General features: G+C 33.5%; 4 protein-coding genes across 6 annotated transcripts; 2 read left to right on the forward strand and 2 right to left on the reverse strand.

Moving 5' to 3' along the window:
• Window positions 1–18,274: 18,274 nt before the first annotated feature.
• LOC119612061 (mediator of RNA polymerase II transcription subunit 21-like) lies at window positions 18,275–19,107 on the forward strand. 2 transcript variants are annotated; one of them, XM_037967784.1, is made up of 3 exons: window positions 18,275–18,441; window positions 18,506–18,920; window positions 18,977–19,107. In XM_037967784.1, the coding sequence occupies exons 1-2, from the start codon at window positions 18,400–18,402 to the stop codon at window positions 18,890–18,892; spliced, it is 429 nt and encodes a 142-aa protein (XP_037823712.1). In that variant the 5' UTR covers window positions 18,275–18,399; the 3' UTR covers window positions 18,893–18,920; window positions 18,977–19,107. The 2 variants fall into 2 exon arrangements, with proteins under 2 accessions (XP_037823712.1, XP_037823711.1); XM_037967783.1 differs by having other exon boundaries at window positions 18,506–19,107.
• Window positions 19,108–23,849: 4,742 nt separating this feature from the next.
• On the reverse strand, window positions 23,850–25,916 carry LOC119612058. The gene has a single exon (XM_037967778.1). The coding sequence runs from the start codon at window positions 25,914–25,916 to the stop codon at window positions 23,850–23,852; it is 2,067 nt and encodes a 688-aa protein (XP_037823706.1).
• Window positions 25,917–34,894: 8,978 nt separating this feature from the next.
• On the reverse strand, window positions 34,895–44,476 carry LOC119612053 (histone-lysine N-methyltransferase SETD1). The gene is made up of 6 exons (XM_037967763.1): window positions 43,986–44,476; window positions 43,558–43,932; window positions 43,249–43,498; window positions 38,686–43,193; window positions 36,121–36,745; window positions 34,895–36,057 (listed from the first exon to the last, which is right to left on the reverse strand). Exons 2-6 carry the CDS (start codon window positions 43,851–43,853, stop codon window positions 35,884–35,886), a joined length of 5,853 nt encoding a protein of 1,950 aa, XP_037823691.1. The 5' UTR covers window positions 43,854–43,932; window positions 43,986–44,476; the 3' UTR covers window positions 34,895–35,883.
• A 664-nt stretch (window positions 44,477–45,140) lies between these two features.
• On the forward strand, window positions 45,141–45,972 carry LOC119612060 (cytochrome b-c1 complex subunit 6, mitochondrial). Of its 2 annotated transcripts, none has more exons than XM_037967781.1 (3): window positions 45,141–45,383; window positions 45,469–45,567; window positions 45,632–45,972. In XM_037967781.1, exons 2-3 carry the CDS (start codon window positions 45,472–45,474, stop codon window positions 45,803–45,805), a joined length of 270 nt encoding a protein of 89 aa, XP_037823709.1. In that variant the 5' UTR covers window positions 45,141–45,383; window positions 45,469–45,471; the 3' UTR covers window positions 45,806–45,972. The 2 variants fall into 2 exon arrangements, with proteins under 2 accessions (XP_037823709.1, XP_037823710.1); XM_037967782.1 differs by having other exon boundaries at window positions 45,257–45,401.
• The last annotated feature ends 7,987 nt before the right edge of the window (window positions 45,973–53,959 follow it).

The following is a 53,959-nucleotide window of genomic DNA, read 5'->3' on the forward strand; positions in this document are numbered from 1 at the left end:
TTAGAAAAAAGAGAAAAATGCTGGAATAATCTCATTTAACAGAGTGGTTTATTAAAGGTAAGTGGTGTGGTAAAGGATTTTGAAGGGATCCCGTAAATGTTATAGGTATGGGAGATTATGGAAGGGATAGGGCAGAATGGAGTGAACATCTAACTCCACTTCATAGGTGTTTCATTTGATATTAGTGAACAGATTCATAGAACATTTATTGTGACAGTTCTTTGGGCCATGACGAAGGGAGGTTCTCACACCGAGAGTAAGAATCATGTACGTGAGCTGGTCGGCACCTAATTCGTTATGGTGCTTTTGGGGACTCGTAACAATATGGCGCCCAAACGGAAAGCAATATCCTTAAATAGTAAGAATAGTGTGTAGCGACATCAAAACACATAGCAATAGACCAATAGTTTAAAATCACAATAGCCAATGAATATTACCATAAATCTCGAAGGAAATTAATTTCAATAATTTAAGTAACCATTTTGGAGAATTGGAAAATCCAAAAGTTTGTTGTACTTAAAGCTACGTTCACAATGGCAGAGTACTCCACACTCCAGCAAATTGTATTTCTTTCTTTTTCATACTAATAGAATTTCAAATTTGTCTGTCTTGTTCTAATCCACTCTAGAGTCAAACAATTTCTACTCCAGAGTGTAGATTATTTTCACTCTAGAGTTAACATAAAAATGTTATAATTAACATGACAAATTTTAATTATAAACTGACAAATTTTTTCAAATATTTCAATAATATCGAAAATGAACGCAGAAGACACGTTTAAATTTTTAGAAATTGTGCAAGGAGAAGATATCCTTGGAATATTAAATCCAATGGATACAAAAATGTTAAAGAACGATCAAAATTGTGGAGCGAAATCGGGTCCAAATTTAATCTTTCTGGTGAGATTAGACATACATACATATTTTTTCATAAATAAACTCATATTTATATACGTATTTATTTAGGGGACGAAGCATACAAATATTTTAGGAAACTACGGGAGAAATGTAGACGAGGAAACAAAATAAAGATAAATTACAAGAACGAAGTGCATCTTCTCAAACAAAACCATCGAACTGGATTTTTAAAAAGCATTTAGAGTTTTTAAGCGATGCTTTTAAGTCAAGAAGGTATTTAAACTTTTCTACATTCGAAATTTCATACGTTCGTTTGTACACACCTATATGTACATATCTTTCTTAAATATAGTGTTAATAGTTCCTTAGAATGGGACAACAAAGAATTTAACATTGAATACTTAGAAGATTGTGTTCCAGAGATTTTTGATTTAACGCAAAACTCATCGGATGCCTCTAGTACATCGAAATCAATTGAAATGCCAAAATAATAATAAAATCGCCGCCAAAAAAGAAATTGACGCAGGAGAAACATTTTGAAGAAATCATAAATACGAACACTCAGCAACTTTATTCAAGCATTAAATGCAAATGAAGATACAACCCCATTTGATGGAGTAATTGAATTTATTAAAGAAACTCTCAAACAACAAAGTGAAAGCACCGATCCTGCTAGAAAAAGAACTAATGGAAAAAACTCTTAAATATAGATAAACACATAATTATTCAGAGTATCAGAAAAACAGAAAAAACGAATAGACAAGAGAGACAGAGGAGAAGGGAGGACAAAAGGAGGAGGGGGCGAGGGGAGAAGGGAAGGAGGAGCGGCAGGGGAACGAACGAACGAACGAACGAACGAACGAACGAACGAACGAACGAACGAACGAACGAAACGAACGAAACGAACGAACGAACGAACGAAACGAACGAACGAACGAACGAACGAAAACGAACGAACGAACGAACGAACGAACGAACGAACGAAACGAACGAACGAACGAACGAACGAACGAACGAACGAACGAACGAACGAACGAACGAACGAACGAACGAAACGAACGAACGAACGAACGAACGAACGAACGAACGAACTAAACGAACGAACGAACGAACGAACGAACGAACGAACGAACGAAGAACGAACGAACTAACGAACGAAGAACGAACGAAACGAACGAACGAACAAAACGAACAACGAACGAACGAACGAAACGAACGAACGAAACGAACGAACGAACGAACGAAACGAACTAACTAACAACGAACTAACTAACGAAGAACTAACGAAAACGAACTAAAACAACTAACTAACAACGAACTAACTAACTAACTAACTAACTAACTAACTAACTAACTAACTAACTAACTAACTAACTAACTAACGAACTAACTAACTAACTAACTAACTAACTAACTAACTAACTAACTAACTAACTAACTAACTAACTAACTAACTAACTAACTAACTAACTAACTAACTAACTAAAAACTAACTAACTAACAAACTAACTAAACTAACACTAATAACTAACTAACTAACTAACTAACTAACTAACTAATTTTGAAAAGAGTTAATATAACTGCACAGTTCATCTCTTAAATTTAGAGCATAACTTGTTGAGTTATTAAAAGTGTATGACACAGAACAAGAACGCCAACTCCGATGCTTAATGATCCCCCTGTTGCCATTTCCTCTTTTTGAAATTCATTACTGTTTTTGGAGCTTCTTATAAAATATGTAGAACCACGGTACTTTTTATAATGGATTTTGCCAATTCTGGTGAGGCCGAAATCACTGTATGAAATTTCTAAATTTGGCTACCATTATTCCAAAAGTATTCTCAATGTAGCGGCGAGATGATGAAAGCCGATTGTTAAAAATTTCTTTTTCTTTTGGTAGCAATCGTCCGCCATAAGGACGCATTAGGTGGGGCTTTAGAGGAAATGCTTCATCACCAACTAAATAAAATGGAAATTTTAATGATGAGTTTGGAAGATTTGAGTCATCTGGCAAATCAGCTCATTATTGATTAGGGCTTGACAAATTCAGTTTGACGTAAAATTCCACCTTATAATAACAATAATTTTAACACAGAATCCACTTAGAGGTACATATGTACATACATACCATCAGACTCAGAACCATATGCTCCTACATTAACATACGTGTATTTTATATCTGCATCACATACAGCTAATAAGACCAAAGAAAAATGTTTTTTTATAATTGTAGTATAAAGAACCACTATGAGCAGGCGCTGTTATAGTGCAATGCTTGCCCGTCTATGGCTCCAAAGCAATTAGGCATTCCAGTTTTTATCCAAAATAATTCGGCCATTTTTTTTATGTTTTGCTTTGTGGTTTTGGAATATATTTATCGTTTAAGCTGTTCCATATGGCATCGGTCGTTTCCGTTATTATATAGTGAATTGTAGATTTTGCAACACGAAACTCGAATGATAAACTGGAGTAACTCATCCGGTTGCTAAATATCTAAAATCTATTATTGTAAACAACTAATATACAATATTTACTAATTTACCTTAAGTAATAACAGTCTATTTTTTTTCACAAATTGGTTTTCGAAGTGAATTTTTTGATAACGATGGTCCAACTAAAAACAATAAATCTTCAAACTGGGATTTTGTCATTCGTGAAAAGTTGAAAATGTCTCATGGTCATTCAATAACATCTCTTTGATTAAATTTGATCCAAAGCCTCATTCTTCCCTTTTTTTAAAAATGTCCCTTACCCAAACAATACGTTTCTTCTGCTTTTTAGATTTCCTTTCATTCTCTAATACAGCATGCAAAGTGATATATAATGGCAAACTATAATCTTGTTTTTATTCATCATGCACGAAAAGATACTATAAAATATAAAAAACCATTCTTCATTTAATTCTTTTAAAAGTTGAAACCACGATTACTTACAATTGCCACTTATGTTTAAATATAATTAAAAGTATTCTTTCTAATAAGGAAAAACAAAAATGTTTCTAAATATTATTATTTTAAATATTTTGTCTAAATTTATACTTTTGTCAAATGTTTGACAATTTATTTTGAAAATTTTCCCACTCTGTATTTTGAACAGTTAACATTTTTTTGCTGAGTGCAGAGTGGAGTACTCCAGCATTGTGAACGTAGCTTAAAGGTTGAGAATGGTTCCTGCGGCATATAAGTAAATTCTTGATTTTCAGAGTGGTAAATAAAGTTCATAATAGTTGCACAAATTAAAGCCAACTTTATTCGTACAAATTACCACTAAAATTCTTCTTAAGAAAAGTTATTTTGTTTTTAGTTTGTCACCACAATGAACCTAATCTGATAGCCCCTCAGGATAAATATCCTGAAGTGAAGTACCAGAATAATTTCTTTGTGATCCTTTGAAAGTCTATACATTAAGACTGTCAATGTTCAAACTTTAAAGTTCATAGTTTTTTTTTTTTAATGACTGGGAACACCTAAGTGAAGTAGATCTCGAAAGAGATATATATTAATGAGATATACACACCACTACCAACAATAACCACTCGCAAATTAAATTCTGAAAGTAAAGAAATATTGAATCTGAAACGATTTAGGAAATTTAAATAATTCTCTAATTACTGGAAATTGTTTTGATTATTGTCATTAGGTATATACACATATATTTTTTTTTTAATTATAACGTGTAGTTATTTTGTTTAGATTTTTTTTCTTTGTTAGGAAATTTTTTAATTTTTAGTAAATTAAGTAGTTTAAAAATTATTTTTTTTGTTGCAAATTGCGTTAATTTCGGTTAGATATTTGTATACATACATTTCGTTATTGTTTTTTTAGTAATACTGTACAATATATATTTATATGTTTTGGCGTTAGTTAATAGTCTACTTTTGTTTTGTATGCTGATAAGTTCAAGGTATGAATTTTAACACTAGAAATCAAACCAGAAGATACATTAGACAGAGTGAAATAGAATCGAGTACATCCATTAGAATACAAAATAATAGAAAACGGAATAGAAATCCAGATTTTGATTTGAATAGATCCACCATCCATACCGAACCTAAACAAAGAAAAACATATATAATGAATACATCAGGTAATCCGAATTCCAATGGGGGTTACTGTATCGCAGATCACTGACCTTTCAGGAACAATAATAGCAGGAGCCCCGGGGGAGGCAGTAGTTTCAATCCGGCAATTAATGTTGAGGGCAATGATGAGGGGTTGGCACCAGGTATTAGAAACTTGGTCGTAGATGAAGCCATGATGGTACACAGATCTCTAGAGGATAAAGTCCGGAAGATGGTGCAGGACGAGATGGTAGACATAAAAAAAACATCGGTGATTTAGCCAAGGCTGTTGAGAATCTCTCCGTGTGGTTGCCTCAAATCAAAAGGGTAGTACTCCCAATAATTTTCCATCAACAATAACCATATTCGCAATGTAGTAAACGGTCATAGTGCGGATTGTCTACAATAACAATAGTAATTTGAATACAAACGTCAATGCAGAAAACACAAATATGCGCATACCTGATCGTTATTTCATATCGAACACCCAATCCTCTGGTTTTAATTTCCAATTCTCTGCTAATCAGCCTGCAAATTGTCCATCGAGAAAGGAGAATAATGCCGGACCTGGAAATCAAGACATATTTGATTTCAGACAGATTAGAATGATAAATTAGGTATGTTTTTGATAACAAATCTATTAGTATTGATGATTTTATATTTAGATTGGAACATTTGAGAGCCCATTATAATATCCCCGAGAGAGAAGTTGTTCGTGATTTTCATTTATTTAGTTTCAGATTCGGTAAAGGATTGGTATTGGGCTTTCATAGGAATGCATGGAATGACAGAATGGCCAGTTCTTCGCTTAGCCTTATTATCACAATATCAAAAACCAAGGTCAAATTTTGAAGTTATGAGAGATTTAGTGGAAAGAAAACAGGATAATTCTGAAACGATAGATGATTATTTTCATGTAATGAATAAGCTGAGGTCAAAATTGACACAGCCTATACCAGAATATGATATGATAAAAATTTTGAAACGAAACCTTAATCTAAATGTAGCGAGAATAGTTTACCCCATATCTGTGTCCTCAGTAGAGCAGTTGCGCATTGAGTGCAACGAAGCGGAAAGAAATTTCCCGAGAAAAGAATTTAGAAACTCTATGCCAACTACACGAACGTCTAGGCAAGTAAATGAACTAATCGTCCTGAAATAGTTGACTTAGAGGCGTTGCACTTTGGGCCACAACAACAACAAAAGCAACCGGTAATTTGCTGGAATTGCAAAGCTTCTGGTCATGTATTCATGGAATGTCCAGTTGAGCAACGAGCTCTATTTTGTTATAAATGCTGAAAACCTAATGTTACTACGCCAAAATGCCCATTTTGTCAGCAAAAAAACTTGATGAACGGCGTGGGAACAACAGGGGACCTTCGTCACAGGGAGAAACCCTGTAGCACCCAGAAACTAAGTGAATCTAGGAAAAAAGGCAACATAGTAGCACAAAATATTATCAATGCGAAACGATAGTAAATACATACCACAAATGCGACATTATCTTCCTTTAGAAATTAGACTACAAATTATGACAGAGTTAAGGCGAGAATTTTTGGACCGAAAATGGTGTCGGAACGAATATTGAAACTTCGCCGGAAATTTAAAGAGCGTAAACGAATCAGAAGATTTGTAGTAGATTCTGTAAAAAGAGCTGATAGAAATATGAATGATCCCAGAGTTTTTGTAGAAGTTAGGATAAAAGGTTCAATGAAGAAAGGATTATTGGATTCAGGAGCCTCCGTTAGTATTTTAGGAAAAGGTTGTAGAGAGTTTGTAGAGGAAAACGAAATCCACATATACCCTATGTTGACCAATGTGAAAACTGCCAGCGGTCAACAACATAGTATAATAGGAAAAGTAAAAATATTCATAACGTACAAAGAGCAACAACACGAAATGTTATTGTATCTTTGCCCGGAATTGGAACAAACTTTATACTTAGGAATAGATTTTTGGAGAGCATTTGGATTGGCTCCTGAGGTTGTAGGAATAGATGAGCTAGATATTAGTAAATTACAGGAAGACTTTAGTGATTCCAAGAGGGAATATAGGATGAAACCACATGATCTGACAGTTGAGCAACAAGCAAATTTAGATAAAGTAGTAAAACTTTTCGATACTTTTGAGGAAAAGGGACTGGGACTTACATCAATGGAAGAGCATAGTATAAAATTAGTGGAAGGCGCTGTTCCAGTAAAGGATCGCTACTATCCTATATCCCCAGCTGTCCAAGAGATCACTTACGCAGAAATTGATAATATGTTGAGACTTAATGTAATTGAATTGAGCGATAGTCCGTGGAGTAATAGAACAACAGTAGTGAGAAAACCCGGAAAAAATCGTTTATGTTTAGATGCTAGGAAGTTAAATAAACTCACAATAAAGGACGCCTACCCATTACAAAATATAGACGGAATCTTGAGTAGGATAGACGAGACCTATTTTATAAGCAGCGTGGATCTCAAGTATGCCTTCTGGCAAATTAAACTCGATGATCAAAGCAAGCAATATACCGCATTTACCGTAGCTGGCCGCCCATTATATCAATTCAGAGTAATGCCATTCGGCTTATGTAATGCGGCTCAAAGACTGTGCAGGTTAATGGACAAGGTGATACCCCAGAGTTTAAAAGACAACGTATTCATATACTTGGACGATTTGTTGGTTATATCAAGTACTTTTGAGGAACATTTAAGATTGTTATCTGAGGTCGCGAATTGTCTCAAGGAAGCTAATCTCACTATTGGACTTAATAAATCTCAATTTTGTTTTCGGGAGCTTAAATATCTAGGTTTTATCGTAGGTGGTGGTATGTTAAAAACTGACCCCGGAAGGTGGAAGCGATCAAAAACATTAAATTACCCAAGACTACAAGAGAGGTCAGAAGTTTTCTAGGTACCGCAGGGTGGTATAGGCGGTTTATACGCGACTTTGCTACTATTTCAGCCCCTTTGACTGACACATTAAAAAATCTAAGAAATTCGTTATGACTCCAGAGGCGGTCGAGGCTTTTGAAAAACTAAAAAGAGCGCTGACTTCGGCTCCGGTGCTGAGGCATCCAAACTTTTCGAAAAGATTTTATGTCCAATGTGACGCCTCTGATTATGGTGTAGGTGCAGTATTATTTCAGTTAAACGAAAAAGAAGAAGAGCATCCTATTGCATTTTACTCTCAGAAGCTGAATTCTTGTCAAAAGAATTACAGCGTTACAGAGAAAGAGTGTTTGGCAGCAGTGTTAGCTATTCGAAAATTCAGACCATATGTAGAAATGATGCCATTTACTGTCATAACAGATCACGCCAGCTTGAAATGGCTTATGACATTAAAAGATCTTAGTGGACGATTGGCAAGATGGTCTTTACAATTACAAGCTTATGATTTCGAGATAAAACACCGAAAGGGATCGGATAACGTTGTAGCTGACATGTTGTCTAGGGCACCGCGTGAAATGGTAGTGAATGAGATAAATAAGGATGAAATGCTAGATTTTGAGACCACAGAATTCGAAAGTGAAACATACCGGAATCTTATTACTGAAATTACAGAAAATATGGAAAAATTGCCTGATCTCAAGGTCATTGATGGCATGGTTTTCAAGAGAACTAAATATAATCAAGAACTTGGTGATGAATACAAATGGAAATTGTGGATTCCCGAGAACATAACCATGGCTATTGTAGAAAAAGCTCATGCTCCAAATAACGTAGCGCATGGAGGTATTACGAAAACTTTAGAAAGAGTGAAGAGGTATTTCTACTGGCCGAAGATGACTAGTCAGATAAAAACGTATGTTTCAAATTGTCAAATTTGCAAGGAGACTAAGCCTGCAAATCGCAATTTAATGCCAGGAATTGGGGAAGAAGTTGTAACAGAGAGACCATTCCAAAAACTTTACATAGATTTTCTCGGAAAGTATCCTAGGTCGAAAAATGGAAATTGTTTTATATTCATAGTAGTAGATCATTTTTCAAAATTTATATTTTTAAAGGCTATGAAAGAAGCGACCACAAATAACGTTATTCAGTTTCTGGTAACCGAGATCTTTCATAAATTCGGTGTTCCAGAAGTTATCCATAGCGATAATGGGGCCCAGTTTGTATCAAATCGTTTAGGAACATGATAGCAACATATAAATTAACCATATAAAAACAGCCTTTTATGCCCCTCAATCTAATGCTTCAGAAAGGGTGAATCAATCGGTTTTGGCTGCAATTAGACAATATCTAGATGATGATCATAGAGATTGGGATTTATATTTATCTGAAATTGAATGTGCCTTAAGAACATCCATTCATTCTGCGACTGGTGTTTCCCCATTCTTCGCGCTATTTGGGTTTCACATGTTCTCGAGTGGCGCTGACTACAAATTAGCTCGAAAACTTTCGTCATTAAGCGATCATGAAATTCTAAATTTTGATAGGAATGAAAAACTCGAAATTATCCGGGAAAACATTAGGAAAAATATGCATGATGCCTATGAGAAATCTGCTAAAAGATATAACCAAAGGGCTAGAATTGTAAAGTTTATACCAGGTCAAGAAGTTTATAGACGGAACACGGTATTGAGTGACTTTAAGAAGAAATATAAATGCAAAATTTTGCAAAAAGTTCATAAAATGCCGAATTTTGAAACCCATTGGTAATAACATGTATGAGTTAGAATCTATGAGTGGAAAACCGATAGGGGTGTTTCACGCAAAAGATATTAAAGTTTAAATGTGCAATAATATGGTTTTAGAAGCTGTGGTAGAATCTGTGATAAACAACGTGCAATATTAGGACATAGGAAACAATATATTTTTAATATTTATATAATAATTTTTTTTAGTGTTTTTCGTTTCGTCCTAATAATTGTAACAATATGTCCAAATTTTTATGTATAGATTCTAAAATTATGTTTTGCATTCATGTGTTTTGATTCATATACATGTACTTACATAAAGTAGGGAACTTCGTGCAATAACAAATAGTATTAAGTTTGTTTGGCTTCAGAAAGTCTCCTTGCCAGTGAAATCTATAAATTGGAAAACAAAACACCAAGTAACTTCATTATAGTAAATTCTATAATCTCAAATACTTCCCTAAAACAGTTGGAATCTATTAAGTAGCATCTACCTATTGAAAAGAACCCCTATTCATGGTTAAAAACAGCCAATCCGAACCGAATCTGAAAATAAAATGATGAAAATAACCATCAATTAATGGTCTACAGCGAACAACGTTAGATTTTTTTGTATTAAAATTTATAAATGTAGGCCCGGCTGAGGATCTCAGGGTGTGGGAGTTCCCCACGTCAACTCATATGAGTTTCTCATATGGCACTGGCACACCGTTCTTATCTACGGAAATCTTGATAAGCCCGGAGTTTTGTTGCAGTGCTCCTTAATTATACCCCCTTGACACTACTCCTATGGGGATTTGAAAAAAAAATTTTGCGTGGGGGTACCTACAATGTGCCTTTTTGAGGGGGTACAATATCTGCTGCCCAGCAGTCCTGACTGCCTTGCTCGTGGGCGTACCCTAATAATTTCATGTTGCTTGTTAGTAAACTAAGGTTAGTAGTTTTTATTTTGTTTAAGTTAGTTTATTAGTTTCTAACTACAGAGATGTAATTTGGCTCATTGGCCTATTTGATTAGGGTTCCACCATAAGAGTATGCGAGTGGTCAGCTCGCAGTGGAAACACCAACCTGGGAAGGGCCTAGAGTCATGTGGTGGAGTTAAGCCACAACCTTTCCCAAACTCAAATAGCTGAAAGAAAGAAGAAAAGAAACAAATTAGTATTAGAAATCTTGTGATAATGAAACGATACAGTTTTACCAGTATTCCTGAAACGAAAAAAAAAACTTAATATCTAAAAATTACAATGATTTCAATAAATACTTACCTCAGTTTACATGTTGTCTGCTTCTTTGTTTTAATTAATTAATGCAATTTGTGTCAAGTTCTCACATGTATTGAATTCGCCTCGAACATCTGTAGTAAAAAGGGTTGCCAGATGTGAGATTATGAGAGTGGTCAGACACAGTGTGAGAGAAATGTGTACGTAGGATTTTATGAATGAATATGAATGTTGATAGTTCGTTAAGTTCAAATAAAGCTATTCAATGTTTAGATACAAATTGTGGAAGAATTAGAAAAGGATGGTTGTGTTATGAAATGTCAGAATGTGATGACTATAGGATTTAAAGGAGCATAAATATAATAGGCCCAATTGGAATAGAAATTCTTGGAACCTATAGAGTATAAATATAAGTTTCTGCTCGGCCATCTTAAAGAGATAGAAGAAAATAAGCAGCCCAGACGGTATACATATATATTTTTTCAAATTTAAACAAAATAATATAAACAAGAAAGTGCAATTTAAATAACAAAAATACAAAAAAAATATAAGAACGAAGATTTAAAGTTATCTATTTGAAATAAACTTATCGAAGAATAAAAGGTAATATAGAGTGTCTTAGCCTAATTAATATTAGTGTGCTGATTAAGTTTATTACTTATAGCAGTTTCGATTCTGTGATAGGAAACTAAGGAAATCCCTGCAATACTTAATCAACATAAGGCAATTAAACTTCTTAGTCCCCCAGAACTGGAGCAGGGCCAGAACAAAATACGGGGACTACAAATTTTTTTTGGGAGAAGGCACAAAGCTCAACAACTGCCCAACAAATTATATTTGAATAAATTATTACATCATCAACGGAAAAACCATTCGGAACAGGGAAGTGCTTACTGTTAAGAAAAACAACAGAATAGTCTTTTATCTCTAATTAGTTGATATCCCTAATATATAAGTCTTATTTAACATCTCTAGTTTAAGTTTGTTAGTTTTAGTTATATTTTTTTTTTATTTTGTTTTTTTTTTTTGTGTGTTAATACTATTTATTAGGCATCCTTGATCTTCGATAAATACCTTACGTTTCGTACATAACATTTGTTAAACATCTCCCTGATAGTTTTCTCATCGAACCGAGTAGTGAAATTTTGAGCCAGGCTTAAAGTAGCCAGAAAAAAAAATCGTTTAAGTGAGCTCTCTTAGGCTGATAGTAGTGTTGTATAAATGAGTGAATTCCCAAACCAATTGTTGGGGCATAATTAGATGAGGAAACCAATATACATATAAAGGGAATTTATTTGTTTTATAACTTGTAATTTTGTGTCCGTTTTAGTTTGGTATTTGTTGAGGCAGGGAAATATTATTGAGGAATCAGAGTTGCCATTATTTTTGTAATAGATATAAAAGCTAAATTTGTTTTTTTTATAGAGTTTTGTATAATTTGTTCAGGTTTTATATCCTAAGCAATAGTTATAATAAATATGTTATGAATTAAGTGAATTAGAAAAAGAGAAAAATGCTGGAATAATCTCATTTAACAGAGTGGTTTATTAAAGGTAAGTGGTGTGGTAAAGGATTTTGAAGGGATCCCCGTAAATGTTATAGGTATGGGAGATTATGGAAGGGATAGGGCAGAATGGAGTGAACATCTAACTCCACTTCATAGGTGTTTCATTTGATATTAGTGAACAGATTCATAGAACATTTATTGTGACAGTTCTTTGGGCCATGACGAAGGGAGGTTCTCACACCGAGAGTAAGAATCATGTACGTGAGCTGGTCGGCACCTAATTCGTTATGGTGCTTTTGGGGACTCGTAACATGTTTTCGTTTAATACCCAAAAGTGTTTATCGAAATCTATATTTGGCATCAGGGATGGAAAATGAGATTTTGTTTCAGTATCAAAAAATATTTCAGAGGGTACTTTTTGGATCTTAGAGTACTAAAATATTTTTTTTGCTGAAAGTTGTTAATTTTTTAAATACACCTTCACATATTTAGACATTTTTAAATAATTAACAACAGAAGTAGAAAAGGTATTATATATACCGTAGGGTGATCGATTATTCGACATTTTCCAAAAACCGGTTTTCGAGTAGTTGGAATAGTTGACATTTGAAAAAAACCGGTTGATATTTTTCAAATTCAGAGAAAACTGTTTTTTATTATACATAAAAACATCTAGTTTAATTTGAAAAAAAAAAAATTATGACCCGAACTGATTTTTTAAAATAAACATTATTTCTTAAATGTAAAAAATTGGGAAGAATCATAATCCTAATTTATTCTAAAGTCCCTGTTTAGTAAATTTTCATAGGCATTCCAACACTGCTATAATATTTCAGCGACAAATTAATAATTGTAATTGGAATATAATCTTAAGATTGATAAAATTTTATCCAACAGTTATTCCAATCAATTTTACAAATTAATTTTTTTAATTAATTAGGAAAATCAAAAAAGTTTAACCAAAAGTGCTTTAGAAAAATATACTCTAGTTTCTTGACTAGAATATTTTAAAATTTAGACAGGCTGTATTATTATTTATTTCAAAATTTTATTGAAGTAATCTTTGAATACAAAGCAAATAAAAGTATTCGAAACCGGCTTTTAAAAAGTTAAAAAACCGGGTTATTCGATATTCGAAAAAAATCTACATTTAGAAAAAACCGACACTGGTAAATAGTTAAACTGAAAAATTTGATTGATAATAGAATGAAACCATAAAGTGTTATATACCATTGTAAAGCTAATGAAATTACGCGTAATGCTGATGTACTTAAAATTTTTCCGAAAAATTACGACATTTGTAATCATGTTGGTGTTGTATACAAATTTGTGTATGTCATTGAAATCGTCTTCCAAGGTCCTTTCATATGAACCAACATTTGGATATGGTTTATTTGTCAAAAAGGTGAAAAAATAACATAAAAACCCTAAAAAGGACCTTTTTATCCTTTGATCCAGCTCACCAAATATTGACGTCAGGACAAAAATTTTGAGAAATGGAATCTTAGAATGAACTAAATTTTCATTTTCGGTGGGAACATCAGCAATTTCCATTTTGGGGCCACCCTAATTTACATATGTGTTATTAAATTAAAATTCGATGTACATAGGTGTTCATTTGTTAAAAAAATCAATAGTCATATCAAATTCTACACATGAGACCATACATAAGACCATCCATGACATGAAACAATAATTTGCTTTAAAGTCCAAATAATTTTCACCAAAAATTTCTCTTATTATCTATGGTTGAATTCTTAATTTCAAAACATATCGTTTTATATTAGATAGAAATTGAGTCCTTCGAGCTTCTATCATTTGGAAATAATTAGTTTTAAAGTCAAATATTTTTTCAAAATTGAAATTTTTGGTAATTTTTTCATATAATATTAACAATGGAATTTAATTAGATTAATATTCATATAATGTCAATCAAGATAAAAATTCGAAATGAGCTGCATTGGTTATTTGCAAAACATACTTCTAAAAAGTGGCTTTTGAAACTAGATTTCAAAACATTCTTAGAATTTCAAATTTGAACTTTTAAAGATACTTTGACCCAATTTTCTCATTGTCTGATTATGTTTTATCATAACGATAAATTGACATTTTACATACAAAAATTATTTTAACCGGCAGTATATCCACCTGGTAAACTATAACCGGAGGTTGAGATATTGGCCTGAGAGTATCAAAAAAAGTACCATCGTACCAAATTTGCCATCCCTGTTTGGCATATTTGTGAGATCTAGAAGATTAAAAAATGTATGTAATGGTGTTAATTAATTATTTATTTGTCTATAAAGAACGTCTTTCTTTTCAAGAAAGAAGAGGCATCATGATGGTCTCCTGGAAGAATGCCCACAAGAGAGTGGCAATTGTATACCTCCCTAGTAGCCTAGGTGGGTGGTGGTCGGTCGGCTAGTGGTGACATGGTATATTATCACCTAGAGGCAATGGAAGGAAGCTGATTGCCGTATTCAGGGGGTATCCTTGAGATACATACTTATTATTATACCATTGATCTTAGCAGAATCACTACCATACACACATAATAGAGCGCGATGTCTGTCAGGTGTGCCTTTCAGTGAAGCTCTTGTTGTCTCCAAACACTATGGTGGCCGAATATTTACAAGAAACAATTGTTAAGCCGTCTTTTATACAAATTTATAGCTTTGTAGAGAATGTCTTCACGGACCTAGAGGATAGAACCTGGCTAGGTATGTAGATGTTGTTTGGGCAAAATATTGGTACTAACCATTGTGGGCTTTAAGTCGACTTTAGATCCCTTATAGTTGTCACACTATACCAAATAAGCATTCTTGCTGGAATTAAAGTTTAAAACAAGTTTAATTCCAGTCAAACATTCAAATTTCAAGTGTTGAAATTCACTTTCATTACACTTTAATTCAATAGAATTCTCCAGTGAAAACGAAACTTGAATTCAAGTCGAACATTAGAATCTTTTTACAGTATAATTCAATGCACGAAATCTATATATGTACATACATACGTACATATATAAAATTCTAACGTTACTGACTGACTGATTCATCATCGCACAGCCTAAACAGTTTTAGCTAAAGAGCTGAAATTTGGACAGGAGGTTGGTCTCCCACCAAACAGATCCACTAAGACGGGATTTTTGGAAATTCGAATGATTAGGGGGTTAAAAATGGTAAAAACGGGTAAATTCGGTAACCTCATATCTCCTAAACTATAAAAGATACAAAAATAGTTTAAAGCTTATCGTCATTCATTTAAAAAATAAGCGGACAGGTGTCTGGTACTTTTTTTCAAATTCGGCTCCTTTGGGGAATAAACGGGTAGAAACTGTAATTTGGTACTTCTTTTGCACCCCATGTATCTTTTAAACCAGAGAACATTCAAAAAATATTTTTTGAATCCTTCATAACTTGACGAACAAATAAAAATATGAATTTAGTACTTTTTGGATATTCGGACGTTTAAGGGGTGAAAATTGTACCTATTTTTGGTACTTTTTTATAAAACATTGTTTTTGGTTTATTAACTTATACATATGAATACAAAATAACGGGCTCCCAATACGATGTTGCAACTGGTACTTTTTTGACTTAGAACTTAGAAACATGTAATTAAGCACTTGAGAATCTATAAAAGTGGACTTTTTGGTACTTTTTCGTTCTTCAAAAGGTACTTTTTGAGTTTTCTATTAAATTGAACATAGAAACATGAAATTATGCACGTAGAGCCTGAGTAAATGAGAATCTATAAAATGGCACTTTTTCGTTCTTTGACTGGTACTTTTTGAGCTTGCTACAAAATTTGAACCTCGAAACATGAAATTAAGCACTTAGAGCCTGGAGTAAATGAGAATCTATAAAATGGGAACTTTATCGTACTTCGACTGGTACTTTTTGAGTTTTCCATAAAATTAAACCTAGAAACATGAAAATAAATATGTAGAGCCCGGAGTAAATTATAATCTATAAAAAGGGACTTTTTAGTACTTTTTCGTTCTTTGACTGGTACTTTTTGAATTTTTTATAATATTGAACCTAGAAAAATGAAATTAAGAATGTACAGCCCGGATTAAGTGATAACATTTAAAAGGGGACTTTTTGGTACTTTTTCGTTCTTCGACTGGTACTTTTTGAATTTTTTATAATATTGAACCTAGAAACATGAAATTAGGAATGTACAGCCCGGATTAAGTGATAACATATAAAAGGGGACTATTTGGAACTTTTTCGTCCTTCAACTGGTTCTATTTGAATTTTCTATTATAATGAACCTAAAAACATAAAACTAAGCAATCAGGGACTTGAGTGAATGAAAATTTAAACTGGAGTATTTCTGGTAATTTTTCGTTCTTTAACTGGTACTTTTTGAATTTTCTAAAATATTGAATATATAAACATAAAATTAAACACGCAGTATCCTAATTGAACGAAAATTTATCTCGCTTACGTCGATTTTGCAAAAAGAGCTCGATATCAATCGAAATCTCTATAGGCCATAATTGACCCTGCCCCCTTCATTAATTGATTTTAACGTTTTTTATGTACTTAATAATACCATAATAAAACAATTTTTGTTGGAACGAAAATATGTAATGCAAATATGTATATGTTCTTGAGAAAATGACTTAAACGCACATAAATGGATTTCAAATGTCGATATCGACGAAAAAAAACATTTTTAGGAACCGAAACCTACATTTATGAAAAATAAAGTTATGAGGATCGGTCCGCCAATATAACCCTCTTACAGAAAATCAGTTTATAGCTAATACATCATTCCAAAAGTTATCATTATGATAGAATTATGGTAGAATTAAAAAAAAATACTTTAAATCATATATATTATTGATCCAATTCCACATTTAAGTCCCTAATCCGAAAATAACGGTGACGTTCTTATTAATCTAATGATCTTATTAATCTAATGATCGGACCACTTCCGAAATTTGCTTTTTTACGACATATGATTTGCCGAATATAACTCTTACTTCTTACTTAATTTAATCATAAAAAATTACCGCTAAAATAGGAATAGTCTGCCTTTAGAGTTGCGAGTTTTCATACATTCTAATAATGTTTTCAAAGTGAAACTTTTGGAATATTTTTCAATCTCTTTGTGATCCCTTTAAATGATGTTGTTCTGGAAGAACTTTAACATCCATGTAAACATTTTGGGTAATAAATTGGGGGACTACCAATGAGGGGAGCGGAACCTCCCATATGAATTAAATACAAAAATTCGTTTATCTGGGAAACTAATAGAACTAAATTCTTTAAAATTTTGCACGAAGAACTTTAATATTCATCTGAACATTTTGGAGAAAAAAGGGCGGACTTTCATCTGGGGGGCTTGGAGCTCCCATATGAATTAAATAGAAAAATTCGTATATCTGAGAAACTATTAGAGCTAGAATTTCAATTTTTACTGAAGAACATTTAGAGAATAACGGGCGGACTTTCAATGGGGGGCTTGGCACTTCCCATATGAATTAAATACAAAATTTTGTATATCTGGGAAACTATTAGATTATTCGAAATTGCAATAATTTGCGTGGAATCTCCCATATGTAACAAATTGTATATCTGGAAAACCATTGTAGTCAAAGTCGTTAAGTGGGTTTCTTATTTATATTGCTTTTAGGGTAGCACAGCACACTGGGTATAGCTTGTAAATAAACAAATAAAATATCTTTGTTTTTGCGTTATTGAACATTTTCTTAATGCAAAATTTTTTAGAAACTGATTTTCTGCAAGATGTTTTATATGGAAGATAGGCTTAAATATCGGCAGATCCTAGTAAAACTTGGAAAAAGGATTTGTTTTTAATTTTTAAGAATTTTTTATTCATCCCTGCATAATTTCTCACACAACTTTTGAGCTTGCTCTGTTTTGTTGTTATAAACAATATATTTGCTTCCAAAATCCCACTTTCTGATCTCTCGGATTCCGTTTTTATTTAAAATCGTTGAAAAATTAAAAACTAAACGTAGTTGAAAACTTAGCCGGCTTACAGTCGATTTTAAGCCGCCGCCGACATATTTAGTGTCAGTCGCCGCCGCCGTTAATATTTGTCGGCGCAGGGCTCTGTAGTTTATGCGAAGAAAATAAAAAAGGATTTTCATAATCATGGCTGACAGATTAACACAATTACAGGACACTGTTAATATGGTTCGTATAAAACATGCTCTATTGTATACAATAAATTTTAATTGTTTTTCTAAAAACATTTAAGCAAGCTGAACATTTCTGTAATGCAATCGGTATAATACAACAAACTTCTTATCCAAGCAAATTCCCAAATTTTGACCGTACCGGATCCCAAACTCCAGTACAGAATCAACAACAAGAAGATTATGCCCAACTATTTGCTCAGCTTATATCACGTTGCGCCAAAGATATTGATACCCTAATCGAGTCATTACCAAATGAGGACAGCTCGACGGAATTACAAAATCAAAGTCTTAAAAGATTGGAATTGGAAAACCAGGAAGCTGCCGAACGTTTGGAAGAAATCGCTTTAAAAGGCGAGTTGCTTTTGGGCAAAATTCAGAATGCCTTAGAAGATATAGCCCAAGCTCAACTAGATATGCAAATAACCATGAAAAATAACAATAGTTAAAATTGTCTCATTAGCTGCTTATGTTTATGTATTTACATTTGGTCAAATATTTTTTAAATTTATTTTAAATAATGCTTGTTATAGGTATAAAAACGAATATTTCTTCGAATTACATGGAAATTGCAAAAATGCTGCTGAATATCTATGTTTCATTTTGTAAGTCGATACGAAACATTTTTCAGATGGAAATACACAAAATTTTTATGACAAAAATAGCTCTAAAGTAGTTCCCCTTTTACAAAATTTACATGTGTACGTTTAAGACAAAGAATATGTATCGTCACCTGAAATGCAAAAAGGCGTAACAACCAAAAAAATGTAAAATCGACTTTTTGATGGCATCAAAATACATGTTACTGCAAATTTTTAGAACCTTATTGTCAAAAATACCAACTTTGGTATAAATTAAGCGTTCTGATCCAGCTGATTTTAAAACTTTTGTTTATACCACATAATAGTACCTGTTCTTGTGACTTCAACAAAGGAAAAAAAATTATCCGCTCTATTAAGGTTCGGGAGTTATGGGCCTCCAAAGGTCTGATATATAATTGGATATATCTCGATCACTGATAAACGGATATGGTCGATATGGGTATCATTGGAAAGGTCTTTGACAGAGCTTTCCACTGATGTGTTAGATAGACGAATATTATTAACCCATTGTGAACCAGGGTGAATTTTTTTGTTTTTCTTTGGCTTTTTTTTAAAAAGTACCGTTATCTCTAAATCATATCGATATAACGGTACCTCATCTTAGGTGAATGTTTGTAGACTACATTTGGAGCTTTCCTTTGATATAGGTTTGAAAGCTATAACCCATGAAATGCAGGAGTTATTTAAGTTTAAAATTTTATATTTTCATAAATTTTGATTTTTATCATATGTAATTATAAATCTAAACTGCATATTATTTGATATTATAATTAATGTATATTGTAACTTATATCATTAACCCATTGAGAACCAGGGTGAATTTTTTTGTTTTTTCATTTGTCTTTTTTTAAAAAAGTACCGTTATCTCTAAAACATATCGATATAACGGTACCTCATCTTACGTGAATGTTCGTAGACAACATTTGGGGCTTTCCTTTGATATATGTTTGAAAGCTATAACCCATGAAATGCAGGTGTTATTTAAGTTTAAAAAGTTTATATTTTCGTAAATTTTGATTTTTATCATATGTAATTATAAATCTAAACTGCATATTATTTGATATTATAATTAATGTATATTGTAACTTATATCATTAACCCATTGAGAACCAGGGTGAATTTTTTTGTTTTTTCATTTGTCTTTTTTTAAAAAAGTACCGTTATCTCTAAAACATATCGATATAACGGTACCTCATCTTACGTGAATGTTCGTAGACAACATTTGGGGCTTTCCTTTGATATATGTTTGAAAGCTATAACCCATGAAATGCAGGTGTTATTTAAGTTTAAAAAGTTTATATTTTCGTAAATTTTGATTTTTATCATATGTTATTATAAATCTCAAGTGCTTATTATTTGATATGGTCAATATGGGTATCAGTGGATAGGTCTCTGAAATACCTTTCAATTGATGTATATTGTAACTTATATCATTAACCCATTGAGAGCCAGGGGCAATTTGTATATATTTTATTTATTTTTTTTTACAAAAGTACCGTTATTTCAAAAATAAATCGATATTAAGGTACTTTATGTCACATGAAATCTTATAGACAACATTATAAGCTTTCATATGTTGTATGTTTGAAATACCTAACTCATGAAATGCAGAAGTTAGATAACTTTAAAAATTAATATTTTAAAAAAATTTTGGTTTTTATGGAATGCATTTGTATAGATTGACTACTTATTATTCGATATGGATATCAATGCAATGGTATTGAAATATCTTTTGATTGATATATAATATGGTCCATATCATTTATATCAACCTATTAACAGCCAGTGCCTGTGTTTTGTAACTTTCGAATCGACAAAAAAAATAGAAAAATTTATAATCGTCTTGTTTAAAACTGGGTGAACACACGTAATTCAAATATATTTTGGTTAATTGTAATGTGTTCAGTTTAAAAATTATTTGAATCACGCAACTACATACATACATACATGCATACATACATACATAAAAAATCGCGCGATTTTTTAAAATAATTTTTCCCCTGCGGCGGTATGCTGCTTTTTTTCACAATTCAATCATTTCACCAAAAAGTGAAAAATTATTTCAAAAAAATCGCGCGATTTTTTTTAAATAATTTTTCGCCGGCGGCGCTAGGCTGCTTTTTTCACAATTCAATCATTTCACCTGCGGCGCTATATTACTTTTTCCCACAATTCAATCATTTCACCAAAATATGAAAAATTATTTCAAAAAAATCGCGCGATTTTTTTGAAATAATTTTTCGCCTGCGGCGCTTTTCAGCTATTTCATTTCCAAATCAATAATTTCACCAAAAAATAAAAATTATTTCAAAAAAAAAAATAATACAACTTTTTACCAATTTCAAATCATTTAATCAAAAAGTGAAATATTTTTATTCAATTATTTCATCAAAAAGTGAAACAACTTACCCACTTCTTTGTTTAATAATTTATTTCACCTAGATATGCTTTCTTTCTAAATTAACTTAAAAAACTTCTAAACTTCATGAGATACAAATTTAAAACGTATATTATAAAAAAGCCCCAAATATTTTACAATTTCATGTTAAATGAGGTACCCTTACATCGATTTATTTTTGAGATAACGGTACTTTTGTAAAAACAATAAAAGAAATTTATATACAAATTGTCGCTGGCTCTCAATGGGTTAATGATATAAGTTACAATATACATCAATTGAAAGGTATATCAGAGACCTATCCACTGATACCCATATTGACCATATCAAATAATATGCAGTTTAGATTTATAATTACATATGATAAAAATCAAAATTTATGAAAATATAAAATTTTAAACTTAAATAACTCCTGCATTTCATGGGTTATAGCTTTCAAACCTATATCAAAGGAAAGCCCCAAATGTTGTCTACAAACATTCACGTAAGATGAGGTACCGTTATATCGATATGTTTTAGAGATAACGGTACTTTTTTAAAAAAAGTCAAAGGAAAAAACAAAAAAATTCACCCTGGTTCTCAATGGGTTAATAATATTTGTCATCTAACACATCAGTGGAAAGCTCTGTCAAAGACCTTTCCAATGATACCCATATCGACCATATCCGTTTATCAGTGATCGAGATATATCCAATTATATATCAGACCTTTGGAGGCCCATAACTCCCGGATCCTAATAGACCGGATAACTTTTTTTCCATTACTGCACTCAGAAAGTAAAATGCTACAAGGCAATAAAAAAAAACTCTAAAAATCAGCTGGATTAGAACACTTAATTTGTTCCCCAACTTTATTGAAATGAAATTCAAAAGGGCGTAACAACAAATTAGTCATTTCCACAAGTAAGAAAGTCCTAAAAAACAACATAATAGATAATATCTGTCGATACAGTTACATACATATATTTAAACATATTTAACGATGTTGATATACAATACTTTTAATAAAATGTTATTTTTATAACAAATATAGCTTTAATTTTATTTAGTTTCTTCGTCTCTCCTGTAAAATTTTAAAAAAGTGTTGTTACTCCCTTATGCATTTCAGGTGACGGTATGTATATCCTTTTTTTTTTTTTTGGTTCTGCTGATGGTTGGCGAGTAGATACTCAAATTGCCAGGTTGTCACACTGTAAGAAATTCATAGCTCAATTTTACCTTCATCCATAAACGATATTAACAGTTTGAAAATTTCAAGATTCCTGGTCTTGAGCAATACTTGCAAATTGCCATAAGATTTGAAAATGGAAAATTTATTCCTAATGTTGTTAAATTTTGAACATTCAAAAATCAAATGTTGAGGAGTCCTATCAACATTACAGATCGAACATGTGTAGCCGTTGTCCGAGTATTTACCGTCATATACATGACCAGATAGTAATCTATTTATAGTCTTTATGTCCTTAGGACACCAATCACATTTTGAATACCACGGTTTTTCCAGAATAGATGGAAAAAATTCAGCAAAAAGTTTACCAGTACCATTGGACATGTCCGAATATCTTTCGTTACATTTATTGCGCAGGGTGTTGCGGATTTCCCGTAGCGCCTCCTGAGGGGTGAGATCAACAGCTATTACATCACCAGTATCCACTGCCATTTTGGCTATTTCGTCAGCCATTTCATTTATTCTTATGCCCACATGACTAGGGATCCAAATCATATGGAATTGCTCGATATAAGATTGATTAAGTTTGTTGTGAAAAATTGCAGCACAATAATTATCATCCGTATTGGAATTTAAAAGTCGACACGCTGACATACTGTCCGTGAAGATTGTCACCTTTCTAACATCATTTTGTATTGCGATTTCAGTGGCCTTGATGATGGCCCATAATTCTCCAAATAAACTGGAAGTTGGATGATCAATTTTAAAATAGAACTTGTTGGCTGAGTGGACCTCAAAAACTCCACAACCAGTTGCATTATCGCCAATGGAGGCATCAGTAGCATATATTTTGAATCCATTGTTTTCATATTCGTGTAGCTTGTAATTGGCCAAGGCCCTGCTCTGCTCTGTTGGAATATTATCCTTCCGATCCGGGAGTAGATTTGTATAAGCAGTAAAGCCGTTATTCTTTTCACATTTACAGCCTGTGTTAACTCGATCAAAAATAGATTTAAACTCATAATAAACATTGCTGTAGCTCGATTTGACCTTAGGATGATCAGTGATCAGTTCATATGTGGGATTCTTCTGTACCTTGAGTTTCATTATTCCCCTCGCAGTCAAATAAATACTTCTCTCGGAAGGAGGAAGTTCATCAGCCAGTGCATAAATTACCTGAATCGGTGTAGATCCTTTCAGTCCAAGACATCTTCTAAGAATTTTATTTTGAAATGTTATTTAGCGATTGATTGAATTCGGTGTGTGAGCAGCAGTAGTCCTGGAATATTCCACTTTAGACCGAACGAAACTTTTGTATAAATTCAAAGCAACCTTAGGCGATAAACCACTTTTTATGGTGGTTAATTTACTTATCAAGCCAATACCACTTTTGGATTCAGATAAAACTCGATCATAGTGTTCTCCAACAGTGAGTGACGCATTAATAGTTCTGCCAAGCAATTTAATCTTCTTAACCTGTTCAATTTCCTTGTTGTCAATTTTGATCTGTATTTTCTTTATGCTTCCTTTGGCAAGGTACATAGTCCTTGTCTTGTCCGGGTTAAACGATAGGTTCAGGGATTTGCAGATTTCCATAAACTGACCTATTTTGGACCTCAAATTTTCGACAGCCAAATCAAAATCTTTATCAAATGATACAATCGTAAAGTCATCGGCAAATTGATACAGTAAGGTATTGTCATCTTGAATTTCATGTAACCTTCTTGTGTACAAGTTGAAAAGCACTGGAGATAAGCAACTTCCTTGTGGAAGCCCATTGTCAACCGTAATAGTTTTGTCGCCCAATTTCAGAGTACGTTTCGATAAGAAATTTGTAATCCATTCCACATATATTTCAGGGATTTGAAGGCTGTTTAAAATTTTCATCAAAATAGAGATGCTCACGCAGTTATAAGCATTGCTTATATCAAGGACTAAAATAATGACCTTAAAGCCTTTATGCTTCAGTGTTGCAGCATTGTGTAAGAAGTCATTCAAACACATGGACGATGATTTTCCTTTTCTGTAGGCAAAGCTTCCTTCAGGAATAATGGAGTTGTCGTTGATGAATTCAGTCATTCTCTCTTTAATCATCATGTTGACAATTTTGAGTAATACAGATATCAAAGCAATTGGACGGAAATTTTCATAGTTCGACAAGTCCTTGTCCTTTTTCGGTATTGGTACTATCTTAATCGTCCTCCACTTTTCGCTAACGTTAGATTCCAAAAAAGCATCATTCAAAGCAGTTAAAAGGGAGCATTTAGCATAGTTCGGAAGCGCACGGATCATATCATATGTGATTTTATCCACTCCACCAGCAGACTTTCTAGTTTTGTTGTGTAGAACATGCTGAAGTTCCTCAAAAGTAAACGCAGGGTTACCATCATCCCATGCACGAGTAATGTTGACATCTGGTATCACATGGGTACAGTTAGAAGAATCATCTACAGGAACTTGCTCCTTTAAAAATTGTAAGTAAAGTTGGTTGTTGTCGCTATTCCAAAGGGATGAGATACGCGTGTTGCCACCATTAATACTGCCAACAAATCGCCAGGCTTCCCTAGAGTTAGGATGTTCATTCAGTTTTCGAATTTGCTCCTCATAGGATTTCCTTTTCGCAGTAAGAACAGCCTCCTTCCAAACCGATATTGCATACGTCGCCTCATTAAAGTTGTCCACTGTCGGGTATTTGTCACATTTTTTACGAGCTGCAAGCTGAAGTCGAAATAATTTCACCAATTCATCATTCCACCAAGCCTTAGGAGTTCTTCTGTCCTTTAGTTCATAAGTGGCATGTTTTATTTCATATTCAAATACTGATTTAATTTCATTCATATTGGGGTCAAAATTCACCTGCTTTAGTGCAGATAGCAATTTTCCCTTAGCCAAAAATGTTTTCACCTTAGGGTTAACCTCCACAATTTCAATTACTATTGGGTAATGATGACTGCCAGCAGGAAGCATAGGCTCAGTACTCCAATTCGTTGTACAGTCAGTGTTGGTAAAAGTTAAATCGAGTACAGTACTCACTGACCCACTAAGGTCTCGTTTGAAGGTAGGACTTAAATCATTCAGACATTTGAAGTTAGACATGTTGATCATATCGACTAGTTTTATTCCCCTAGTAAGGTCAGCATAGTCTCCAAATTTCTTGGCACGAGCGTTGAAGTCACCTGCCAGTATCACATGCTCATAATTCTGCAGAAAATCAATCAATCTTTGCACCTCATAATTAAAATCAAAGGTAGAAATAGATTGTTCAAAGTATACCGAACAAATAACAAAGTTAGTCGTAAGATTCATAGTTTTAATTATCAATATATCCAAATGTGTGTTGTATTCAATTCTCTTGTACTGGATGGATTTTCCCAGAGCTATGGCAACTCCTCCATATCCATCCAATCTATCAATCTTCTCAATAATATTAAAATTTAAAAGTTTATGCGGTTGATTTAGGATGTCTATGCCACGATTATTCAAATAGTATTCAATAGTGTTGCGATTAGCCCTTAAAGACTGGCAATTGTATTGCAGCAGCTTCATGTTCAAAGTTCAACATTGATTGCGAAATAATGTCACAATCAATATCCTTGTATATTTTCTCAAATCTATCATTGAAGTGGGCAATGGCATTTAAACCATGTGAATTTTTCTCCTTCAAAAAAACATCTTTTACAAATTTCAGTAATTCCGTTGTAGTTTTCTCAAGAATGCCAACCTTGTGAATATTTGGCCGATTTAGCACACCACCAGAGCATTCAGCCTCCCAAAGATCAGGGGGGTCATAATGCTTCTTGATCACAGCTCTACGTGTATTCTTAACAGGCTTCTTAACCACATTATTGTATGGTCTTGGAGTAAGGATTTTATTCACCTCAACATCCTTATTTCTAAAACCTATACTAGATTGTTGTGTTAGTTGAGGAAAGTTTTGGTCATAATCCTCAAGGATATCGAATCTATTTGTATTAGATTGGAAATATGAGTCACGTACCTCTTTTCTTGACAGTTTTTTAATAGTCATCACCTTTCTTATCTCCTCCTCTTCATTCCATTTTGGGCATTTTTGTCTTTGATTGGCATTATGATCATGGACATTACACAGGATACATTTGATGATATTGCAGGATGGTTCACAACCACCCTTTTTACCACATTTTAAACATCGTTTGTCAGAACGGCAGCCATTCTGGGTGTGACCAATGCGCCCACAGTTACGACAATGTCTTACAGGTGGATAGTAATGATCCACCTTGAGGACAGTGTAATTCAGGATAAGCTCAGTAGGTAATTCATTACCAGAAAAACCTATTTTGACAGCATAAGTAGGAATGTATCTTTCGATACCCTCTTCAACAAAACGTTTTTCAAAGCGTTTTACCGAGGTAACAGCCACTGGAGATTCAATATTGCGTTTTATATCCTCATCCGATAAAAATGTTGGAACATCACGTATGACACCAAAGGTCTCGAGGTATGTGCGTGGTATAAATGGTTTAATCCTCTTTTTCGCGAGATCATTGTTACGCACAGCGTTATTAGCATTCTCAACGGAATCGAAGGTGACCCTATACAAGGATACACCAATTGCCTTTATGGATTTGATACCAATGATGTGTACATCACGAATCTTCTCCCAAAGGTATAGCCCGTTTCTTATTCTCTTATTATTGACAGTCTCCGCTTGAGATGTGTCAAATAATACAATCACATCACCCATATGTCCAACAGGATAAAAGAAAATTTCCTTCCTCTCACCTTGTGAGTTTGTACTTTTAATTGCATTATCAGTTCCTTGCCCTTTAGCTTCTACCATATTTTGTTGTACGTCAGCATTGGATGCAGCTTCAACAGGTACAGAATTAGATTCAGTCGCCTCCATTTGAGAACAGGTATTCTGAGTATTATCACAATTGTCCGAAATCATATTTCGATTATCATCACCCATCATAGCCCGCATAAATTCATCAATCTTGTCCATAGGAGAAGTGGCACAAGATGCAGTCTTTTTGTTGGCTGTTTCCGTTGCCAAAGCCTTCATTTGATCCTTCCATTCATTTCTTTTTTGCCTCTGCACTTTTGAGACTTTACCGCCATCAAGTTTGAGAAGCTTCCCATACTCGCCATCTTCGTCTTTCGACGAAATCGCAATCCGTGACGTCATAGCGTCACTTTTACATTTCAAAAATGGCGACACGACAATATAATAAAATTAAAATCGGTCACACTTAAAATAAAGAAAATCAAATAATTTCGAGGTATTTATCCGAATCGTCAGCCAAATAATACTATGTGCATGAAAAGTATGAAATCCACAATATATACAAAAGAAAAATCTCCGACAATTTGCACTTCACAAGACCAGGGTTGTTTGTCAACTGGTATATCCTTTTTAGAAAAATAATGATAATCTTTTGTTTTGAACTATGTATGTACATAATTTTTAATTACATCCAAATAGCCAGTTAAAAAACCGCTCTACACATCCCAGCAAAAAATAATCGATGTCATACTTTACAAACTACATGTAACTCAGTTCTAAAAATGCGATTATATATATCTCGCTTTTATAAACCAAAGTTTTTCTTTACAAATGAAAACCCAGTTAAAAGCGAGGAAAGAGATGTAGAAAAGTCACTACGATTGTATTATATGTCCAACAAAGAGGGTTCAATTGATAATGAACTGTTTGATATTTAGGTGAAACATGCTTGATTTTAACATTAGCGTGTCATTGGCGAGCATGGGATCGTGTTTGGAAAAATAGTTCTTCATTAAAATAAGTTCCTACTAGGGATGTAAGGAAAGCATATACGAATGCGAATTATTCGCTTACATTTTATACCCTTTACCACCATCAGTGGTGATAGAGGGTATACAGTGAATCAATTAAGTAATTTGCCTATGTAAAATTTTTTGTATTTTTTTAAGAATATCTTATATTTTAATTTTCTACAATAAAAAGTAAAATCATGATATTAATTAACGAGATTTTTGATAAAATGTGAACGTATTGTTAATATTTTAGGTCAATAAAGTATTTCGCTTTCTTAGTTTTTTTTTTTTTTCTTTTTTTAGTATTGCTGTATTATTTAATAAAATTTTATATTTTTATTACTCCTATAGATTAAAATAACAATTCTTAGATATATTAGTAGTGGTACGACTAAATTTTGACATGTCTTTACCGATTTAATATCCTATATACCTATAAGAATTTATTAGTAGTTGACTTAACATGAAGTCTATCGTTTCTTTGATTTTATTTCAAAAATAATAAGTAATTTTAAATGGGATACATGATATACTAGAAAATCTATTGATTTGGAACTAGAAAATATGTTTAGTTCGTTATAAAATTATATATTATAAGAAAATAATCTGGGTTTTTTTTTTGTCATTTTATATTGATAAACTAAAACTCCATTACGGAAATTCCATATATTTGGGGAGTACTGTGTGAATTTTATTTAGAATTGTATAATATTGATTGAATTGAATATTGATTCTTATTCAATAAAGCTAACACTAAGTACCATCCTAGCCACTCTGAGTATGGGACATCATCGTATACCACTATAGAACTATTACATGCTAAAATCTTGATTTTTCTACTTCATAGGCGTATTTTGATCTGGAAAGTTATTCTTGATTTGGGTTATAAATATATATAAGTGTATTAGCTGAAAAATATTGATTTTGTGGACCTTAGGTCTAATAATCATTTCTTTGGGTCATTTCATCAATTGTTTTATATTTTTAATGATATTGATTAAACATCTAATTGTATTACATTGATTTACACTTGTTCTAAAATTCTAAACAAATTTTTTATATTGGAATTGCCTCATTATTTTCCTTTAAACATTTTTAACACAAATATGTACATAATTTCACAGTTTCACACAATGAGGAATTGGAAAGCATAAATTTACTTTTTACCTGTTTTTTTACATTTTATTTATGAATAAAAAACAAAATTTTCTTTAAAAAGAGTAGGCAAAAAACTTAGTTGATTCACTGTATATAAGTTTGTCATTCCGTGTGCAACACCAAGAAATATTTATCTGGGACCCAACAAAGATAATATATATATTCCGGGTCCTTGTCAAATTGTGTGTCGATTTAGCTATGTCCGTCTGTCCTTCCGCCCGTCTATGTAAAATACGCTCACGTTAAAACTAAGGAAAGCAAATCAACCAAATTCTCCAAAAATTCACAACGTAGTTTTCTCAGAAACTACCAAAAATAATTTGATGAATTTTGGCACACGTTATTTGTTTTGCTCCCATATAAGGTCCACAATGCACATAATTAATTAAGAATATCTATATATCTTGAAATAATATTCGACATAAATATGTTTTGTTTATACATATATCACTCTGCAAAATATGTTTCGGATCGATCAATAATTGGGCATAACTCCCATATAAGGTTCACTTCCGAAAAGCACTTAAATGCACATAACTAATTAATAAATAAACATATTGGAATAATATTCAACATAAATGTCTATAGATATATCATTCTACATAACACTTTTCGGATCGGTCCATAATTGGGCGTTGCTCCCATATAAGAACCACGTAATCTGTATAAAATTCATTATGAATGTGTTTAAAGTACATATAAAACACCCTCAGCAATTTTTTCCGGATCAGTACATAGTTGATCAAAGCTCCCATATAGGGTCCACTTCCGAAAATCACTTATATGTACATAACTAATTAAAAAATGAAGATGTTTTAATAATATTCGACATAAATATGTTTTGTGTATAAATATATGACTCTACTAATATTTTTCAGACCGGTCTGTAATTGGTCATATCAGTCGAAAATCCCACATTTCATTCATTTGAATTAGAAACGAATTGCAATTCATTTGACAAATTCATTTGAATTGGAAACGAATTGCAACTCATTTGCCCAATTCATTTTAATTGGAAATGAATTCCAATTAATTTTTACCAAATTCATTTGAATTGATTCAAATTTCATTAATTTTTTTTTTGTTCAAAATTTAGCCAATTCGTAACGAATTAAAATAAAAAATTAATGATTCATTTACAGCTCTGGTAAATACAAAACTCTAATAAAATTAACTTGGGGTTTTCTTTCTCTTATTAATGGTCTTAGGTTAGGTTGAGAGGAGGATGTATAGTACATCAATGAAGAAATACACCTAGGCCACTTCGGGCCTGTTGTGCGCTCCTTTTCATAAAAAAATTTTTTCACTGAGTATATTATTTTTCAGTGTTCAGAAACTCAGTTTCCTGGACGTAATTCCTAAGAATTTTCCAATCAGTGTTATTTAGGAATGTTATTTCCGGAATAACATCACTTCCAAGATACTTCGATCTAATTTCGACGAATGCTTGACAGTGGCGAAGAAAGTGCTCCAGAGTTTCACTGTCCTCTCCACGTGCTCTACATTCATCTGAATCCAACGTCGGAGCTGATGAAACTGGTTGAAGAGGCACAAAGGCAAAATAAGAAAATTGTAGCGTTGGGTAGTACAAACACCAATCGCAGAGGACAAGTCCTCATGGATTTCCTTAATACTAAAGACTTGATCACATCGAACTTAGGTAATAAAGCTACCTTCGTCAATAGAATCAGAGAAGAAGTATTAGATATTACTATATGTTCAGAAGAGCTTATAAACGAAATTCAGGATTGGAGAGTTTCCTGTTCTGACCATCGGTACATAAGATTCAAAATACTACGGCCGCCACCAAAGCCGATAAAGTTTCGGAATAAGTCCAAAACTAATTGGACAATGTTCGGTTCCTTGCTAAAAAATCGTTTATGTCAGGACACTTTTCAATGTCGAAATAAAGAGGACATAGACGCCAAAGTAGAAATGCTCACAAGTGCCCTGGTTGAATCGTTCGAGGACAGCTGCCCTCTGCGAGAGCGGAGATCTGCCCAGGAGAAAGCCTGGGTAACTGGCGAGATCAGGAACCTTGGTAAGACTCTTCGCAAACTATTTAACTGGGCACGGCGTAAAAAGACCGCAGTATACTATGATGAGTATCGTAGTAAACTTGGTGAATATATGAAAATTGTTCGTAAAGCCAAACGAGACTCTTGGAAACTTTTCTATGAACAGGTAGACAGCGTAAATGACGTATCGAAGATAAAAAATTCCTATCCTTCCAAAACTCATGTCCAACCGAAATCTATGGTCGATGACACGGGCAGGAGGATATGGAGGAGACAATGAACCTCCTAATGGACTCTCATTTCCCATCCGGTATATCGAATAACATAGATGAACCGATATTGGAGGAAGGGGAGGCTAACACGAAAATTGTAATTACATCTGATATGGTTAAAGGGGCAATCAAGTGCTTCGCTCCTTATAAAGCTACAGGGCCGGATGGAATTTTCCCGTCAATCTTACAGATGGAGGCGGGACTGGTTTCCGTATATCTGTCTCAGATATTCACTGCATGCTTGAAATTCACATATACCCCCATTAAATGGCAGGATGCAAGGGTAATATTTATACCTAAACCAGGGAAACCTAGCGACCGATAAGTCTTACGTCCTTCCTACTTAAACCCTTGGAACGGATAGTCTAGACTAACTGAGAAAGGACTTTGACCTGTCTACTATGCAGAGGATGTCGTAATACTTTCAAAGGGAAAGGATCCAAATTACTTGTGTAGAAGAGCTGAGGAGGCTCTGAATACGGCCTTGAGCTGAGCTCAACCTAGAGGCCTTAATGTTAACCCGGCGAAAACAGAAATCTGTCTTTTCACAAGAAAGACAAAAATTTCTACGTATACTGAACATTGCTTCCTGGGCAAGAAGATACTGGTGACATACAAAGTTATTTACTTAGGTGTAATTCCCGACCGGAAATTAAAATGGAGACACCACATAGAGGATAGGATCAACAAGGCATATCGGTTCGGGCGATATGTAGGAGAACTATAGGCATGAAATAAGGTCTTTGTCCTACTATGACAAATTGGCTTTTTAAAAGTGTATTAGACCAATTCTAGCTTATGCTTCAATAATCTGATGGACTGCTTTGGACAAAAAGTGTAATATCAAACTACTACAGGGATTTCAGCGTACATGCTACTTGGGTATAAGTGGTGCCATGTGTACTATTTCAACCAAAGCTCTGGAAACGTTGTTAGATATTCCACCCATTGAAACATATTTAAGATATGAGGCGGCGCTTACAGCCGAACGTCTCTTTACTTTAGGCAAACTGGCCAAAAACAGTTATAGGACACGTCATCAATGTATACTGGACACATTGGAAGGTTAAACACTATCATCGTACGTGCCTGATCGCATACCAGACATAGAATATGTCGGAAACTTTGAAACTCTGATCCCAGATAGAATGTCTTGGTCAAGCAGAAAAGTAGAGCAAATGCCAGTAGGAATTCATTGTTGCACGGATAGCTCTAAATTGGGGGATAAAGTGTACCTGGGGTTCTATATTGAAGACCCAGAAACAGAAATATACCACCGTTTACCTAATCATAACACAAGCTTCCAGTCCGAGAAATAACACAATGTGTAAATTGGATTAGAATAAATATGGCTCCCACGGGCCTTAATATATTCACCGACAGCCAGAAGGCAATTAGGGCGATATCAGGTTATAGAATTAAATCTAAGACCGTATTGGAGCTTTAACTGAATACTCTCCCAGAGGTAAGGTTTACATCATATGGGTAATTATAATAAAATTAATGTTAATTTTAATATTTATTGTATGAAATGCACATTTCCTTTAAATCCGAAAAGTAGAGTTACATGAGAGAATTGAATGCAATTTTTCATGCCTTCACTAATGAAAAAAATTTATTAGAATTTAGGCGTGTATTTAAAACGCATTAAATAGAACACGTACTAAAGAAATCATGAAAATTTCCCTTCTTCTTGAACAACAACTTTGCAAAATTAAAATCAAAAACATGTTTCCGTTGAAATGCACACATAATTCTCCAGGTTATCTAAACATCATATATGCATGTCAATTTAAAGGCCTCTGCTTCTGCTTTCCAAATCTGTTGAGAAACTTAAAATAGGTTGAGATTGAACTAAGTTACTGACTTATAAGTGCTTAAAGATACGAAAAACCGGTTATTACACGTATCTCAAGATTTTGGAGGTGTTTGGTATATTTTAAAAATAGATTCTTGTTCTACTTGGATCTGGCTTCAAGAAAAATAGTATAATTTCCCTGGTATTTCAATTTTAATTTATTTTGTCTCACTGTGTTATCGTTCCAACATCACTTAAACGAATTTATAAATAACGATATCGGGGTGAAATTTGGCAGGAATATGTACATTATAGTGATTCAAGCTTGTATGAAGGAAAAAAAATTGTCTGACAGGCCGCCCCACCCTCTAGAATTGTTCTATGGGTTGTAAAACTAATTCATATAAAAAATTAGGCTGATTGGATAACGTTAACAGGTGCCGCAACGGCTCTGAAGTTTCCAAGTGCATTTACAAGGGGAAAATATCGATTTTTTTCAGTTTTTGCTAAAATTGGCCATTTAGTAATAAATTTTGAACTTTATTGTAAAGGAATCGTAATGTGCACAGAGTAAGCATTTCAGAAAGTTATAAAACACAAAAATTGCTTGAAAACTTTAAAAGTTATTGCAAATTCCCCAGGCCATTAACGTGTCTCACAGCACATAAATTCGAAATGTGACAAAAAAATGTACTTTTTTTGGGATATATTCTAAAAAACCATTTTGTTACTTAAAATATATCTATAATTACTCGAATATTAGTTTTTGCCCTTATAAGACAACGCTAACTTATTCTCTGCTATGGTCAAAAAAGTTTGATTTTTTCAACGACCGTTTCAAATCTCCAATTTCAGTTTTTTGAATCTTTGTTAAACAAATTTCAAAATTTTTTGGACATCTCATGGGGATTTATGGTCAATAGATAAGGCTATTAACGGTAAAAAAAAATTATATCAATATTTCTTACAGTTTAGCTGTACCTGCGATTTGAACTCGGCGGATTTTGGGAAAATCGCATTTTTTGTAATATTTTAGAGAATACGTATTAATTCTAATAATATAAAATATATATCCGAAGTTTTATTAAAATCGGACATTCTTAACCCATAAAATGAGGAGTTCAAAGGTCAAATTTTGCAATATTTGGGAATTCATAGTGGACCATATCGAAATAATATTTATTTGTCGGCCATCTTTACCATTAAGAAAGTCGTTTGACATTTTAACAAGGATAGAATGAAAACAAAATTTCATTGAATTTCTTGACATGATTTATTTTGTTTTTTTATTATTATTTTAACATTATCGAACAACATACAACACTTGAGTGTTTTATAGAAGGAAGTGACGCTGGGGAATATGTTTTTATATTATTAACTTATGAAATATTTTCTTACATTATTAATAAAATGATGATTTTTTTGTTTTTAAAACTATTTACATACAAGTGTATATATTTTTATTATAATTATACTTAATTTTTTAAATTAACGACTACATCGTATGTATGTAAGTGTATGTATTTTGTTTTTTTATTAATTTCAAAGTGTATTATTTTATTTTTAATGCAACCATAGTTTCATAAAAAGCCCTAGTGTTTTATAATTTAATAAAAATTTAATTAAGCAATTAAAAGTTTCATATTATATTTAAAAAAGTGTTTGAAATTTACTTAAAATTGAATTAATATTTAATATATGTATCTACTATATGTATATAAATTGAAACATTTTAAATAAAAGAAAAAGCTCTGCTAAAATATTTACAATGAAAATGAACTTGGTATTAATGTTTCCTTCATTATAGCCCAAATGCAGATGACAGTGGCTCAAAAAGGAAAGTAAATATATAAAATAATTAAATATTTACGTATTTAAGCTTATTTATAATTCCAATTTTTTCTTGGTTAGTTCTTTCTACCCAAACGACGTACATGTTTAACATCATCGCTATACTATATGTCAACTTATAAAAGGAATAATTTCACGATTTATTTTGTAAATGTAATGACTCAATTTAAATTGCCAAAATACATATTACTTGCTTAAAGCCCAACAAGCGACATTAAATAGACAACATGGTTATGCTTATAAAATATATAACTGAGGTAAAGTGTGTGTACTTGATTTGAAATTAAAAAATATTACGTATGTTTGTATATAAAACCATGATGAGCAAGTACCAAAAAATAATATGTATGTATGTATATTTATAATAAACCCACATTGCAGAATAGACAGCATACAATCTAATTGAGAGTCCCTCTACATCCTTGCGCACCACATAAACATGGTATTTTCTCGTCTTCCAAAGGAAATTTGTAATCGTAAGTGATTTCCTCATTCACACCAATGGGTTGTTTAGAGTAGATAACAATCTTCTTTTCCGATTCTATAGTAATAACTTTTGCATAACAGTTTGGCTAAAGGAATAAAGGGAAAGAACATAAATATGTAGTTACGATTAAAATGAACCGAATACATACATTGCAACTGTGATTTATGAAACGTGCCAAATTTCCACATTTTGTGGCATCTATTATGGTTTCCATGTCGATACGGAACAAGTATGAACTTCCTATGCCGATCGCTTCGTACTTGGTTTCCCTCAAATCAGCCACAATCGGACGTATCATCTGACCCACATATTCAATGACCATTTCGTCTGCAGCAATTGGTTCCATTGCAAACAGACCCCAGTCGTGTATAGCTGATTTGGCAAATTTCAACTGTTTCTTGCGGAATTTAAGCTGGTTAAATTTAAGCAATTCCGACTCTCCAATAGAACCAAAGGCTGTTAAGAGACGACGCTGATTTGAGCGGGCTTCGCGTGAAATGCCTTGCATTTTTGATACCAGTTTGTTGTGTTGATTCGTTTGCTGATCATCTGCACGATCCACACTTTGTGAGTTCTCGACATTGGCTTTAGCATGGTGATATTTATGTTTGGCTTTTTCTCGTACATCCAGTTTATAATAACCTTCCGTGCGAGCACAACCTGTAACATGGCGCTTTAGTTCGTCGTCCTTTTTACGTTTTTTATTAGGTGGCGGCACAAATGCACGGTCGGTCACGCAATGATCTACCCAATGAGTATTATTAAGCCAAAATCTAACAAAAATAAAAAAAAACATAGTAAATATACAAATAATTTATTTGTCATCCTGGAAGTTGCAACCAATTAATTACCATCATTAATGATAATATCATCTATAATATGAACTATTATCGCGATTTATTAGAAATTACATTAAAGGGTTTTAAATAACAATATTCTCTTTAAGATGATGTAATAAAAATGCAAAAATGTTGTCAGAAATATTAATATTTATATTCCTTAACATCTATCTGTTCACGCCCTACAAAACCTTGCTATGGTATTTTTGATATTCGCAAAAATTGCAAAAAGTAATACCCTAATATACATATACATTTGTGTCCCAATGAACGTCCTTTTTAAGAATTTCATGTAGGAATACTTCTCAATGGATGCGTATTCATTTTTTTAATTTTTTCCCTACCAGCGATTGAAAATCCTGACCTCAGTATAATTTGTGAAAAATAAAATAACTCCAATTTGTTTGAAATGAGCATCAAAATTCAAGAATTATTAGCTGATTACGGGAAAAATAATTTTAAAATTGTAGAGTATTTTTGGTCCGCTAAATGATTATAAGTGGGTTGGAGGGGCATATTATTTAGGTGTCAAAATTGTCGTAATTTTTACCAATTTCGATTTAACTTTGATATAAAAAGCTATTGATTTATAAATCGAGTTTTTACGATAAATCATATACATATCTTCTTAAAAACATAAGTTATAGATAAGTATATATAACTAATTTGAAATATGATTTTAACACCACATATATTACGAATGACTATGGCAGAAGTTCTGCCGCAGAACGCAGCAAAATATAAGCTGGTTTTGTTAAGTCGTTAAAAAGTTTTTATATTCTAAAGCTGAAAACCAATACTTTTCGAAATTTTCAGGTTCTAAGTCCAGTAGTAACTAGTATAGAGCTTCTAGTCTAATAAATATCGAAAATAAGTAAATTTTGGACCTTTTTTAAAAAAATGACTTAAAATATTTGTGCATACACATTTACCTGAAAATGCAAAATTATTTTTATATACATAAATACCTGAAGTTTAAGGTTTTATTTCATCTTTATTAACGTAATATTCAGTAAATAAGCACTATCAAATTTAAATTGTTACCAATTTACATAAAAATTTTTGCTCATTTTGACAGCTCACTACGCAAACAGTTGATAAGTTAGATGTTTGCAATTTTTAGAGTGATATAAAATTTTATCTAGTTTTAGTCGATACCAAATATTATGACAAAACCTTAATATTAAAATTTCGCTACTTTTGACTCATTTCAACCCAACGATTTCGTGTTGAAATTTCTGACTGATCAGCATATTCTCATCGAAATAAAGTTTAAAGTCAGACTTTTATAGAAATATCGAAATTTTTTCTGTTATTTTGTAATTACTAATTAGGTTCAATACCAAAGTATGAATGATACTCCTTCATGTCTTATAGTAGCTCTTCAATGCTAAGGATTACGACGGGTATTTATTGGTTATTTCATCGAAGAATTTTTATTTTAAATTAAGTTCGGACACATCGAATAACATAATACTTTCTAATTAGATTACTATTCTAATAAGTCTGAACATAATATTAATGTGTGCTACGAATTTCTTCTTTATAAATTAATTTTAAATGTACATACATACATATATATTAAGAAGTTGATAGAAAAAGAATTCCTTTTATGTCATTCAATCATATGTACATATGTATGTATCAAATCTGGAATTTTTTTCATTTATAGTTAACAAATTATATTACCGAAAACAAAAAACCGCTATAAATTTTCTTCAACGTACAAAATTTTATACACCATTACACATAAATGTATTATCAGTTGCTTTAGTTTTGGCCACCAGTGTAGAATAATAATATTTGTAATTTAATATTTATTGGCCAAATGGCTACATGTATAACATTTGAATAAATAAATAAAAATTACATACCCGTATGTGTCCTCCTGCAAATGCATTTCATAGCATTTCCGTACATACTGAATATCTTCAGCATCAATTCCACGTGTAAGAAATTCGTATAGAACCATCATTTCATCGGTGGCCTCACGCGGTTTAAACATTTCTCTCGGCTCAAAGTTTGCCATTGCCTTTGCGTAATTGTTGTATGCTGCTGCAGAGGATATTTCCAAAGAGTGTGTCCGTTTACCAGCCGTTCGATGTGACGAAGAGTCTTCTTTCTTTTTCGTTCGAGCGGAATCTTTACGAGGCCTTCCAGGTCCGGGCTTAGCCGAAGTTACAGTATTGGACTGTTGGGAAATATGAGGTGGAACGATGTCTTCCGAAATTGATGCACGAGGCGTAGGTGGAGTAGCGTACCCTCCGTGATCATGAACCAAATATTGTTGCTTTTTCCGCGCAGTTTCTCCATGTTGTAGTATGGGTGACAATGTTGAGTTCTTTGGTTTGGATGTATCGGCCTCTGGAGGTAAAGAGTAACAATGCTCCAATGCTACTTGACTGGCTTGACTAGCTTGACTTGATCCTCCATCTGAAGACGTGGGCGACATCTTGATGTCATCATTTTCCTCCTCAGTTTGGGATGAATCTAATGGTGTCGGTTTGAGTGTCAAGAGTTCGTTGGTGGATTGGGACTGATTTGTTCTAGATTGGTGGATGGAATCATTTTTATTTTCGATGCTACTAAAGGCTACTGTTGTCTGAATTTTGAGTTCATTAGCGACAAAACCATTCGAATTGACTGACGTGGTATTTGGTGTATCCGCTGTGATATGTGCTGATACACTGGAATACGACGACTCGCTTAAGGGTCCTTTTTTCTCTGTTGATGTCGATTGCTTTTGAACTTCATGAGCATTTTGAACTTTTGATCTTGAATCTTTCCTAGGTCTACCCGATTCAGTCTTGGAATTTGTTACAGTCTTTTCTTTTTTAGCTTTTCCGGTAATAGTTTTGTCCCGCTGTTTATCCGGAGTATTTGAGCTACAGACCAAGTCCAGTTCACCCATTAATCGAGCACCTGGAGTAGGGGGAGGTTTCGTAATATCGGGCGTTGCAGGCATTTCAATGCTAATCGATTTACAAGAAACAGACAATGATGGTCGATGAGTTCCTACAGCTGATGTCGTTAAAGTGTTATCTTCCGTTATTGACATTGGTGTCTTTTTTGTACCACTTGCATCTTGCTCTTCCCGCAATTTACGTTCTTGCTCTTCGAGAAATTCACGCTCAATTTGAGCCATATATTCAGTGTTACGCCTTCTCCGCTCTTGATACTCCCGCTCTTCTTCGGAATCACTATATATTCTGTCATATTCGAATACGCTTTTCCTTTGTCTTTGATCGGGCTTGCTTTCGAGTTCTTTTTGCTCATGTTTCTTCTCAGTATTCTCCACTTTTGATTGAGATTCACTAAAATTGACGGATTTTAATTTAGGCTCTTTTTCATTGCGTGTTTTTGTTTCATCCATTTTATAGTCTTGTGAATCTTCACCCAAACTGAGCGAACTATCTTTGCTAATGTCTTCCAGATCGGAAGCATTCGTTGGCAAAAGTTCTGCTTTTGAAGCTTCCTTCTTATGACTGAGTTTTTCTGATGATTTCGATTCTTTTCCCATTATTTTTGTTTCCTCGTCTGAATCGGAGTATATGCTCTTTTTCTCCATTACAGTACTATTTCTTGTGGTAGCCTTTGTTGGTACTATAAGATTAACTGATGTTTTGGGTCCATCATCATCATCGGTGTCCGAGTATAGATCTCGTGTAATTGTCTGCCGTGATTTTTGGTGATTTTTTTCTTTGCGACCTTTGCTCTTTATGTCATCATCTGATATTGAGCTTAATTCGTCATCGCTAGCACTTTCATCTTCATCCCCTGAGCTTCCGTCCGCATCACCGTCCATATCGTCATCATCATCATCATTGTCTCCACCACTGGACGACGAAGATGAAAAAAAGCTCGAGGAGCTTCCTTTCCGCTTTAACCTCGCTGCTGGAGTGCTGGATGAAGTTTTTGCTTTGAAGGGTTGATTCGTGGGCTCTTTCGCGTCCTTCGCGCTGCTAGCAGTGTTTGCTAATGCGATTGAGCTTAAATTTGAATCATCCTTTTCGGAATCTGAGCCGTGCACCATTTCCTCTTGATCGCTAAGATGTTTTTCAACGTCAGCCTTCTGTGATTTAGGACTGGGCTGTTTACGTATTCGACGAAAGGACGGCAATTTAGGAATCGAGGCACGTAATCCCAAGGCCGGGTATGCCGAATTAAAATCTGATAAATCTCGATGGCTGTTAATCAACTGGTTAATATCAGGCGGTTTATCTATGCGATTAGTCGTTGGCGCAGTTGTACTATTTAGCGCGACCGGAACTATACCTGTGGATTTTTCAGATGCAGCCTTTTCATTTTCGCTCTTGTTTCGACGGCTTTTTTGTATTTGTTCATCCCACCACGCTTCAAAATTTTTAAATGCCGTATTTTCAATCATTTTTTTGTTGAAATCACGCTTCAATATCTGTTTAAGTTCGTCACTTACCCTCTTCACCACCTCTTCGATGTGTCTTTTGTATGGATCTTCATCGTAAACATTTGAAATGTGACCCATGTATGTGGAATATCCATCGCTGCGATAAAATTTGTATGCATCACCATAAGGGTCGTTATAGGAGGGAGCAGTGTTCGCACCAAATGTGGGCAAGCTACCACTAATACCCGGCAAATAAGACGATTGTATGTAGGCAGGATGTAGGTACTGTGCTGAAGCACTATCTGCTGCTGGATACGAGGGATATCCTCCACCAGGATAATAATAAGTGTTAGAGGATGGATGTGGAGGATATACATAGGCAGCAACACTTGCACTTATTTCAGACGATGATATCATCGAAGGTCCAGATGACTGTATTGAAGGTTTTTGTTTAGATTTATCTGTATCAGTTCCCTGTTTTTTCACGCCTTCATTGGAAGATAAACTAGAAAGCGACATACGATCGTCGTCCTTTTGTTTTAAATGCCCAGGGTATATTGGACTGTAAGAGTCCTTTTTAAGCAATATCTCATCGTCACTGGATGAAATATCACTTGCCCCGTGCTCAACAGTGTTTATTCTATTCGACATTGACGATGATATTTGACGTTTATTCTTTTTATTTAAACGTTTCGACCGTTCATTGGAATCTGAATTTACTTCACCCTCTTCTTCTTCACCCTGTGCACCTTTTTCTGCATCTGATTCACTACTATCCATCTGTAGAAAAGGTGGAGCGTTGCCAAACGATTTGCCCTTGAACATGAGTGCAATGCGTGTGTCTAAATCAACATTACCCAAATCTGTTTCAGTTGTTAACTCTGTGTTATCTGCTGTTGCAATTGAATTATTTTCCTTCGATGATTTAATGCTTGTGGATGTTTCTTTACGATCTTTTTTCATATTGCTGGATGCCATTTCATCCTGACTAGAATATCCACCGGGGGGAGGTGGTTCTGGTTCATCCCAGTCGGGTGTTCCGTCAGGAGGAGGAGGTGGCAGAGGTGGCTGACTTTGTGGTTGCAGTGGTGGTTGAAGGGCGGGCCATGATCTATTTCCTCCCGGCCAAATGTGAGGAGTAGGATTGTTATCACTTGGATATCCATAGGCGTGATACGGATAAGAACCTGGAATGGAAGAGCCCACCACATGTACAGGGGGCTGCGTACCAGGTTGAAGAGGATAATACACCGCACTGCTAGGAGAAGGATAAGGTTTTGGAGCTGTACCACTCGAAGATGTGTCTACATAATCCCGAGAATAACGTGACGTTGAATTGTACTTTTCACTTCCACGTGCCTTAGTGGAACGATCGCGATCACGATCTCGATCACGATCATTTGACCTTTCTCGATCTCTTTCGCGATAATCACGTTCTCGATCACGTCTATCGCGATCCCGATCACGCGATCTTTCATAATCACGCATTCTATCACGATCTCGATCGCGTCTGACACTTATGCTGCCGCGTTCGTCACTACGTTCTCTAGAACGGTCACGTTTATGATAATGGTGATGGTGTTTCGACCGATCTTTGTCATGACGTTGACCAACAGACAAAGATCCGTATCTTTCACGGCTTTGAGCACGATCTTTGCGCTTATCACGATACGAAGGCCTATCGTCTTCGACGTATCTGTCTGTTCGGCTATGACTAAATCTTTCATATTCACGTTCCGACCGGTAAGAATGCTGATAAGTTGCTACTGTTGCATCAAAACCATCCTGTGACACATGCGATAAATATTCATGTTGATATTCCGAATGAGCAACAGTGGACGTTGTTGTTATTGCTGCGGCATGTGTATCTAGCTCAGAGTTTGGTAAAGGTGGTGCACCAGCTATAACTCCTGTAGCGGTGCTTGTGGCAGTCGAAAGCTTTGGTTTCGTTGATGTTAAATTTTCTACTGTTTGTTTGCATATAGTACCAAATGGATCGTGGAAAACGCTTAAAATCTGTAAATACTTAAGTCAATACATCTTAATTATTTTCTTTCACAACATGCCTTACCTTTCCCATCACCGATTTCTGATGGTATTTTTCAACACATTGTCGGGCAGCCTTTACATTTTCAAATACAATTCTTGCTATTCCCAGATGCTTATTTGTGGTCGGATGATGGTGAATGATAATCTCATCATATAATCCACATTTATCAAGCATTCGCGCCAAAAATTGCTTATCGATGTTATCATTTAAATTTGTCACTGTTATTTCTATGGCCGGCGGACTACCAACATAGTTGTGGTCGATTTTTAGTCTGTTTAAAATAAAATTTTTAATTTAAATGCAATAATATTCCATTTCTCAATTTTATACCTAGGAACAGACAACACCATTGGTTCTACTGGTCTTGCCCGTAAGCGCACCACAGGATTGCGGGGATCTCGAGGCATAACCGTTGGATAAGTAGAATCGTTTGGAACTACACCATCGAAACGATACAATTTATTGGCACCCTTCGTAATTGCTGGATCCGAAAGCAACTTAAAGTTTCGCGGTGCTTTTTGCTGGGTGGCACTGCCGCCCAGGTGCTCACCCGAACTTACAGCACCATTGCTGTTCGGATGTGTAGGTGGCATGCGGTTATAATTGTTATCCATTAGATCATACATACATCAATAGCTTCTCCTGACACGACACCAACCAACAATTGATCCTTTAGACCAAAACGATATTATTTTTTGGACAAAACTAAACGAAAAAATATATTTGTATTGTTTATATTCAAAACAGAAACAACTTACCTTCCTCTCTATTTTTCTTTGTATTACTATTACAATTGCTTTATCAAAAATTTGTCGAAAGAAGATACATTAAACGAAGTGGATCCACATTTTATCTAAATTGGGACTTGTCGTGTTCCTCAAAAAAAGCTGAAAATTTCTAATACGGCCAAGACAAGACCGTCAGAGTAGCGCGTATTCCGCTACTGATAAGGTGGCAGCGAAAGATGTCAACAGCTCTGCAGACTGAGATTGCTTTGCTCGTTTTCAATCAACGAAGACAATAAGAAAATTTCTATTTTTCTCAAACTGCTTTGCTTTCTGCCGACAAATTTCATAGTACGAATGATCAGCGGCGCTCTTTGAATACTTTTTTAAAAGTTTTGCGTAATTTTTTCAAAGTTTTACTAGATTTTTAGCGAAAAATGTTTAACAAAAATGAAATCAATGTTCACCGCCGCTGCAAGAAAAAATGTTAGGCAAAACGTATAAAAGCTGCGCTGCCATTAATCTTGTATTAAACACAAGTGGCGAGAGCGAGATAGACAATTGCAAATGCTATGTCAACGTGAATGATGACAACAATGGCAACCCGAATTCGAAATCCATGGTTGCTTTAAATTTGTATCTAATACATAGTTGCATTTTATTAGCAATATGATAAAATCGCCACAAAAATTTAATCAGAAATAAAAATGTACTCTTTTAATATGTAAAATTATTTTGGCCAAATTGCCTTTTTTTATTGAATAAATAAATAAATAAATATTTAATAATATAGACCATAATAAAACAATAATATGGTTGTATCATGAATATAGACAAAAAATGGAGACTTGATGAAATAGTTTGAATGTATGTATAAACATGAAAGGAATAATTTCCGCATTAAAGTATTTTCGAACTACTATGAGTATTAATATTATTAAAAATGCTTGATATATAATTTTTATATAAATTTTAAATTAAAAAATACTACTGATGTTTATTTTCTAAAGGTAATTGGTATGTTTTTTAAATAATAGAAATAAAACTAAAAATTTCCAAAGCAAATGAAAATTAGATAAAAATATTTCAAATACTTACGGGGATTAGTGTAAATATATATTTTAATAGCTGATCTTATCATATTAAAACCTATATATATACATATATATATCTTAATTATAATTGAGAATGTCAATAAAAACATTTTCATTATTATTCTGTACAACAATGAACATTTCATTAATCCAAAGAATTTTCTAATAAAATTAATGGGATTTGTTATGACTTTTCAGATACTGTAAATTGACAACACTCAAGTGAACTGACACTTATCTTTCAATTACAGCCAACTTCAAGCAAATTTCTTGCTGTCAAGAATTCGTGGTTGCATCACAATTTTGTGAAAAAGTCTATTTTCGAAAAATAAAACTGGTAAAAATCAAATTTTATGTATAAAATTCATCGAGTGATTCATAAAAAAATGAACCTAGTATTAAAATGTCTTATTTTTTCGTAGAAAATGGCCTTCAGAAACTTTTTGAGCAGCTTAATTGCCATGCCTGTTGTCCGTGCTGATGATGAAGAAGAGTTGGTTGATCCACAGACTACTTTAAGGGTAAGGTTTCATAACATTTTAATACCTATAAGAGTACACATGTATTTAATGTTTAAAATTTTAGGAACAATGCCAATCTAAGGGTAACATTGAAGCTCTTTACAATAAATATCAGGCATGCAACGACCGCGTCAACAGCCGTTCAAAGACCACAGAAACCTGCATGGAAGAACTTTTTGACTATGTCACCGAATTGGACCATTGTGTAGCCCATAGTCTTTTCTCTAAGCTAAAGTAAAATAGATAAATTAGGCTTTAAAAAATTAAATTTCAATGGATTGGTGATGGATAAGTGGCAACACTTATTCGACCGGTTAAATATCTTTTCATGTTCTGGACTATGAGCGTATGCTTTAGCTCCAATTAGATCTAAAAAATAAAGTTGCAAAGCTTAAATTGAAAAAAGTTTTTTTTCATTTATTAAACATAGCTTTTAAAATAACTTCGTTAAAAAACCTAATTAACAACCTTTTTAATTCAATAGAAAATATACGAGTCTGACACATTCCAATTGGAATTCCGTAGTAATTATTTCAATCGATTTTGTTCTACCTAAAAATTTCGATAAATTTTGTTAAAATCGCAAAAAATAAAAACTTTATTTTAATTTAAAAACCGCTTATGGCCTATAGTATACCCTGCGCCTATAGGCTAGGCTGTAGAATAAGATTAAAATACCGTGTACTGTCTTTTGTTTTTTTATCGCAATGCTATATTACAGATAACCGGAGATTGAGTTATAGGCCTAAAACATTGAAGCTTTTTACAATAATTACACTGGCCTGCAAAAACAATTGTTTGTGCTCCTTTAAATTTTAATTTGTTCATTTATTTATTTGCCTATGGAAAAGTTCCTTGCAGGCATTTTAAAAACAATATAAAAAATGGTTTACAAAGTTATTTTTATTTAGCTTAAATAATAAATTATTTTTAATAACATGTGAAGACAATGAGAAATCAATATACAAATAATATTTATTAAATTTATGAGACATACTCCTTAATGGATCTGCACTTGCATAGTTAGCAGATTCGGAGAAAAATATCGGGACAGACGTCGAGGGACATTAAACGCGATGTTGTTTATTAGGTAAATGGAACATACAACGCCAGTAATAATTTTGAAAATGAACGAAATATTTAAAATTGTTCTGCGGCTTTTAAAAGTTTAATTAAAGCAAGTCTAGCCACAAAGTATACAGAGGTGTCACTTTTGACATTTAAAAAAGTCTAAAATCAGCTTTTGTTTGATTTTGAAATTGTTTGGTGAGAAGAGGTATATAAAATACAGCTAATTATTGAATTCGTTTTGTGCGAAAGAGAGGAAATAGTTTTTTGCTCGTGACGCCTCTGTATACCCTGTGGTCTAGCGGAAAACGAAGGCAAATTTATTGGATTAAAATTTACTCCACTTTACTTCCTTTAGACAGATTCGATGGCGTCGAAATATTTTTTGTACCAAGACGTTTCCTTCTACCACCTCTTAATGAAACCAAGTACACCTCTGGCTTTATTAACTGTCATCGTTATATGAGGAATAAAGTTTAGTTTGGAATCAAGTAAAATTATTAACAAGATCGAGCTCATATACATCGAAGACATATTTAGCAGGAAATCGCAAATCGCATGTATTAACATTTTTTTAGGTTTAGTTCCATTAGATTTATGTTACACCACGTAAGGAACGTTAAGGTCATTGTTTCGGCGTCAATCCGATTTGGTTCAGTGTTAATGCACAAAAAGAATAAAACACAAAGAATTATTAGTTTTATAAAAGGAGAAGATTTGTCTTCCTTTATTTATATATTACCTTAAGCATGTATGCACAACAAGAAGTGCTCTTTAAGGCTTCTATATGACGAATGATAAACAACTACTTATTTCTAAGTATGGAGGCTAACAAAGTTTTGATTTTGCGTGAGAGAGAAAGAGAAAGAATATCATTCATCTCTCTCGCGGTAAGGAGTTTCTCGTACTCGGAAACTTGTTTTGTTTTATTATTCTTCTCATTCGTACAACAACAAATCAATGCAATTAATACGTAGTTTCTGAAACAAAAGTTTCTATAGTGGACATTAAGGAAACTTCAAAAGAGAATTAAGAAAAAGTTTCTCAACAAAAGTTTGCTAGTGTGGACCTGGTCTTAGCGGTTTACTCGTTGAATTAATACCCGTTAATAAAACCTTTTGATAAAACAGCAGCTGTTTTTGATTGTTGTGTGGTGAGTTTCTGTAAAAACGTAAACAAATGAAACAATAACAAATTTCTAGACATATTTATTTTGTGCTAAGAAAAATTTATGTATTTTTATAATGTTTTATAGCCAGTGCAAGTGTTCTTGGTGTACACCATCTACCCCAATAATAATTCCGGTTTCTTTAGAATCAAGCCTTTTTAAAAACGCCATATATAATGTGCAATTCATTCTATATTCCATGACTGGTTGATAGAGTCACGGAATCCATCGGAGATCAACCTAAAAAAATGAAAAGCGGTGGCTTTAACTTCTTGTTCCGTTCCTATGCGGCAAGATTCGAGCCTCATCGTGTCAGTTCGCCAGATACCTCATTTGTGTATATTGCAGGGTCCTGGTACCCAACATAGCCTTATTGTAAACGGTCTCATAATAACACTTAGATCTCTTCTTCATTCTACGACTATGCAAGAATACAGCTATGACATATTAATGCTTTAAGTGCAGCATGACTATCAACCTAAAATCTTACCAGAGACCGGCGAACAATGTGATTCCCTATTTGTTCCGTCACTTTCAAGATCGCTAAATCACCACTTGGAAGACACAACCCATCAGGGAGTCAAGGAACATTTTACACCGTTTGTAACACATCGAAATATTGGTCTTATATCCATAAAAGTATATGCTGGGATCTTATTACAGTCTAAGACCATCTAGCCAATATTTGCCAAAATAATTTTAGTTGATGGAGTTTGTTATTGAAAATGGACAATATCGGTATACGATAAACTCATCAGGGAGTCAAGGAACTTTTTCACCGAAATATTGGTCTAAAATCCATAAAAGTATAGACTGGGATCTTTGCCAATATTTGCCAAAATATTTTTAGTTGATGTTTATTATTGAGCTTCAATATTCTAGTATAGCGAAGAAAAACGACAAAAACAAGTTTTATAGGAACTAAAATCTTTTTGCCAAATTTTATGAGGATCGCTTCATATTTGACACTGCTCTCATATAATGTTCCTCTATGGAAATTATTTTACAAGATTTGTATGATCCAAAACCTTTCTGGGTTGGTCCAAAATTTAACCTACCCTCATATAAGTTCCCCTTCAGAAAAAGATATTAACTCCAATAATTGTAATAAAAATACCAATATAGCATAGAAATTCCACATAAACAAGGAGTCAAAATCGTTTTGTCAAATTTAAGGGGATCGGTCCATAATTTAACCTATCCCCGATATAAGGTCCACCTCGGGAAATTACTACCGCTCATAACTGGCTTAAAAAATGTATAGCTATAAAATTCGACATAACAACTTTTATATGAAACAAAATTTATCTGTTGAATTTCGCTCCACAGTTGACCCTACCTAAAATCTCAAACAGATTATGCCATCCGATTTCTACACTTCCAACTTAAGGTTCTATATATGTTTTTATCGCGCACAAGATAGTCCGATAACAGTTATATATCATTTTCTATATACTGCCATAGTAACATTTTTTGTGAAAAAAAGTTTGTTGTTGTAGTACACCCCCTAGAACGATGAAATCCTGAAAAAAATTTATGCCATCCGATTTCTACACTTCCAACTTAAAGTTCTATATAGGTTTTAATCGTGCACAAGATCGTCCGATAGCAGTTATATATAATTTTCTATATACGTATATAGTCACATTTTTTATAAAAAAAGTTTGTTGCTGTAGTACACACCCTAGAACGATGAAATCCACAAAACGAATTATGCCATCCGATTTGTACATTTTCAACTTAAAGTAATATATAGGTTTTTATCGTGCACAAGATCGTCCAATAGCAGTTATATATAATTTTCTATATACTTCCATAATATTTTTTTTTTTGTAAAAAACAGGTTGTTGTTGTAGTACACACCCAAGCACGATGAAATCAGGAAAAAATATATGCCATCCGATTTCTACACTTCCAACTTAAAATTCTATATAGGTTTTTATCGTGCACAATATCGTTCGATAGCAGTTATATATGATTTTCTATATACTTCAATAATAAAATTTTATGTGAAAATAAGTTTGTTGTTGTAGTACACACCCTAGAACGATGAAATCAGGAAAAAAAATGTATGCCATCCGATTTCTACACTTCCAACTTAAAGTTCTATATAGGTTTCTATCGTGCACAAGATCGTCCGATAGCAGTTATATATCATTTTATATATACGGCCATAGTAACATTTTTTTGTAAAAAAAAGTTTGTTGCTGTAGTACAACAACGATGAAATCAGGAAAAAGATGTATGCCATCCGATTTCTACACTTCCAACTTAAAGTTCTATATAGGTTTTTATTGCGCACAAGATCCACCGATACCAGTTATATATCATTTTATATATACGGCCATAGCAACATTTTTTGTAAAAAAAAAGTTTGTTGTTGTAGTACACACCCAGGAACGATGAAATCCGGAAAAAAAATGCATGTCATCCGATTTCTACACTTCCAACTTAAAGTTCTATATAGGTTTTTATCGTGCACAAGATCGTCCGATAGCAGTTATATATCATTTTATATATACGGCCATAGTAACATTTTTTGTAAAAAAAAGTTTGTTGTTGTAGTACACACCCTAGAACGATGAAATCTACAAAAAAATGTATGCCATCTGATTTCTACACTTCCAACTTAAAGTTCTATATAGGTTTTTATCGTGCACAAGATCGTCCGATAGCAGTTATATATCATTTTATATACACGGCCATAGTAACATTTTTTGCAAAAAAAAAGTTTGTTGTTGTAGTACACACCCTAGAACGATGAAATCCGGAAAAAATGTATGCCATCCGATTTCTACACTTCCAACTTAAAGTTCTATATAGGTTTTTATCGTGCACAGGATCGTCCGATAGCAGTTGTAATAACTTGATAAAATACCAACGAATTATAATTTTCAGTTTTAATAATATTTTATTGATATTTTATTAAATTATTGTTTTTCAATTCTAAAATGTATATGAATGACAATATTTTCAATACCGTCTTTTTAAATTCAAATTTCAAATAATTTCAAAAATTGCCACATCCCTCCTATTTTTTTTAGCTTTAATTTCATCACAGGATCTCCTTGTTGTGTTAATCCTTCTGAAGTATCATCAGTTAGTGTCGGTGCTAGGGTATTAATTGGTGTTGATGTATTGATTACTGTTGATGGCGATACATTTGACAAAACCACATCTTGTGAAGATGTATTGTCAGAAATAGTGGATGATGGAATTTTTTTCACATGGCTAATGCATCTTCGGAACCTTTTTCCGTTACCAACTATTTCCACTTCATTCCCATTTCTTTCTACAACTTCATATTCAGTCACATCAAAGTTTGTGGTAAGCTTGTGTGGAAATATAACATTTTTGAGCAGCACTTTATCTCCAACAGTTATATCTGATTCTTTTGCTTTTCGTGTTCTATCTCCTCTTTCCTTCCCTTGTTGTTTCTTAATACAATCTAAATCTCTTGCCGATGAATCAATCATATCTTCTGTTATGTCATGAATACTTGGTATTTTGTCTCTTATAACTCTATTAAACATAAGTTCAGATGGAGGAACTCCGGTTGTGCCATGAGGTGTTACATTATACATTAGAATAAACTTATAGACTTCCTGCTTATAATTCTTCTTATTTGCACTTGCAATTTTTAAACGCTTGACTAATGACTTATTCATATTTTCAACCTCTCCATTAGCTTGCGGCCAGTAAGGTGGCGTCTTAATATGCTTAATATTGTTCTAAACTGACGGCCATTATCAGTTCTCAATGATTTGGGAAAACCTAGTCTGCAAAATATCTCTTCCATGGCCTTTATGATTCTTTCGGATGATATATTTGTTAAAAACACGACCTCCTGATACCGCGAATAGTAGTCTATTAATACCAAAACGTATTCATTATTGGGTAATGGCCCTAGTAAATCTGTTGCCACACATTGCCAAGGACCATTTGGAAAGGCATGCCTCTGCATTGGTACTGGATTTGTTACTTGTGACACTAGTAAACGATCACGACAACTCTTAACAAAACTCTCGGCCTCTTTGTCTATTAGCGGCCACCAAACTTTTGCTCTCAGTCTGCGTTTCATTGCTGACTCTCCTGGATGTTCTTCATGATCCAATTCAAGTACCTTATTGCGCAGTGACTTAGGTATTACAATGCGAGTACCTCGCAGAAGAATACTGCCAATCGACGACAGCTCAAACCGGAATTGATAATATATACTTGATTTGTTGAAATCCCAGGACTCATCTTTAATTAGTTTTATATTATTGCAGATTTCTTCATCTTCCGCACTTCTTTTTGCTATAAGGGTAATTGTAATAGGTATCGGTATAGAATTTGGCACAATTTGAAATATGTTATTTTCACAATTTCCATCAAATGAGTTTGTGTTAGATATTTTGCAAAGTCTCGAAACTGAATCGGCTATATTTTCCTTGCCTGACCGATAAATCACTTTGAATTTAAATGATTGTAAACGCAATAACCACCGTTCTATTCGAGCTGGAGGCTTAGATGTTGGGTTAAAAATTGATTCTAGTGGTTTATGGTCTGTAACCAATTCAAATTCCAGACCTGCCAAGTAGTAATAGAATTTCTCAACCGACCATACTAAAGCTAAACTTTCTTTTTCAGTCTGGGAATATCTCTTCTCGACGTCGGACAAACTCTTGCTAGCAAAAGATATAATTTTTGGGTCGCCTTCAGAATCAAATTGGATCAAAACTGCACCCAATGCTACGGGGCTAGCATCTGCTACTACACGAGTTCTTCTTTTTGGATCAAAGTATGATAAATTTGGAATTTGAGATAATAGTGTTTTCAGATGTTGGAAGGCATTCTCTTGTTCAGGACCCCACACAAATTTTGAATCAGCTTTTAATAAAATTCTTAGTGGTTCAGTAACATGTGCCAAATCAGGAATAAATTTTCCAACGTACGTTATTAATCCTAGAAAACTTCTAGTCTCTTCTTTGGTATTTGGAGCTCGAAATTCGGTAATTACTTTAATTTTTTCCGGATCTGCTATGAAACCTTTATCGGATAGAATATGTCCTAAGAACTTTAACTTTTGTATTCCATACACATTTTTCATTATTCAGTGCAAGGTTGTTTTCTTTAAACACATCGATTACTTCTTTAACTGCCTTATCATGTTCCTCTTTCGTACTGCTAAATATAATAACGTCATCTATGTAATTAAGACAATTGCTGCAAGATGCTAAAAGTCCTTCTAACGTGCGTTGAAAAATTTCAGGTGCAGAATTTACACCAAACATCAATCTCTTATATCTAAACAAACCTTTATGAGTAATGAAAGTGGTTATTTCCCTACTGCGCTCATGTAATTCGAGTTGATGATAAGCACTCTTAAAATCTAATTTTGAAAAGTATTTGGCATCTCTTAACTTCGTCATAAAGGACTCAAATGTTGGTAAAGGATAATTTTCACGCATAATAGCTTTGTTTGCGCGCCGCATGTCAATGCATGACCTCATTTCACCGTTACCTTTAAAAACAATCACAACCGGTGAAATCCAAGGACTTGGTCCATGGACAGGTTCAATTATATCCAAACTAATTGCTTCATCCAGTTTAGCTGATACTTTGTCCTCAAGAGACGTATACCAATACGTCGAAGTGGTTGTTGTACAGGTTTTACAGATGTATCGATAGATAGTTTTACTTGAATATTTTTCATTTTAGGAAATGGTTTTACATTTTCGATACGATTTACATTTAAACCAAGACGTAATACTTTAAGATCTATTGATGTTTCACGACCTAATAATGACTGAGTTCCATTTTTAATTACGTAAAACGTAGCTACTTTTTCCGAGTTATTATTTACTGAAATTGGAGCATCAAATACACATAAAACCTTGAGAATATGATCTGAAGCGTATGCTTTAAATTGGTTTGAAGAGTTTGATCGTATATTCCAAACAATCGCTTTCCTATTTTTCAATATGGCCCAGTCTTTCTCACCGACAAGATTAAATCGAGAACCAGAATCAATAACCATTTGCATAACTTCACCCCCAATATGGCATTCTATTATCTCATCGCCTTCGTTGTTGTCATTGATTTTAAAGCAATCAAACTGACGTAGTTCATTTTCGTGTAACGCCGCTTTTCATCACTCTCCTCATATCTCCT

This window comes from Lucilia sericata, unplaced genomic scaffold, assembly GCF_015586225.1.
Source record: "Lucilia sericata isolate MDLA Ls3-8-SP2 unplaced genomic scaffold, ASM1558622v1 Contig001595F_arrow, whole genome shotgun sequence".
In the NCBI taxonomy this organism is placed as follows: domain Eukaryota; kingdom Metazoa; phylum Arthropoda; class Insecta; order Diptera; family Calliphoridae; genus Lucilia; species Lucilia sericata.

Excerpts from the sequence above, each read along its gene's own strand:
- LOC119612053 (XM_037967763.1), bottom strand. The coding sequence starts at position 43,853 with ATGTATGATCTAATGGATAACAATTATAACCGCATGCCACCTACACAT. Across the intron at positions 43,499-43,557 it reads ATGGTGTTGTCTGTTCCTAG|ACTAAAAATCGACCACAACT; the intron begins GTATAAAATTGA and ends TATTTTAAACAG. Across the intron at positions 36,058-36,120 it reads TCATAAATCACAGTTGCAAT|CCAAACTGTTATGCAAAAGT; the intron begins GTATGTATTCGG and ends TTATTCCTTTAG.
- LOC119612060 (XM_037967781.1), top strand. The coding sequence starts at position 45,472 with ATGGCCTTCAGAAACTTTTTGAGCAGCTTAATTGCCATGCCTGTTGTC. Across the intron at positions 45,568-45,631 it reads ATCCACAGACTACTTTAAGG|GAACAATGCCAATCTAAGGG; the intron begins GTAAGGTTTCAT and ends TTAAAATTTTAG.
- LOC119612061 (XM_037967783.1), top strand. The coding sequence starts at position 18,400 with ATGGCTGACAGATTAACACAATTACAGGACACTGTTAATATG. Across the intron at positions 18,442-18,505 it reads TACAGGACACTGTTAATATG|CAAGCTGAACATTTCTGTAA; the intron begins GTTCGTATAAAA and ends AAAACATTTAAG.
- LOC119612058 (XM_037967778.1), bottom strand. The coding sequence starts at position 25,916 with ATGAATCTTACGACTAACTTTGTTATTTGTTCGGTATACTTTGAACAA.